This window comes from Hypomesus transpacificus, chromosome 19, assembly GCF_021917145.1.
Source record: "Hypomesus transpacificus isolate Combined female chromosome 19, fHypTra1, whole genome shotgun sequence".
NCBI classification, from domain to species: Eukaryota; Metazoa; Chordata; class Actinopteri; order Osmeriformes; family Osmeridae; genus Hypomesus; species Hypomesus transpacificus.
The window spans coordinates 429,979-498,386 of NC_061078.1; the positions used below are offsets into that span (position 1 = coordinate 429,979).

General features: G+C 46.2%; 1 protein-coding gene and 1 long non-coding RNA gene across 2 annotated transcripts; both read right to left on the reverse strand.

Moving 5' to 3' along the window:
* Positions 1-26,916: 26,916 nt before the first annotated feature.
* On the reverse strand, positions 26,917-35,273 carry LOC124482116. The gene is made up of 3 exons (XR_006957712.1): positions 35,137-35,273; positions 27,395-27,535; positions 26,917-27,309 (listed from the first exon to the last, which is right to left on the reverse strand). It is a non-coding gene; the product is annotated as an uncharacterized LOC124482116 (long non-coding RNA).
* A 7,790-nt stretch (positions 35,274-43,063) lies between these two features.
* On the reverse strand, positions 43,064-65,321 carry slc6a5 (solute carrier family 6 member 5). The gene is made up of 17 exons (XM_047042667.1): positions 65,243-65,321; positions 64,581-64,668; positions 54,208-54,706; positions 52,960-53,136; positions 52,182-52,313; positions 51,841-52,014; positions 50,384-50,534; positions 49,853-49,985; positions 49,024-49,158; positions 48,268-48,371; positions 47,769-47,893; positions 47,209-47,321; positions 45,851-45,982; positions 45,591-45,690; positions 44,354-44,454; positions 43,429-43,596; positions 43,064-43,263 (listed from the first exon to the last, which is right to left on the reverse strand). Exons 3-17 carry the CDS (start codon positions 54,692-54,694, stop codon positions 43,105-43,107), a joined length of 2,391 nt encoding a protein of 796 aa, XP_046898623.1. The 5' UTR covers positions 54,695-54,706; positions 64,581-64,668; positions 65,243-65,321; the 3' UTR covers positions 43,064-43,104.
* Positions 65,322-68,408: the final 3,087 nt, after the last annotated feature.

The window sequence follows — 68,408 nt, forward strand, 5'->3', positions numbered from 1 at the left end:
CCTATAGCCTTCCAGCTCCCCTCCCAGTGTCTACGAGCAAATCAATTATGGAACAACTCACATGCATATTCTATGTGTGAACACAACATCAAATCAAAGACAATGACTGTTTACATTGACAATAATTTGACTAACAACTGATTCTGAGGAACCCAAGAAGAAGAGTGGTTAAAGTAAACCTAAATTAGTTGTAATTAAAAAGGGGGAAATTCGATTTTTTTTGTTGAAAAAACAATACAACTGTTCTCTGTTTAAATGGACTGGTTCTATTGTGTCTTTGCCTGCTGGGGTTTTAGCCAAGGAAGAGGAGATCATCGAGACACCTGCTACCTTGATGATGCACTTAAGACGTGAAGCAGTTTTTGTTGCACTCTGATATGGTAGTTAAGCTGTAATTGCTGCACTGTAGTTCAGGTATTATTGTTGCTTGTTAGACCATCCCTGGTGACTGATTAGTTGATATTTTGCACTGTGCCCGACTCCAACGATGTAAATATTGCTAAAACTCGAGCCTTCTGATTCTTGATTTTCTGCTGTATTTTATTTGCACTATTTGTATGTTGCTTATCATGTACCTGTACCTTCTCTACAAAACAAATCATAAATTATAAATAATAAATGACTGGAGGAAAACAACATTCCTCCGCTAATGCTAAAAGCTACCTGTAGACAATGTTGTCATTCCAGGTGACAGGAAGTGAAGTCTGCAGGGGTTTGGCTATGACTAGAAGACAGTGAGCGTTGCATCCTGGGAGATATTGACTGTCTGTTGGAGTGTTTAGCGAAGAAGATACAGATTAGATTTGCTGAAAAAATCTTCTGAATCCCGCAGGTGAGACGAGATGTGGTCTACAGGTGTAGTGATTCAGCTGGGCTGCTTTGGCATGCTAGGATGGTGTGTGTGTGTTTGTTTTGTGTGTGTGTCTTTCTCCCTTTTCGTAGATGTTGATTTAGAAATCTGTTGAAGCTGCATAAGCAGGGATAAATGTTCTGTACAACACAGATGAGTACAAATGATGCTATCCCCAGCACTTGTGCAGTTTAATCCAATTTCATTAGAAACCACAGACATTGTAGAAAGACACTGAGCACCTAATATGACCTCTATTCCACTCTCTCAGAGCCATAGACAGAGATGCGTCAACTCCATTGCCTTCAATTAAACCGTTTTTCTCCAATATGGCCGCCGAAAAGTTCCAAACAAAACAGCTGTGTCGTTAAGACACAGCAGTATGACAGTATTGTTCCAAGGTAAGAAGTTACATTTGCACCATGTTTAATCCCTTTTCAATCTTATCACAGTCGAATGGCAGTAGCAAAATTGTTGTAGCAACCAAGTTATTTTTCTACCATCTAGTACATTTACTGTAAAGTCGTTAGTTTAAAGTACTGAGACTAGCTAGCTAGCAAAAACTAAATTAAATAATGTACAAAAAAGTCAGTTATGAGCAAGTTATGTAGGCTAATGATTAGTGTAATTTAGTGCATTAGTAGTTAAACTAGTTACCAAAAACCTTTTTGTGGAGCTCCGCAGTGGCTTTGGTGAGTCTTTCCATCCCACTCGGCTTTGTCTGGAACTACGAGACACATGAACCACGTGACCACGTAGTTTTCTGTCACCCAGTTGATGCAACTCTTTCTCTCTATGGCTCTGCACCATCTTAGCTCTGGATCCAGAACCGGTTCTGTTAAGGAACCTTGGTGCTATCTGGCAAGACAGTCCGCGTTTCCACCAGTTTTCTTTTTTGTTGTTTATTATTTGTTGCGTGGAAGAGTTGTCCACGGCTGGGTTCACTCAGCTAGTCTGGCACACAGCTACATGTCCTCTGCCAGGCTACTGCAGGAGATCAGTGACCAGAAGTGAATATCCTACAGTATCTCAGTGCTTAAAGTCAAGGAACAGTAGGTATTTACTAGCCACATCACATATAACCACATCGCATAGTTCACCTTCCAGAAACAGTGAACTAAAACGAATACTAGACAAGGATGAAACACACACGTCCATTTTGTGACCACTGCAGTGATGTTACACTGATGGCTGATTGAGAGGAGGCGGACAGTCATTCCTCATAACTACCCTTGTTATTTTCTTGGCTGGATTGTGTTAGCGTTGCACCCCGCAATCACTTCCCGTCTTCTAAACAAAACAAGAGCTCCAGGAATGGCAGGTGCAACTGCAGAGGATCAGCTCTGCCTGCTCGTTAGATGAAGCACACTGCCTCGGGCTGGCTGGCTGAGAGAGGCAGCGCAGACACATGTAAATGAGAGAAACTAAACTGTTTCTGTGGAAACCAGGACTCTCGCTAACGTTAGCAGGGAGAGACGGGCGTTGTGATGCGGTGATCGCTCGTGTGCGACACGTGAGAGAATCCCCCACAGAGAACATGGCCCCCTTTCAGCACCAGACCTCCTGGGACCTGCAGCTCTCCACTTAGACCAGAACACTGAGGAGAGGAGAGGAGAGGAGAGGGGAGGAGGGGAGAGGAAAGGAGAGGAGAGGGGAGGGGAGAGAAGAGGAGGAAGGGAGGGGTGGAGAGGAGAGGAGGAGGGGAGCGGTGGAGAGGGGAGGAGAGGAGAGAGGGGGAGGGGGGAGGAGAAGAGAGTAGAGAGTAGAGGAGAGAAAAGAGTGGTGACGAGAGAAGAGGAGGGGAGGGGGAAGGAGAGGGGGAGGGGGGAGGAGAAGAGAGTAGAGGACAGGAGAGAGAGGAGTGGTGAGGAGGGGGAAAGGACGTTAGTAATGGAAACAAGGGAAAAGAGAGGAGGGGAGGAAAGGAAAGAAATGGGGAAGAGAGGAGTGAGAGGACATAATAATCATTTTCACATCAAAGTAATATGAAGGTAATATACTGTATCGTGACAGATTCCAACAAAGTCTGTTAGAGTATTTCTAATGTACCTTGAATGTCACACCGCTAACTCGTCATCAAAGATCAAATGAGGCCTGAGATGAATCTGCGTAACAAATAACTCCAGATAACACAAGGGCAGACTTGGAGAAAAACGTGACATTCCGTGTATTTTAATCACACGACACTCCCCAGAACAACACATTCTTGTGTGTTTTAATCACGCTACACTCCCCAGAACACCAGTTTCTTGTATTCTGAGGAGTAGAAGAATACTATTTTCCATTGTCCTTGAGGTGAAAAACAATTTATCTGGCTATGAATATATGTATGCAATTGTATGGGTGGCTTCTTCTTCTTGTGTAGATGCCAGCTGAATATAGACGCTCTGCAGTGACCAAGCAGCAACATGAACATGGGACCCTTTTTAAATTTCTTTTTTTTGTTCCTGATTGTTTACATTTGTTATGAAAACAATGTGCATTTTGTTGTTGTATGATATGAAGATCCTTCAGTGTGTCTCTTCCCCAGGAGGACAGAGTGCCCTGCTAGCCTGCCCTGCTAGCCTGGCCTGGGCTCTCATCTGTAGCCTCTGGGAAGGCTGCAGAGCTGCACCTCATTTCACACCAGGGTCATTCATTTCTGTGGCTTTTTTCTCTATAATACCTCTCTCTCTCTCCCCTTCTCTGTCTCTCTGTCTCTGGTTCCCTATATGTCTATGTCTCAATCTCTGTCTATAAGTCTCTCTTGATCTCTCTGTCTCTCTCCAATGCCCTTACAAATAAACTATTCCTGTATTTATCTCCACTCCTGCCCTCCCCTTCAGCAGCAGCTACAGTGTCTTTCCAGAAGTGTTTTTCCAGCTGCTGTTCTGCTGTTGGTTGTCAGAACGGCACCCTGTCTAACTAAAGTGAGGAGAGAAGGTCATGGGTAGAGCTGTTAGCGTTGCCATGGCAGCGAGAGGGCTATGTCTGGGGAGTGCAGTGTGTTGGTATCATTCTGCATCTAATCCCGTCGCACCATCAAGTCATCCATCACCATCACATAGAATGATAGCTATCACATGACATCTATCACACTGCAAAATCTACCCAGACATGTTCTGGACAGCCATGACACAAGTTGTTGGGGTTTTTCTCTCTGTATAATTTTCTTGATGCTTATCTGTCTCTCTGCTCAAAGCTAAGTAAACTAAGCTAAGTACATTGGGGCAATGACTGAAATTGCTGTAAGCCTACATTCAAAACAGAAAATGTGCTTCCAAATCATGTTAATTATGTAGGGGGTTAAATATTGACAGCACAAACAAAATGAATTCCCCTATGGTTTAAAGGAAGATGGGAAACTGGACAGTGTATTTGCATGAACCAAATAATGTCAATACAAATAGAATTACAGTTACTTGACTCTATGGGTTAAATCAAAGCAAGAATGGTCAAAGTAAGGTTAAAATGAAATAAACATTGAACAACATTGCAAATGAATGAGCAAGCAGCAAGAGGTGAGCAAGGAAAATGAGAACAAGGACAAGGCAGCATTGAGAAGGTCTCAGGAGATGAAGAATCCAAAGAACAATGCTTTACATTTCCCTTTATACACGAGACCAACCAATCAGACCACATCTTGAATGGGGTGTGAGAGCCATCAAGTTGAGACCGTCCAGAAACTCCAGACTTTAGCATACGAGAGGTGGCGGCAGGTTTGACACCCAGCCTTACAATTAGATAAACAGTTGATATTGCCATGGTTTGTTCAAGTATTCCTCCTTTCATCCACAAAGGTATAGCATATTCACTAGCTAAATAACAATAAACCAGATCGTTTTTTTGAGGTTGGTTGTGATACCTCAGAGATGTTGGCGATCAGATTTTCAGATTTTGAACAGAAGCATAGGGCCTAAGGCCTGTCGTTGTCACCTTGATGAGTCTGTCATGTGCCTCGGCCAACAGCCATTTGAAGCAGGAAATGTAGAGCTGCATAATTTATATAATCATTTTCTTTAAGTGAGGGGCTTTTGTAATTACTCACCACCCCTGAACCGAAAGGAAGGCTACTGAATCGACATTTCCCATGCCAATCACCTCTATTCATGAAAGCACTGTTGTGCAGATGCACGTTACCTGCCGGCTGGTTGGCTGGCATGTCTCCTTCCACACTGACTGTGTCTCCGTCGTGGCCACGTGCTCAGCCAGACCTGTGGTTTCCCTGTGCAGTGTTTCCAGTTCCCCTGGTCTGAAACCAGCCTTTGGCACACAGGGGCAGCAGTGATTGGTCTAAAGATTGACAGGGGCAGCAGTGATTGGTCTAAAGATTGACAGGGGCAACAGTGATTGGCCTAAAGATTGACAGGGGCAGCAGTGATTGGTCTAAAGATTGACACACAACCCCATGAACCTGATGGGCCACATGTCTAGAGAGAAAGACAGATGGAGGGATAGAGACAGGGAGAGATGGAGGGATAGAGACAGGGAGAGATGGAGGGATAGAGACAGGAGCTTCAGCTCTTTACCTCCCTATTCACTACTACAGCTCTCTCTACCTCCCTGTTCACTACTACAGCTCTCTCTACCTCCCTGTTCACTACTACAGCTCTCTCTTAGCTCTCTCTACCTCCCTGTTCACTACTACAGCTCTCTACATCTCTGTTCACTACTACAGCTCTCTCTACCTCCCTGTTCACTACTACAGCTCTCTCTACCTCCCTGTTCACTACTACAGCTCTCTACATCTCTGTTCACTACTACAGCTCTCTCTACCTCCCTGTTCACTACTACAGCTCTCTACATCTCTGTTCACTACTACAGCTCTCTCTACCTCCCTGTTCACTACTACAGCTCTCTCTCTCTCTACCTCCCTGTTCACTACTACAGCTCTCTCTCTCTACCTCCCTGTTCACTAATACAGCTCTCTCTACTTCCCTGTTCACTACTACAGCTTTCTACATCTCTGTTCACTACTACAGCTCTCTCTACCTCCCTGTTCACTACTACAGCTCTCTCTACCTCCCTGTTCACTACTACAGCTCTCTCTGCCTCCCTGTTCACTACTACAGCTCTCTCTACCTCCCTGTTCACTAATACAGCTCTCTACATCTCTGTTCACTACTACAGCTCTCTCTACCTCCCTGTTCACTACTACAGCTCTCTCTACCTCCCTGTTCACTACTACAGCTGTCTCTACCTCCCTGTTCACTACTACAGCTCTCTTTACCTCCCTGTTCACTACTACAGCTCTCTCTACCTCCCTGTTCACTAATACAGCTCTCTACATCTCTGTTCACTACTACAGCTCTCTCTACTTCCCTGTTCACTACTACAGCTCTCTCTACCTCCCTGTTCACTACTACAGCTCTCTCTACCTCCCTGTTCACTAATACAGCTCTCTACATCTCTGTTCACTACTACAGCTCTCTCTACCTCCCTGTTCACTACTACAGCTCTCTCTACCTCCCTGTTCACTACTACAGCTCTCTCTACCTCCCTGTTCACTACTACAGCTCTCTTTACCTCCCTGTTCACTACTACAGCTCTCTCTACCTCCCTGTTCACTAATACAGCTCTCTACATCTCTGTTCACTACTACAGCTCTCTCTACTTCCCTGTTCACTACTACAGCTCTCTCTACCTCCCTGTTCACTAATACAGCTCTCTCTACCTCCCTGTTCACTACTACAGCTCTCTACATCTCTGTTCACTACTACAGCTCTCTCTACCTCCCTGTTCACTACTACAGCTCTCTCTACCTCCCTGTTCACTAATACAGCTCTCTACATCTCTGTTCACTACTACAGCTCTCTCTACCTCCCTGTTCACTACTACAGCTCTCTCTACCTCCCTGTTCACTACTACAGCTCTCTCTACCTCCCTGTTCACTACTACAGCTCTCTTTACCTCCCTGTTCACTACTACAGCTCTCTCTACCTCCCTGTTCACTAATACAGCTCTCTACATCTCTGTTCACTACTACAGCTCTCTCTACCTCCCTGTTCACTACTACAGCTCTCTCTACCTCCCTGTTCACTAATACAGCTCTCTACATCTCTGTTCACTACTACAGCTCTCTCTACCTCCCTGTTCACTACTACAGCTCTCTCTACCTCCCTGTTCACTAATACAGCTCTCTACATCTCTGTTCACTACTACAGCTCTCTCTACCTCCCTGTTCACTACTACAGCTCTCTCTACCTCCCTGTTCACTACCACAGCATGACATGGTGACATGGCTGCCTCCGTCTTCTCTACATTAAGTATAATTAAAACAGTGATGTTCCCCAGCAGGAATGGCAGCTTCCTGATAAGACTCTGTCATTCCCTGAACGTACCACAAAATTAACTGTCACTCGCAGTCGCCCTCTCTGCGACAGCTATCTGAAACGGGCAGGACTCCTGTAATAGAAATGACTGAGCTTCATTTGAGAGGGAAATGACTCAACATTACATTTTCTGTCTAAGTGGTGGTGGACTGTGTGTGTGTCTGTCTGTGCGTGTGGAGGAAGTAGGGGGGGGGGGGGATGAGGGGTCAGAGAAAGGAAAGAGGAAATCTTTGCTTCATGGCAACCGCAATCCTTCCTGATCCCTGTGAGCTCTCACCTGGTCAGTGCTGAAAGGCACAGACACATGCCTGCGTCTCCCAAAAGGGGGCTGCCAGCCCCCGGGGGGGCCCCTGCCCCCAGGGTAGAACCACGCCTCAGATCCCTCATTAAGCTGGAGAGGAATGCTACTGTAATTATAGAGTCATTATCTATTATATTAACTTTCCGCTGCTGAATATTTAAAATCATATTATAAGGCTTTCTTTGGAAGACCAATTTTGAATTTGAAAGTACCCTCTTTACTGCGTTCCATCTTGATGATACCGTGCTGAGAACACAAGGCCCGTGGCTGGGACCCCAGGGGTTGGTTTGGAAGGAAGTGACACGTGTCCACCTGAGGCTAGGGATCACTGAAGCTGGGGGTACAGGGGGACAGGGGGACGGGGGGACGGGGGGACAGGGGTACGGGGGGACGGGGGGAACGGGGGTACGGGGGGACGGGGGGACGGGGGGACGGGGGGACAGGGGTACAGGGGGACAGGGGGACAGGGGGACGAATATGGATCCATAATGGGACTAAGAAATGATGGTCTCTTTTGAGCACAGCGATATCTCACAGAGACAGAGAGTGTGTGTGGGGGGGGGGGGGGGGGGAGATAGATGCTGTGTCTTAAAAACATATCTTTTGTCCAGTGTCTGCCCACTAGGTGTTCTGTTTGGTTGTCTGTTAACCCAGAGCATCAGTTCTCTTCACCAGCCAACACATCTGCTGCTCTGTCCAGGAGAGATAACACCCATAAACAAGGAGGACTGAGAGGTGCTGATGGTACGCAGAGATACAGAGCCTCTGGACTGCTGCCCTCCACACTGTGCTGCTGGAGCCACAAACCCACATGTAGAACCACCAACATGAGCGCCACCAAACAGGAAGCGACCACCTGATGGGCTCTCTGCATCAGCAGCCCTGCCTTCAGATTGCTCTGCCGCAGGGCTCAGTGTGTCTGTTCCACTAATGGAAGGCTCTTTCTGTCTTTGACGGAGCGTTCCAGCAGATTAGCCTCTTCCCAGAGGACTGAGGAGCCGCTGTCTCTTTAAATTCTCCCCCAGCTCCACCCAGACTGTCCGGGCACTTTATTGATCACAAGAATTTCCTACCTCAGCTTGCTGGCTCATTTAAGATCCTTTCATTATTTGTCAAATGAGGCACACAACAGTAACAGGGCCCTGTGCAGCAGGCTCCTGTGGATTGAAACTGGGGCACACTGCTATTCCTCACAGACTCGCACTTCAAGAGATTTTTTGTCAGGAATTCTTCTCACTTCCCCCGGCTTTCTAAGACTGAACCAAAACTAAAGACAACACCACTTTCTCTTCCCACATTCACAAAGACTTCTGGGAAATGACCGAAGCATGCGAGTAAACATTTTGATGGCTAGACTTCTGAAGGAATGTGTTTTTATCGGATTTGTTGGATTGAAGATGCTGAGAAAACTGATTTAAGTGTATTCATGAAGAACCATCTCTTGTTACAAGTCTTCAAGCATTGCTGGATGCCATCTGCCGACTGCTCTGGACAACAGTGCTGGTACACACAGACACTCAGTGCTGGTACACACAGACACTCAGTGCTGGTACACACAGACACTCAGTGCTGGTACACACAGACACTCTTGGTTGATTCATTAAATCACACTTGTTTTGTGAAACTCGGAGAATAGCTATTACTCAACTGTAGCTATATAAGAGTAATAGAATAGCTATTATTCTTACTGTGTAAGATGTTGACTGATGTTGAATAATTATGGATTAACTGCTTTTTCCCCAATTTATAATGAGAAGGAAACAAAACCAGTGTGTATCCCAGAGAACTGTGTTTAATCCCTCTCAGGCTGTGAGGGATGGAAATGACACCTGCTGTCTCACCTGGGGGGGGGGGGGGGGGTGCTGAGCGTGCTACAGTCACAACAAGCCAGAGGACTCACCAGATCTCATTTCAGCCGGTGTTGCTAACCCTCGCTCCCAGGCAACCAGCTCAGGAGATAATTACTGATGAAAATGTCAGCTGTCTCTGGACACTGTCCTCCCCACAGAGTGTAGATGGGACTGGAGCTACACAGGGTACCTCAGGTTCGGAAGACAGAAAAAAAAAAGAATATAATTATTAGTGCTGTCAGTTTAACGCGTTATTAACGGCGTTAACGCAAACCCAAATTAACGGCGTCAATTTTTATCGCGCGATTAACGCTCTTTTTGGCCTAGCAAACTTTGTAGTTTTTTTCACATGCTGTTGCAACAACTACCAAAGTTAGAAAAACTACAACACCACACCGGATCTAGCTAGACCGGACACAAAACAACAGGCACGCCACACAGTTGTTTGGCTTGCGATCCGGCTAAAGCGTAGTAGCAGAGCCCGTTTACGGATATGAGACATTCTCTGGTAGTAGGTTAACTTTACGTTTTGAGTGGATGGCGAGCGCGAGACGCCGAAATGGATGCCAATAAGATTCTGAATGGAAAGTTTACTTTTAAAAAGTTGCCAAATGGTTCCATTGACAAGACCAAAGTGATCTGTGTGTTTTGTCGTTGTAAAATGAGCTATCATTGCAGCACGTCCAGTCTGAAATACCACTTGATGGCCAAGCACACAGATGATGCAAATTCTCCGCCCCCTCGTCAAAGCCAGGCGATTGCAATGTTGTTTTCAATAACAAAAAATATTTGCACGAAGCAATCCAAACCACTTTTCCATGTTGATAAGAGCATTAAAATTTGAAAAAAGAATGGGACAAAAAGAAATCAAGGGACATTTACAATAGATAGAAATAGAAATGTGCGATTAATTGTGATTAATCGCGAGTTAACTATGACATTAATGCGATTAATCGCGATTAAATATTTTAATCGTTTGACAGCACTAATAATTATTTGTTTCATAATTCCCCTTCTCCAAATATTCAAATGTCACAGAGCTAATGATATCTGGTTGGGGCTCAGTAATTCTCGGTAGGTTCCCGGCCTGCAGGAATCTGTGCTCCAAGCTGTCATCAGTTAACCCTTGTGCTGCCTTCGGGTCATAGTGACCCACCGTCGTGGTGCAAAAGGTGGGTCACAATGACCTGCAGCAGAAGCATCCATGTTTCTGCACATCCAGGCTACTGTCCCAGAGGCTGAACAGACCAGCGGATGTTATCTGAACTGAACAGAATATTAGAAACATGAAAGGTGACATGATATGATGGAGATTGTTTTTCCAATGGAGCTAAGTGACCTGATGCATCACAACTTTAATCATGTTGGCCATGTTCCCCTCCCCCTAACACCAGCTCCCACGGCTGGACTTCACAACCTCTCCCTCCCTGTCCAGTGTAGGACAACCTCTCTCTCCTTCTCCAGTGTAGGACAACCTCTCCTCCTTCTCCAGTGTAAGACAATCTCTCTCTCCTTCTCCAGTGTAGGACAACCTCTCCTCCTTCTCCAGTGTAGGACAACCTCTCCTCCTTCTCCAGTGTAGACAACCTCTCCCTCCCTGTCCAGTGTAAGACAACCTCTCCCTCCTTGTCCAGTGTAGGACAACCTCTCCTCCTTCTCCAGTGTAAGACAACCTCTCCCTCCTTCTCCAGTGTAAGACAACCTCTCCCTCCTTCTCCAGTGTAGGACAACCTCTCCCTCCTTCTCCAGTGTAAGACAACCTCTCCCTCCTTCTCCAGTGTAAGACAACCTCTCCCTCCTTCTCCAGTATAGGACAACCTCTCCCTCCTTCTCCAGTGTAAGACAACCTCTCCCTCCTTCTCCAGTATAGGACAACCTCTCCCTCCTTCTCCAGTGTAAGACAACCTCTCCCTCCTTCTCCAGTGTAAGACAACCTCTCCTTCCTTCTCCAGTGTAGGACAACCTCTCCCTCCTTCTCCAGTGTAAGACAACCTCTCCCTCCTTCTCCAGTGTAGGACAACCTCTCCCTCCTTCTCCAGTATAGGACAACCTCTCCCTCCCTGTCCAGTGTAAGACAACCTCTCCCTCCTTGTCCAGTGTAGGACAACCTCTCCGTCCTTCTCCAGTGTTAGGACAGTCACTCCCTCCCAATAGCTATTTCCTGTAATTCCGCAGCATTCTGCAACAAAGAGGCAATTTCCTCCCAATATGGAAAGGCAATAGCCTACCGTTCCTGTGTCTTAGCCTGATAGCTAACAAACGACCGAGCAGTAAGCAAACATCGGCTCCTCTCAAGCGGAAAAGAGAAACAGCAGCAGCCTCCCGGTTTTCATTACAACCGCGCTGCAGAGCGCCGGGTTAGTCAGACAAAGCAGCCGCGCGGGTGAGGAGGGTGAGGAGGGTGAGGAGAGGAACTACCCAGAGGAGAGGCTACACAGCCAGCCGTGGCTTCCTGATTAAGACGCCTCCTTCAATGACCTTCACTGTCCTCCATCAGGCTAGACGGTGGACGGTGGGGGGGGGGGGGGGGGGGCTGAGGGGGGCAGGCGGGGGCCCTGTCTATGAGATGAAGGGGACATTACCAGCAGAGGCAACCAGCAGTAATGGCCGCCTTCCATCAACTCCCCCATCGTTTAATTCTTCCAAATGGAGCGAGAGGTAAGACCCTCCCTCTCTGCAGAGAGGACGTGCGCAGGGACGGGACATGTTAACACCCCGTCCAGCCTGAACACACACTCACAAGCAGAACACACACAAGCAGAACACACACTCACAAGCAGCGGTATCACATCTGAGGACGTCATATCTGGATTTCTTGTATTTGGTGAGATGTTGGTGGTAAACATGCGTGTGGATCCCTCAGTGGGATATTAGCGGTGGTGTTTGTCTGGCTGTGCTGTGGCCCATGGCAGTTGGACCTTATCTGAGCGTGCAGGCTTGTCTGGCTGAGCTGAGGGCCTGTCATGGCCCCCCATCCTGGGACACAGCTCTGGGAACACTGGTGGGCTGGGAGCTCACACACGCCAGACACACACACTCACACACACACTCTGGTGGGCTGGGAGCTCACACACGCCAGACACACACACTCACACACACACTCTGGTGGGCTGGGAGCTCACACACGCCAGACACACACACTCACACACACTCACGCACATACTCTCTGGTGGGCTGGGAGCACACACACGCACACACTGCTCTGGCACACACACACAAACACACTGTAGTACACATACATACATACACACACAAACACACATGCTTTAGCACATACACACACATATATACACACAAACAAAGAGACACAGTCTGGCACACACAGATGGAAACTCAACCCCAAACTGGCAGTGTTGAGACTGGGGGGAAACACATATACGCTGCTAGCTCCTTCATCTCATCACTCATTCAGCCAAACAGCTCAAAGCTAAGTCAGTGAGAAGAGGTACACCATATCGGTTTGTAGGAAACTCCACTGATCCAGGCAACAGCAAACCCCCATCTCTCAAAACATTCCCCACTCCCTGGAGACTGCCTTTAGATGTGGTAGGAAGAGCCAGTTGCCCAAACCACCTAATAACACAGTCCTGACTCCTCACATCCAGGCTACAAGAGCAACATTTCAGTCTTGTTCAGCTGTGACAACCTTCAGCTAAGGTCACTGTAAGGAATTGTGACACATCTCATTGGCTAACCTCGTTTCTCAATAGCCTCAGAGAGTCTGCTACAGCCGTAAATCTAATGATGGATATCTGCAGGTGGGAGACTTAAGTTATGTAAATGTCCATGTTTCAGTCTCTGTCCACTGGAGGGCAAGCAATATCATAAAGCCCCCTGAAAGTGATGAGAACATTATTCAGTTTGGGAGCTCTTTAAATGTCACAGGGGCAGGTAGCGTCCCCTGAAATGATAGCTCAGCGTAACCTTGACTGATTGTTTTATAAAACAAGTCGCTGAGCAGGAAGTGGGAGTGTTGAGAAATGTTCTGGGGTTGGCAGTGTCTCCACAGGTGTGAGGGTAAGACAGGTGTGAGGGTGAGACAGGTGTGAGGGTGAGACAGGTGCGTGAGGGTGAGTTGAGTTAGCTAAAAATTTATTTAAGGTAACTATAAAATAACTTAAAACATTGTTTAATTATGTTTTATCATGCTGCTGTTGTCTGTGTTGTAAAATAAAGTATTAGCAACTGTTTTACTGTACACAAAACAGTCTTAAATGCTCGTTAGCTGTGAACATAACATGGAAAACGTATTGCAAAAATATAATTATATGCTACAGTCGGCTACTCGTATGAATGGGCAATAAAACACAATAGCAAGACTGTGTCTGTGAGCGTGTGAGTGATAAGATGCGTGTTGTTCTTTATTAAACCAGGCATTAAATGAGATCAGTCCCACTGCACTGTAACCACTCCGCTATGCATGCAACAACGACGGCGCTGCTCAGGTTTACGGGCCATCGACTTGCCCCGCTCAAATTAGATGATGGAGGAAGATTACAACCATTCTGTGATCTACATCTCAAATTAAGAGGCCGGTATTCCATCAGACACGAACGGTTGCCAGTCAAATGAACGGAGAAAAAAACAAAACAAACTGACACTAACATGCGGAGACTGAGCCTCTCGCGGTTGGCGGAGGAAGCTACAAAAGCCAGCAAGGAAACTAGATTACCGGGAGACGTGTCTTAAACGGGAATGGCCTTGCAAGCCTACCTGCGGTGTGGCAGGTAATTTCCCGCGCTCTTTGTGTGTGAGACAGGACAATACAGCTCTCCGACAGCCGCTCTGTTGTTTGGTGCGCGGGGCCCACAAGGCACAGCCACGCTGCCTTGCAAACAATGGAGCCAAAAACAACCCAGCGAGGCAGGTAAACTGAGTCGTCTGAAGTGGATACATAGTCTATCGTCTTGCACAACTACCGATGAGAAAGTCTGTTAAGATGACACGGCCAGCACACGCACAAAGCTGGCGTTGTGAAGCAGATGTCTCAACAACAGTGTTGGGAGTAGTCAGATTACTTTAGAGTAATTTAACTTAACGCGTTACTTAATTTAGTCTTTTGGTCGCGAGCACTCAGCATGTAGCTAAAAGTCTAGGAAAGTTGAGGCTACTTTTAGCTAGGTACCTACGAAAACGTCTTAATCTGCTAGACAGGTGGGTTCCCCTTCATTCTTTTCGTGAGCAGTCTCACAAGCCCAATTTATCGGCTTCATGGAGCCGACCAGCTAAATAGTTATTTAAGACTTGTACAGGCCTACTAATGTCACATTACATAATGTATTGAACTCAAGCTTGTGTGATACGTTACTGTATCGTTTAGTGGTTTAGATTTAGGATTATATTACAGTAGGCCTGAGTAAAATAGTCTGGTTCGGTACATAAGTGAACACCATTTTGCTACCATATACCTAGATATAGCTTAGCTTCATGTTGCTCCTAGATTCAAACCTACCTAGCCCTGGTACATTGTATAGCTAGCTAACTACTAAGACTTTTACTAGCATTTTACAACATTATTTATTGATTCAAGAGTTTCTTGATTCAAGAGCTTCATGCAAATTTTGTTTTTCATTATGGTGAATTATTTTCTTGATCCTTCTTGCTGTATAATGAGGATTGATCATGTTATATGCGAGTGACACTGAATATTCAGTACAATATGTGCTATTGCTGAGGTCAACCCATAAAATGTGACTTCTGGGCATAAAAGTGACCGCCACCTACGGTCTTCCTCAGACAACCGCCTGGTGGTCCCACCACTCAAGACTGCCCGGTCCCAACACAAGCTCTTCTCCTGCCTGGCACCCCAGTGGTGGAATCAACTCCCCACCATCAGAGACACAGACTGTCTCTCCACCTTAAAGAGAAGGCTCAAGACGCACTTGTTCAGGGAGTACAACGGTACTGCTATCTTGTTGTTATTATCAGTGACCTATGCACTTTGTAAAGCTCTGTCTTGGAAGTTGCCTTGGATAAAAGCGTCTGCTAAATGAATAAATGTATATGTAAGGTGAATTGTCTTACAAATAAAATACTTTTCTTCATGTAGCTAAAGTAACTTAACGCCTTACTCTCTACAGCAAGTAACTAAGTAACGTAACAAATTACTTTACAAGGAATGTAACTAGTAACTGTAATTAGTTACTTTAAAAAGTAATGTTACCCAACACATACCTCAACAACAACAGGTAACCCTGGATTTCTAGATAATAGAACAATATTGTGTCCATGTGAGGAAAGGTACATTTCAGATGGGGCTTTTTGTAGCTTTAGTGTCATCCAGTCTCCAAAAGACACCTCTGATAGAAAGCTGAAATGTGTGGCTTTCAGAACCCCTGAAACAGGTCAGAAACAGATGGTGGGATGACCAAGGTTTCAATTCAGGGTTGAACAGTTGAGATTCCTTCCTGGGTTTACTATTTTAGCTGACCAATAGTAGACAAGGATCAGGCACATCTGGCCAATCAGAGGAGAGTCATTTTCAGGTTTCTGTGTGGAAGACAGGGCACAGTTGAGGCCCTCCCTCTCAGATGCATTCTCGACTTTAGAGGGTTAGGAGGGAGGTAGGTAGGAGGGGGTAGGTAGGAGTGAGGTTGGAGGGAGTAGATAGAAAGGAGGTAGGTGGGAGGGAGGGAGGTGCAGTAGGAGGGAGGGAGGTGCAGTGGGAGGGAGGGAGGTGCAGTAGGAGGGAGGGAGGTGCAGTAGGAGGGAGGGGAAGTGGGAGGGAGGGAGGTGCAGTAGGAGGGAGGGAGGTGCAGTAGGAGGGAGGGAGGTGCAGTGGGAGTGAGGGAGGTGCAGTGGGAGGGAGGGAGGTGCAGTAGGAGGGAGGGAGGTGCAGTAGGAGGGAGGGAGGTGCAGTGGGAGGGAGGGAGGTGCAGTAGGAGGGAGGGAGGTGCAGTGGGAGGGAGGGAGGTGCAGTAGGAGGGAGGGAGGTGCAGTGGGAGGGAGGGAGGTTACTGCAGTGAAGGTTCAGTTTGATGTCAAAGACATAAGGACAGACGTCTTTTTATCAAAGAGTTTCTTTCATTTCATTTGATGCTACAGAATCCTTGTGAAAGATGAACCCGAGTTCCGGTCAGTGTCTGTCTCCACTGTCCCGCCTCCATGAAGACAAAGCCAGCTGCAGGCCTGTCCACTACGCTGTTACTGCCAGCTGCAGGCCTGTCCACTACACTGTTACTGCCAGCTGGGCTTTCCTCCAGAATGCCAGATACCTCCGAAGACCCAAACATCCGCTACAGGCCATCCATCATCCTCATCATCATCATCATCGCCGCCTCGCGTACTGTAGAATACCCAGAAGGCACCGCTTACTGTAGAATACCCAGAAGGCACTGCTTCGACCTCCTTAAGCAGCTGACATTCAAGCTAAGCTGTCACTTCCACTCTGCGAGCCACAGAAACAGAAACAGCTCGACGATGAGAGATGAATCACGCCAGGGCTCCACTCACTTCACAGAATAGAAAATGTCAATGCAACACAATCTGATGATGATGAGGGTGTGCTGGAGTGGGGCTGGGAAACTCTCTGACAGAGGAACACTGCACTTCACTCTGCCAGGAAATGCCAAAACCAGTCAAACAGATGGGACTTTTACAGACTAGCTAGGGGAGAGCAGGCTTGTGTTTACCTTCTGAGGTGAAGGCAGACGTGATCTGGCTGAGGAGAGACGTGACCTGGCTGAGGGCAGACGTGACCTGGCTGAGGGCAGACGTGACCTGGCTGAGGGCAGACGTGATCTGGCTGAGGACAGACGTGACCTGGCTGAGGGCAGACGTGATCTGGCTGAGGGCAGACGTGACCTGGCTGAGGGCAGACGTGACCTGGCTGAGGGCAGACGTGACCTGGCTCATCTCTGTACTACACACTATTAACTCTGTACTACACAATATCACATCTTTATGATACACACTATTAACTCTGTACTACACAATATCACATCTCTATGCTACACACTATTAACTCTGTACTACACAATATCACATCTCTATGCTACACACTATTAACTCTGTACTACACAATATCACATCTCTGTACTACACACTGATGTTCCCAGCCCCCCTGTGAGGAGGGAGGGGAGGACAGAGAGACGGAGGAGAAAAGGAGGAGCAGAGAGGAGCGGAGGAGAGGAGGGAGGGAACAGGAGAGATGGAGAGAGTGATGTGGAGAGAACAGGAGAGATGGAGAGGGCAGCTTGTTAGATAGCTAGCTGACTGGAGTTCAGTGAGGCGAGATCCAAAGTGACCTTTCTCTCTCCAAGACAACACTGGAGTAAAAGAACTCCAGCAGGCTGGAGACCACCTGACCTCCCACCTGACCTCCCACCTGACCTCCCACCTGACCTCCCACCTGACCGCCCACCTGACCTCCCACCTGACCGCCCACCTGACCTCCCACCTGACCTCCCACCTGACCTCCCACCTGACCGCCCACCTGACCGCCCACCTGACCGCCCACCTGACTGCACACCTGATCTCCCACCTGACCGCCCACCTGACATCCCACCTAACCGCCCACCTGACCACCCTTCACAGGCTGGCCCATCTGACCACCCATCTGACCTCCCATCTGACCGCCCTTCACAAAAAACATGTGTTCTGTTCCTCCTCCTGCTGCCTCTGTACCGAGAGCAGGAACCACAACAGAGCACCAAGCCTTCGTCCTTCATCCTTCGTCCTTCACCATTTTGAGTGTGTGATCTGAGGACAAACCTTGTTCGAGGCTATGAAAGGTCAGAGCAGGGCCTCACGGCTGGCAGGAAATGGGAGCAGTTGTTCTTGAGTTCTGTTATGGACGGCAGACATGGAAGAGCTTTTTATAAATCAATGGTGTGAGAAGCAGTGGTGGCTTCGTCCTGCTACAGCTGGAAACACTGGGACATTCAGCGAGTGAAAGAACAGCAAGCTGCAAGTTGCTTTGTCTGCGGATGTGAAAAAGTCTGGGATTATCGGCCAAAATGTCAGAGATGAGAGGATCCTCCTAAGGCTCCTTTCTCTGCTGTCCAGTACTGACTATCTCCTTCCAAACACACCTGACTCATTAGAATGCTCTTTCTCCACAAGGGATGAGGGACCTGACCTTTCGGAGATGTATAGATATGCTTTAATATTATTATAGATAAGCTGTTCTACCATTAATAATTTACTAATTAACTTATGTGATGAAAAAACAACATCTGTTCCTGTCCAGTTCTACTGGAATGTATGTTATGAAAGAAGTGTCTTTATCAGTATGCTATTATTACATATTCATGTTTAGTGAATTAATGTATGACCTTGTGTCACAGCTAATATACCAGAAAGAGCACGATCACACCAGTTTCTGAAGCTGTGAATGTTGTGAGGGAGAATCTCCGGCCACTGCAGTGCCTGGGAATATTTCAAGATATTTCAGTCACCTGAAGCTAGAGAGACCGGCAGTGGAATGTTTAACCTAACGTCAATATTATTATTTTCATATGAAAGGGGAATTCTAGTATGGTTTCCCACAAAGTGCAATGATTTATTCAACCTCGAGGCTACAAAAAGGGGTTATAGTTTGAGCAGAGGTATGGACTTGTAAGTACTGAACTATGGATTTGCATTCAGTTGTTCTGGAACCAAGGCCTTCTCTGAATTATTCTCTGAAGAATGTTTCTCTCAGTCAAAACAGGAAGCAGAACTCTTATTGCAGGAAGTTGTGAAGACAAGTGTGTGAGTTTGCTGTAGGACACAGTCCCTCTCTCAGTGGTAACTTGGGATTCTTAGGTCCTGCTCCTCTCACCAGTTTCCTAGCAGCCTGTCTAGAACTTCAAGTCCTAAGCCTACATGATGTGATAGATAATCCTACATGTGCTACTATATATATGAGCTATAAGTTCAGTGTACATGGGCTGGGGCTGGGCTGGGCTGGGCTGGGCTGAGGTTGGGCTGGGCTGGGCTGGGAATGGGGTTGGGTTCAGGGTAAATTCCCTAGAAAGTCAGACTAAAACACCTGCGTAACACGTTGGTCAGGAATCTGCCTTCACATGAAACACACTGACTAAACACTTTTGTCATTAGCCACAAATTTGGGAACTGGCTGGTGTGTAGTTCTGGTGATGGCGAAAACACAGACTTATTTACTTCCTGGTTTTCCGCACGGTTAAGCTACCAGTGGTGGTCTGAGCACCTTCCTCTGCCCCGGAGCAGACGGCTGGGCCAGCTGTCACAGGACTACAGGGGAATTGCCATTCACTTCAGATCCACTCTTTCATAGTAATGCTACAGAGCTTCCATCATGGCTGCACATGCATGCCTCCTCCCCGGATTGAAGCTCACAAGCAGCTTATGTCAATTGAGCATGAAAGCGTTTTGCCATGTCTCGCTGACAAACAGCCAGATGAGGGAGACGAAAATACCAACAGTCACTCCTCGTTCGTCTCACTGAGGTCCAGACTTCAGACTCAGGAGTTTCTCCTAGATCAACAAGACCTCTCTATCCCCCTCTATCTCTACCTCTCTCCTTCTGTGTCTCTCTCTACCTCTCTCTCCCTCCTTCTTTCTCTATTCATAGTTTTCACGTGATGTCACATTCCAAGGGGCACGCCCCCTTGGAGGGCAAAAAGGACTTTCCTCTGCCCGCCAACCATTATAAAGTCATACATTTTCTTAGAGTCTGTTGCTTCTGTGTTGCCAAAATGCCGGATAGTTGTTGTTCTATTAGATGCAGTAATCGAAGAGGAGACAAGCTGGGCTGTGTTTCTTTAGAATTTTGTCAGATAAAGAAAACCCAGAGAGGAAAAGATTGTGGATTTGTGCCATTAAACCTAACGTTACCTCTGTCTCCGGGAGGGCAAACAATGCCAGACGTCCAAATATACACGTATTTGCAGCTAACACTTCATCAAGCTCAAGTAAAGTTAAACACAAGAATATACAGGTATAGTAATTATGGTATTTTTCGCCATAAAGCATATCTTTATGTAATCGGTTTGACATAGTTTGTTGTGTATCACATGTCCTGCCTCACACAGTCCTGCCTCACACAGTCCTACCCCACACAGTCCTGCCCCACACAGTCCTACCCCACACAGTCCTGCCTCACACAGTCCTACCTCACACAGTCCTACCCCAGTCCTACCCCACACAGTCCTGCCTCACACAGTCCTGCCTCACACAGTCCTGCCCCACACAGTCCTGCCTCACACAGTCCTGCCTCACACAGTCCTGCCCCAGTCCTACCCCACACAGTCCTGCCTCACACAGTCCTGCCTCACACAGTCCTGCCCCAGTCCTACCCCACACAGTCCTGCCCCACACAGTCCTGCCTCACACAGTCCTGCCTCACACAGTCCTGCCCCACACAGTCCTACCCCACACAGTCCTGCCCCACACAGTCCTGCCTCACACAGTCCTGCCCCACACAGTCCTGCCTCACACAGTCCTGCCTCACACAGTCCTGCCCCAGTCCTACCCCACACAGTCCTGCCTCACACAGTCCTGCCTCACACAGCCCTGCCCCACACAGTCCTACCCCACACAGTCCTGCCTCACACAGTCCTGCCCCACACAGTCCTACCCCACACAGTCTTGCCCCACACAGTCCTAACCCACACAGTCCTGCCTCACACAGTCCTGCCTCACACAGTCCTGCCCCACACAGTCCTGCCTCACACAGTCCTGCCCCACACAGTCCTGCCAGCCAGAACGGTTAATGGAGGATACAAAGTGCAGCATAATCAGCTCATTCACGCCTCAGAGTCTTCACCTGGGTGTTCTTACTGCAGCGTTATCTCCAGCGCGGAGGGAACCAGCTGGCTTTATAGAGGACGATAAAAGAAGACAGGAAGCTGGAGCAGAGCTGTAAAGTTCCACTGATGCTTGATTATTAGTGTAGTCGTGATACGGGTGATGTAGCTGGGCTGAAGATCAGGGGCGTTCCTGTGATTGAGACATCAGTACTGTAGGTGCCAGAAAATATTAAACAAAATGTTGGAAAAGAGCTGATCTACATTTTGTGAGTGTGCGGGCTGTGTGTGAGAGAGACTAGGAAAGATAGGATCAAAAAGAGGATCTGAACCCGCTATGAATTGCAACACCTCCACTAGATTGATTTTCACAAGAATATCTCATCATAAAATGTAATTACTCCTAAGCCACCCAGCCCTGCAATATCTATGGAAAACCGTGTATGGAAATGACAGGTCTTTAATCTCTCAAGTTCAAAATACATAAATTCAAGTGTTTCATTATTAGTCTTTTAAAGTGTACTGTTGTTCTGCTGCCTGCAGGAGAGCATGGAGTCTGTATGTTCACTAGTACAACGTCACTAGCTTCATATCGACAAATTAAAAACAAAAACAGTGTTTTATGTGACAAACGGTTTGTGGAAAGCTTCAAAATAAACTCAAATTACCACAATTTGTTTACTTTCTTTTGAGTCAGCCGTTGTGCTCATGAGGGTAGACAGGACACATTCCTGATATGAATTCATACTAGTTCGTGTCATTATTCCTCCACAGCACAGTGACAGGCTAAAGGTTTCAGATGAATTTCCTAGGAGGTTGGATGCAAAAAACTGCGTCACAGTTGAAGGAGATTAAATACTGGTTGGGAATGTGTGTACATACTGTTGATGCTGAACTTGAGTCCAAAGGTGTTTTGTCTTTCCTACATCAAACAAACTTGTCTGGGACAGAGGCTGTCTGGTTTAGACACGCGTTTACACACAACAACAATATGGTCTCTGGTCTCACCAATAAACTGTGCAGTCTTCAGCACTGATCCAATAAGGGAGAACAACACTGAGCAAATCCAATAGAGGTGGGAGAGATCTCTCCAGGGGAAATGGGATGTGGAGCAGAGCATCTCTCCTCATGCATGTCTGTCAGTCTGAGCTGGCAGCACTGCTGTGTGGCTGCGTGGTTCAGGACACTGGGATTACAGGGCTGTCACTGTTTACTTACCAGCTGTAATGCATTTATCAGGTTCTTACAGACACCCCTTCTTGTTCATTACACGTTGAAACAAACAGATCAATAATCCTCATGTGGAGTGATACAACTAACACTCTGGGAGCCTCGCTAACCCAACAAGGAATAGGAGGTGTGTTGTTGTGTTTCTATGGTGCGTGCAAAATGTGTGTCTGTGTGTGTGCGTGTTTGTGTGTGTGAGCGTGAGCATGTGAGCGTGTGTGTGAGCGTGTGTGTGTGTGTGTGTGTGTGGAGGGGAGAGGTGCAGAGATGGCAAAAGTACACACATCCTTCACTCAAGTAGAGGTACAGATACTTGTCATGTTTACAAAGACTGGTAAAAGTTGAAGTAGCGAGGGGGGGGGTGAGGTGTGTGTGTGTGTGTGGGTGGGGGGGGGGCTGAGGTGTGTGTGTGAGGGGGGGGGGTCTAAGATCTGATTATGGCTAATAACCATCCTCAGCTATGCATCTCAGATCAGGAAACCAGGGGGACATGCAGTGCCTGTTAGCCTGGTTATCTATCTGGGCCTGTTAGCCTGGTAATCTGCCTGCTCTGCTCACCAGCCCAGCCAGCATCAACAGATCCATGTCACAGGGAAAGGAAAGCAACAATAGGTCCTCAAATCAGTGAAGACATGAAAACGGACCAGCGATGATAATAACAATAATAATAGAACTGTCCTGTCAGAGGCAGCAAGCTGGTGGTGTTCCCCTGAGAGGGCTGACGACTGGAGGCAGACATGGCAGCACAATAGACGGCTGATTTGTTGTTTTCCCTTCCTGCTTTTGTTCAATCACTGCAAGGGAATTTGGTTTTCAGAATTAATGTAGCTGCTTTCTGTAGGATGAGAGGAAGACCAACGAGGAGGAGGGGGCCTAAGTGGCCAATAAATGGCTTGTTCAGAGCGCGCACTGCAAAAGATTCTGGGAATTGAGCATTGTGGGGGAAAACAATTGGAGGCAATTCATCCTGGTGTTTAGTTTACCCCCTGATTGCACAAATGAGTCCAGCACAACTCTAATGGAGTTTCAATTAACCTTTTAGATAAACGGAGAAAGCACAGATTAGTTCATATCAGGACAGAGCCATTTCAAACTAAATAGAATGATTTAGAATGGGGGAGGCAAGTCATAAAGTTCCACATTCAAAATGTGACACTAAAGCATTTTGTGTAAATGGGTACAGGGGGAAGAATAACTTTTATAACAAAAGCATAAATCGCTGCAGAATAACTCAGAAATACAAATCACAGTGTGAGAAATTGTTCCACAAATTGTTGTTGACGTAACAGCAAAAAGGGAGTGTACTATCACACCCAAGCTGATGACGAGCCTGCACACATCAGGATGTTGACCCCGCCCGTGCTGGTGGGAATAACCAATCATCAGGTGCGTTTGACATCAGGTGTCGCCTGCAGCCGCTTGCAGCCCAGCTGACTTACATTTACACTTGAAGCAGCCAATGGCATTCTCAGCTTCAAGGCAGCCAATGGCATTCTCAGCTTCAAGGCAGCCAATGGCATTCTCAGCTTCAAGGCAGCCAATGGCATTCTCAGCTTCAAGGCAGCCAGCTGCAAAAAAGGATGTCCCTTTCTCAATGAACTACCAGCATCAAATGATAATAAACAATAATATATGTATATTTTGTATTATTATTATTATTTTTAGGGGTGCTGAGATGATGCTGAGCACCCCTAAAAAGGGTCTTAACTCACCACTGATAAAGAGAACAGATTATGTATTGCGTGAAGACTTTGTTAGCGTTGTCACAAATTCCGGCCATCGTTGAGTGTGTGTGGCTCCCTGGAGCGCTACATACCGCTGTAGGAGTGTGTCATGGTTACATACCGCTGTAGGAGTGTGTCATGGTTACATACCGCTGTAGGAGTGTGTCATGGTTACATACCGCTGTAGGAGTGTGTCATGGATACATACCGCTGTAGGAGTGTGTCATGGTTACATACCGCTGTAGGAGTGTGTCATGGTTACATACCGCTGTAGGAGTGTGTCATGGTTACATACCGCTGTAGGAGTGTGTCATGGTTACATACCGCTGTAGGAGTGTGTCATGGATACATACCGCTGTAGGAGTGTGTCATGGTTACATACCGCTGTAGGAGTGTGTCATGGATACATACCGCTGTAGAAGTGTGTCATGGTTACATACCGCTGTAGGAGTGTGTCATGGTTACATACCGCTGTAGGAGTGTGTCATGGTTACATACCGCTGTAGGAGTGTGTCATGGTTACATACCGCTGTAGGAGTGTGTCATGGATACATACCGCTGTAGAAGTGTGTCATAGTTACATACCGCTGTAGGAGTGTGTCATGGTTACATACCGCTGTAGGAGTGTGTCATGGTTACATACCGCTGTAGGAGTGTGTCATGGATACATACCGCTGTAGAAGTGTGTCATGGTTACATACCGCTGTAGGAGTGTGTCATGGTTACATACCGCTGTAGGAGTGTGTCATGGATACATACCGCTGTAGAAGTGTGTCATAGTTACATACCGCTGTAGGAGTGTGTCATGGTTACATACCGCTGTAGGAGTGTCATGGTTACATACCGCTGTAGGAGTGTGTCATGGTTACATACCGCTGTAGGAGTGTGTCATGGTTACATACCGCTGTAGGAGTGTGTTATGGTTACATACCGCTGTAGGAGTGTGTCATGGTTACATACCGCTGTAGGAGTGTGTCATGGTTACATACCGCTGTAGGAGTGTGTCATGGTTACATACCGCTGTAGGATTGTGTCATGGATACATACCGCTGTAGGAGTGTGTCATGGTTACATACCGCTGTAGGAGTGTGTCATGGTTACATACCGCTGTAGGAGTGTGTCATGGATACATACCGCTGTAGAAGTGTGTCATGGTTACATACCGCTGTAGGAGTGTGTCATGGTTACATACCGCTGTAGGAGTGTGTCATGGATACATACCGCTGTAGAAGTGTGTCATAGTTACATACCGCTGTAGGAGTGTGTCATGGTTACATACCGCTGTAGGAGTGTGTCATGGTTACATACCGCTGTAGGAGTGTGTCATGGTTACATACCGCTGTAGGAGTGTGTCATGGTTACATACCGCTGTAGGAGTGTGTCATGGTTACATACCGCTGTAGGAGTGTGTCATGGTTACATACCGCTGTAGGAGTGTGTCATGGTTACATACCGCTGTAGGAGTTTGTCATGGTTACATACCGCTGTAGGAGTGTGTCATGGATACATACCGCTGTGGAAGTGTGTCATGGTTACATACCGCTGTAGGAGTGTGTCATGGTTACTGACGACCGGAAAAAGCTAGCGGGCGGCCGACTGAAGCAGTTCGTCCCAGCGGTACAAGGACAGTGGTAACACAGGTGTGGATGGCAGGGGTATAAACAGGCTCTTTTCAGGGGGGCATTCAGGGTGCGGGGGGGTTCAGCAGCACAGCCAGTCCAGCTTTAAACAAAGGAAGAGTCGTTCCCCCGCCTCTCCCGTCATCTGGCTGCGACGCAGCGATCTTGTCAGAGAACAAGACGCACTCACGCTTGCATGAACCCTGTTAGGCACTGCCGTTGCCATAGAGATGCCTTTACGTCGACCCGCGTTCCCGAAGATGACAGGGGGCCAACGACGAAGAATTGAACCGAAATGACAGTAATGAATATTTTAGCGTTGTGAGAGAGGACAGAGAACAGCAGGCTGCGATCCAGGCTGGTGCCGGACACCAAGCCACAATAGGAAATGAAGATTCCCCCAACAGCCGAGGCCCACAGATCAGCCACATATGTCCAGGGAGTCTCTACTCACACTGATAAGATATCAAACACATCTCATTAAGATTCTAATGAGAGCCTCTTCCAGGAAGGGAAAGGGGCTGCTCAGATGAGCTGATATGTTAAGACGCTGACTGAAGGCTCTCTGCAACCCAAACACAGATCTGATGTTTTATCCTCTTCATGCTATTCATTAATTACTTGATCTGACAATAATGCACCCAAACAATAGGTTCTGGTGTTGGTTTGTTTAGCTCCCAATAAATGATTTTACGCCTGCAAATACTTTTAGGGGGAATGAAATCACTCAAAATTAAAACGTTTTCTTTCCCAGACTGAAAGTAAATGCCTCATTTTGCAAAGATAATTCAGTTGTAGTGCATAATCACAGGCCACTGTAGTGCTGGACTGTCTGTGTTAGAGGCTGGGGGGGGCTGTAGAGGCTGGGGGGGTGTAGAGGCTGGGGTGGAGGGGCTGTAGATGCTGGGAGGGGGGCTGTAGAGGCTGGGGGGAAGGGGCTGTAAAGGCTGTGGAGGCTGGGGGGCATTTCAGGCAGCTCCCCTGGGTCCACCTCCACAGGGACCTCCCCCTCCTCTCCCTCCCTCCTCCTGCCATCACCAGGAGGGTATCGCTATGGAAACCGGCAGTAATGACACACTCCATCACACCTGAGCTCCTGGAACAGTCCAGAACAAGGGAGATGTTTCAATGCCAGACATGAAAGCAGGTCTTCTAAAATAGCTTGGGACAAAATGGTGCCACCAGGCCCTACCTTCAGGGACTTACAGCACACGGGTTAAGAGTTTAACAAATGGGTTTAATAAGAGCAGGAAATATATCATAGAAGGCTTGGCAAACTCAAGGAAAAGTCTCAAGTACATTCTGCTAAATGCTGAAGCTGTTCTAAAGTAATCCACGACAAAGAGCACTAGTTGCTCATTAGAAGTTATTTGGTGCAAAATTCAAAGTACGTATTCCCTGCAGGTCTCCCTGCCAGCAAGCCAAAGTTCATCAATGGGTCCCATCTAATTCCTTTACAGCTGCTGTAGGAATGACTTCTGCACCCAGCTCACCAACACACAAATCGATGGCAAGAAAGGGATTTCAATTTAACGTTCATTGACATTTCTAGTTTTCCTTCAGGAGGCTGGAGGAGCAGCAGCCTCACAGATCCAGGCAGCAGGGCTGAAGCCTCCTCATCCCCCTGGAGCCACGCCCGCTTGGTAAAGATGTGATCTACTTCACGTTAAGGACGTGTAGCCGTGTGCAAGATGGCCGCCGCTCATGTCCTGGGATGACCTGGTGTGTTATGAGCACAGTACCTGGTGTGTTATGAGCACAGTACCTGGTGTGTTATGAGCACAGTACCTGGCTGGGAGGGTACCTGAGATTTTGACTGCTGATCCAAGAGCTATATTAAGAGGTCGCAGGTTCAAATCCCCCCATATGTTGGGAGCCTCGGAGCTCCTCCACACTGACATGTTCTGCACTGGAACCGGACCAGACCGAACGCTTACAGGGAATCCTGTCACAGGAACAGGAAGTTACATGCTTTGACTAGGTCACAAAAGACAGGGGGATTGGCCAATTTGCAACATAAACACACTACCAATAGGATTGATTGCTCTATATTCATCTCGAGGGTAAAGAGAAGCAAATCAAATTGGACTCCCAAACACACACACACCAATCAGTTCAGGAGTGACGAGGAGATGATGAGTTTAGGAGGGAATGTTGAACCAGGTCTCCTTGGCAACAGAGAGACAGAGGTAGTGATGTATGGTTGTAATTCTACTTGATCCCCCTTGTGGTGTGAAGAACGGCCCTCTTTAAGTTTGACCCATGACCCCTTACTCAGCCCCCCCCCCATCCGTTCTTCCTCGAGGGTGATCGATTTCTCCTCCTCTATTGTCGCAGCGAGGGGAGGACCTCCATCTGTCAGAAGGACAGGGGTGCTGACGGTATCTCCTGTAGACACCAGTTCAGTCTGAACAACGAATGAGTCTCTCCTCCGGACCCCTGAGAAGACCAGCTCTTCTCTACAGCTCCACCCACTAACACAATCTCTGCTCTACAGCTCCTCCCACTAACACCATCTCTGCTTTACAGCTCCACCCACTAACACCATCACTGCTCTACAGCTCCTCCCACTAACACCATCACTGCTCTACAGCTCCTCCCACTAACACCATCTCTGCTATAAAGCTCCTCCCACTAACACCATCTCTGCTTTACAGCTCCACCCACTAACACCATCTCTGCTCTACAGCTCCTCCCACTACCACCATCTCTGCCATGACTGGTACATGAAGGTACTATACGATGTGACTAAGGAATACATACTGTTTCCTTGACTCGGACAACCGAAATACTGTTGCACTTCTGATCCTTGATCTTCAGCTTTAATATGCAGTATATGCAGACATTTTCAAAAAGACAGCTTGAAACCTATCTTTTTACCAAAGCATTTAACTAATTTGATCTCAGAGGGGTTTTATTACTTTTATTAGTTGTAGTATAGATTTTATTGATTTTTTGGATTCCCGCAGAGACTGCGGAGTGTGTTTGACTTGTATTATAGTTTTTATTGATTATGTTTTCGATTCCCGCAAAGATTGCGGCTTGTGTTTCGTTACATTTAATTTATATTTATATACAAAGGCTCGAGATACCGCAAAGACTGCGGCTTGTAATCAAAAGGCTTGAGAAACTTAGCTTCTGGACGGCTGTGCAAAAGGTCTGAGATTGTTCTGGATTACCGTAAAAACGGCGGGCTGTGTTCAGGTTTTATTAGTTTTATAACTTATAATATTGTTTTTATTGATTTTATGTAAAGCACTTAATGTGCTATATAAATAAAGTAGGGTTAATAAAATAAATAAAATAAAATAATAAAAATAATAAAACTCCTATTATTATTATATATATGGCATTACATAAAACCGTCTGTTAGATAAATAAAATGTTAAATGTAAATAATAATGAGCACTGAAGGCCAAAGCAACATTAGGTCTTTGTGTTGCTCACCACCCCTCAAGCAGAACACTAGCACTGCGAATGCCAATTTTGTTTCGAGTGATCACTCAATTGAACCGCCGGAATATAATCAATTCACACAGGCTACTTCAATGTATCAATAATCTGTATGCATAGTTTCATACATATTTAAACTATTTTTTAAGTTTGAGGGATGTCACAAAACTGTCAGCAAACAGTGTGTGTTTCTAGTAATTACCTTAAAAGACGTTCGCCCTCGGAGGCCACTGGTGAGCGCTAACGACAGAGGGAGATTTCAAATTGGCAATTTGAGAGAGCAATTACTCTGGTGATGTCCTAATGTAGTCTCCCACTGACGGTCGGCAGACAAAATGATTAGGCATGAGTATATTAAGCGTGTTTTTAATTTACAGCCAAAGTAATTATACAGTAGCCTTCCAGTCTTTAACAGGACATTTGCACTAACTAAAAGTACTTGATGCGCCCCATCTCCATCCAATACTGGGTTAAAACGTTTTATATTCTTCCTGACCGAGGGCATTAGAAAGGTTGCATTCAAATCAATTTAGGTTCAATACAAAAACATGAAACATGACGTTTCCCCCGGAGAACCACGTCGATATTTCAGCGCTTTCCATTGACTACTCAGAAGCCAGGTCTATTAATTAACTCCGCCAAGCGTACAGACTCACCAGCCTAGCTGATGCCAAGCACCTCTGGTAATATACTATAGGATGGAAAATCAATGCCAAGTCATTTTTCTATAGGTATACATGTCTGTCTAACGTTCCTTCACAGGGAGTTTCAGCACATTGAGCAGCCATCTTTACCATGAGAGCTCAATACCAGTGCGTTGTGCGTCTAAGGGATTTCCATTGAATGGCCAGACAATGGCATGCTATAACTCCAAGGTGAAGCGATTGTATAAATTCTGCTTTTATGCACTACTGTACCTCTGAGAGCTGCCTGCATTGCTTGTCCAGTTTAATCTGAAATTGATCTCCTCGCCAACGGAGGGCTGGCGTCTGCTAATGTCTCAGGAATGAATAAGGTTCAGTTCCTGTCATGAGCTCCGCTCCATCTCAGTCACGCTCCCAGCAACAGGGGCTGAACATGTAGCAGACAGACAGGCAGTGAAAAAGACAGACAGGTATACAGACAGAAAGGGAGACAGGCAGGCAGACTGACAGGTACACAGACAGACAGGCAGGCAGACTGACAGTCTGATAATTCTGCCACTGGGGTGCCACACCTCATAATCTCCTGCCAATAAACCCGCAGAATTTCAAATAGAACGCATTGGTCTGATGCAAAATTTAAATAAACTTGTCAACTCATATTACATCTCTATTCTTTCGAAATATTTAACTTGCAAACCGAGCCCACTGCCACCAGTGTAGGAAGGTGCCCATTCAGCCCTGAACAATTGACACGGAAACACTTATCAACCAAAATTACAGGAATAGACAAGGCCAGGGAGTTGCATTTTATTTAAATTTTTTTGCAGATTTTGTTTGGGCTTGTTCATTAGAAATTCGCTCTCGCAATGTCCGACTCTGCGGAGTGGGGAGGTGGGTGGAGTTGTCTCATGCTGCATTCACTTGCAGTGGGATATTAGAAAAATTCGCTCCTTCAAATGTTTCATGAGCCACAACTTTTCTTTGTTTTCATAGCTGCCAACTGGGGTGGCAGTTGGGGTGGCAAGGCTATATTTAGGGTGGCAGTTGGGGTGGCAAGGCTATATTTAGGGTGGCAGTTGGGGTGGCAAGGCTATATTTAGGGTGGCAGTTGGGGTGGCAAGGCTATATTTAGGGTGGCAGTTGGGGTGGCAAGGCTATATTTAGGGTGGCAGTTGGGGTGGCAAGGCTATATTTAGGGTGGCAGTTGGGGTGGCAAGGCTATATTTAGGGTGGCAGTTGGGGTGGCAAGGCTATATTTAGGGTGGCAGTTGGGGTGGCAAGGCTATATTTAGGGTGGCAGTTGGGGTGGCAAGGCTATATTTAGGGTGGCAGTTGGGGTGGCAAGGCTATATTTAGGGTGGCAGTTGGGGTGGCAAGGCTATATTTAGGGTGGCAGTTGGGGTGGCAAGGCTATATTTAGGGTGGCAGTTGGGGTGGCAAGGCTATATTTAGGGTGGCAGTTGGGGTGGCAAGGCTATATTTAGGGTGGCAGTTGGGGTGGCAAGGCTATATTTAGGGTGGCAGTTGGGGTGGCAAGGCTATATTTAGGGTGGCAGTTGGGGTGGCAAGGCTATATTTAGGGTGGCAGTTGGGGTGGCAAGGCTATATTTAGGGTGGCAGTTGCCACCCCATGCCACCCGGGAGATCCGCCCCTGCCAATTACTCACTGTTTTTCATTGAACATAACCATGTTGTCTTACAAATGAAGCTCTTAATGCTGCTGCCTAATTTAAGAGATTTGTTTACATTCCTAGCTTTGTAATCCACGTCTAACTGCTGTCTGTGGACATGTTGGTAGGGTGTCAGTATGCGTGAAATACTGCGTAATGCGTTTTTATCAACTGGTGTCGCTATCTGGCCATCTTGCATAGTTCCAGCTGCAGCACACTCCTCACTGTTTCCATCTCCTCTCGTGCCGGGATGACTTCATTTAGGAGGGCCACAAAGGGGTCCAGGCTTGTAGTCACAGGGGCACCGCCCCTGCAGTCAGTCAGGCAGGCAAACAGACAGGCAGAAAATGATAGATTTAGCACCCAGCTCTTCATTACTACTGAGAGTTATCTAGAAGACCAGAACATGAGCTCTCCCACCAGAAGACACGCGTGCACCTGTTCTTTTCAGAAGGCTTTTTTGAAACCTCCAAATCACCATACCAGTCGTAAGACAGCTCCCTCCCTCCCTCACTAGAAGAGGACAGATCAGGGCTATTCACTGATAGTAACATACTGTTCCTGTCAGAGCTGAGCTGTCCATGTGTCTCTCAACCAGGTGCAAAAGCGTTGGGGAAAAGATGAATTGTGGACCATTAAAACGAAGATTTCGGTTTTGATGAGAAAACAGAAAATCACATAATATAACCTAATCTCTTAACGCCTCGACAGCGGGAGCCCATGTCTACTGTAAATGCCTGTGTCATTCAAACTGTAGTAGGGCCCACAGTGAAAGCACTTACCATTAGTTCTGAAAAAAAAATGATTAGCGCTTGCTGGACAACTCACTGCGTAAGGTGGCAGTCCACTTAAATGTGTGAGGCAGGAAATGTAATTGCGTATTTGTCATCTGCTAGTTGACCATATAAAGAACCTAATTGCTGGCTAGTTACCTCCACCATACATTTGTGCCCGAGGCACTTTGCAGCTGGAGTAACACGGGAAAGAGCCGGGCAGGGAAAGTGTGGAGGCTGGCGAACTGGTAACAACCTTTTGGCGCTGTAGTCTGTTTACTGTAGCGCGCTACACCTGCATTCAAATGAAGTCCCCTTTACTCAAACCGTTCCTCGTCGAAAAGGTTGAAAATGCGTGCAATGCAATAGCCTGGAGAACTGGCATAAGCAGGTGACAGTCTAGGGGAATTACCAAGCCACTTTTACTGATTAGCCTCATTACAATGCCTGTTCATGAGGGCCAAAATTCAACCTGTATTTGGAGAAGGCTAGGCCTACTCTTTCATGAATAATGCACTCAGATAAAAGGCAACAGCAATTAGGTAGATGTGTGGCTTTTGCCGGTGATACATTTGATGTCATATGCAGCCTCCAACTGTAGTCTATTCCGAGCGGTAAAAGAAAGAAATTATGATCTTCACTTGAACATAACCGCCCTCACAACAAATTAGGCTTGTGGGCTATATTAAAAAAGAAAACAGGTGTTTATATGAAAAATACCTTTGCCCTCTCCGTGATAGCTATAAATAAGGCGGATGCTTCACTGTGAGCTTACTAATGTCATTTTTATCGAGAAGTGCTATTTTTCAAGGTCAGTTGATAAGATTAAGTAAGACTGATTTCCGTATCAGGACGTTCTGCCACAGGGGATAGCATGTCTGTTTTGGCAGTCGCCCAAGATTCTCAACCGACGGTCAAATGATCACGCCACTACAAGCTGTGGTCAGAATGTTAAACGCTTGAATAATACCGAGCACAGAGGACACAGGCCCTCTCAGACACATCCGTGCACATCCAGCTTTCACCACAGCCTAGAAAGAATTAGGGTTAGTTAGGGCTAGGCTAGTCTAGTAAGGATGAGATACATCGACTGTTTTAAGGAGAGAACGTGTTAGGTAGCTACCGTTGAGCTAATTTGGGATTATGTTGCTTGCTCTACTTGACGAGTTCTAGCTACCACTGGTCCCGTAAAATACAAATGTTGCCCTTTTGTTGATGTGACTGGTCACTGACCGGACAGGACGAGATCAAGTACAGAAATTCACCGCTGTTAATCTGTAGGCTGTTTGGTTTGTTAAGTGATCTAGACCATCTGGGAAGTCGTTCATGGAAAATGTTTGGAAAAGCCGGGCACAAATCTCTCGGCAGTGATGTGATTCAATGAACCCATCTGTAGGGGTGGGACGTAAGGCCAGACCCTGTTTAAGGAGAGCCTGTCTGTAGCGGTGGGATGTAAGGCCAGACCCTGTTTAAGGAGAGCCTGTCTGTAGGGGTGGGATGTAAGGCCAGACCCTGTTTAAGGAGAGCCTGTCCACTCCCTGTTACATTTTTTTTCAAATGCTTTCACACAAATACCTTACTTTTCACACAATTTCTGAAACCTGACACTCAAACACCAGAGCCACACCTCAAATCTGCAAACCACATGCACATTTTGGGCTTTTGACTCAATTTCATGTAACACTTTTTACAAAACACAACATACAATTCTCCACGTAACACAGACAATTCAACAAGGTGCATCTTGATTTCCTTTTTCAAACACAATCAATCAAAATGACACACTAATTCATCAGTGCCATTCAACATTCCACATGTGCAAACACTCATTGCTTTACTCAACACCAACCAAGTTCAGAACCTGGAAGTTTCCCGAGAGTGGCAGCTCTCCCCATAGATATATAAATGCCTTTTTTGTATTTTTTTCCTGTTGTGCTTAGATTCACAAATGCATTTTTTCTAAAAGATATTCTCTGCAGCCTTATCAGATCGTCTCTTCCAATTTAAGCAATTTAATTTGATCAGATTAACGTGTCTGTGTGGACTTCAACAACCTGCCATAATAACAGACATCGTCTCCTTCAGATCACGAGCAATGTCGTCTGGTAGCATGTAGGTGAAATATTGCTTGTTAATCTTATTAAACCGATTATCATACGTGATTGAATATTCATGAGAATGGAAGGATCCATGTTTAGTAATTTTAAGTGTTTCCTAGGCTAACATTTAGCAAGCTAGCTGTGATTGGCTAAAATTGGAAGAGACAATCTGATAGGCTGCAGAGAATACATTTTAGAAAAGATGCATTTCTGAATTTATCAGGAGGGTTCCAAAAATCCACACACACAGATGCAGGGATTTGTAACTTGTGTTTGTCCGATTTGTAACTTGTGTTCGTTAGGTTGCAAACAAATGTAATGGGGTCATTTATTTGTGAATCACAAAATACATTTGTGAATCGTGTTACATTTATTTGCGAATCCTGAAACACATTTGTGAATCGTGTTACGTTTGTTTGTGAATTAAGAAACTAATCTAACTCCATATCACTAATATCAGATCAAAATGAACACACATAGCCAAGTACAAAAATACAATTACGTAGTAGGGTCTTCCATCGGAGACTAGCCTACCACTACGCATCATTCAGCCAGTTTAAATGGATGTTATCATTTTAGCTAACCACTAGATGTCAATGTGATGTTAATTTTTAATGTGTCGATAGTGCAGCTCTTTGGACCGGCACAATCTGAAGAAACCACCTGAACTTCACGGCATCGTTTGCCCTTCCCTACCCACCTGTCTAGTATCAACATCCTTCGCAGGGCTATAATTCTCAGTGGCGCTGTCACGTGTTCACTTCAACCACGCCGCCTGGCTTTAACATTCTTCCACATATTTTGTGTCGTCATTTTTTCATAGTTTTTGTCAGATGTATGTATATATGTTTGTACGGAATGTGTACCAAACGCCTGACCATATTCCAAAAATCCAGTAGTTCCTTACCGGACGCTGATTGGTCCAAAACCCTGAGGGCAGAAAAGTAACGTTGAGCTTGGCCAGATGGATTCCTGCAAGGTCGTGATCTGGCAAATTCCTCTGTCTCACATGGTTCCAGCGCAGGGGCGATTCTAGGATCAGACCTTTAGGGGTGCTCAGCACCCAATGAGAATGAGACATGAATACAGTGCCTTGCAAAAGTGTTAAACCCCCTTGCTAATAACAGGCATGCAAACAGGTCAGGGGTGAAAAAGGTGATAAGGATACGGCGAACCCCTGACCCTCTAGACGGGTCCAGGGGCATGCTCCCCTGGAAGAAAATCTATTACATTTTAAAGTTAAACGCATGAATCTGGTGCACTTTGAGAGCAAAATTAAAGAGGCTAGATCTATGTAGAATCTGTGCTCTTGTAAACAATGTCACGTTCTTTTAACCATAAAGACATTTTTTGTATAGCATACATCATAAAAAACTGTTAAACAAACGGGATTACCTGTGTTGAACTACTTTAAAAAGCAAAAGTCAAAAGCATCACTTACTGTAAAGCTAACACAATAGACAATTTTTTATTTTGTATTACAATTGTTTCAACTAGATGTGAGATGGGTCTTTAAACCTCTCCCCACGCTGCCTCTGATTGGCTGTGAGGTTTAGGCATTAGGAGTGACGATTGGTTCCAGAGGCAGTTGTTAAGTCTGGAAGCACGGGTAAAATGCTGTGTTGGCCCCGGCTACTACTTACAGCTGCTTGAGCACCCCTAAAAAGGGTATAAAATCGCCACTGTTCCAGCAGTAGAGCATTTGACTGCAGATCATGAGGTCACATGCAAATCCTCCATGTAGTTGGACGAAGGGCGGCGTCTGCTAAATGAATAACACGTCAAATTAAAATATCTATTGTGGAGCTCCATGGTGTGTCGGGGCAGAATCTGCTCTGCAGAGTTCAGTACGAGTCACAGTGAGAACACCCGCAGTGAAGGCCGCGGGTGTTCGTCTACACAGGACACTTTCTGGGTTCCTTATTATCCGTATTAAAGTAGCCAAGGCCTACTGTTGATTTGAAACACGTCAGACAATGAGCAGCGTAACATCCACACTGGCGCCTGCCTACACAAGCTTTCAACAAACCTCCATAAGCTGTTCTGATGTCTTCGATGAAACACTGAATGTGAATTTTCTGTTTAATAAAGTATGTTTTCAGTAAGCTGCGCTTCTCAGTTGCATTCCTAATGAGGGTTCTGCATTTCAATGGTATGAGATAGGAAATTGGTTTGACATTAATATATACAAGTTTATAAGCTACAATGTTTAGCAGCATGCTTCCTACCTTGTATTCATTTGACAAGGAAAAGGCAGAGCCCCGAGGACCAATCAAATCACGTTGCTGCTTCTTCTAATCTGTCCGCCTTTGATCACGTTTTAGTCGTGACTATGTAAACACCCAGTTGACAGGCCCCGTTTTATATTGAACATTTCTGAAGATGTTTGTATGTGTAGTGGCGGTGGCAGGGGAGAGAGATGCTGTGTGGTTGTTACTGTTGTACAGCGCCACCACCTGGCCAGGCCAGGCAGCTGCTAGACGCAGCTAGCTGTCCAGAAAACCACGTAACACACACGACTGAAAACATCGACAATTATTTATTGATTTATAGGTTATACATTTCATGATTTAATAGCGATATATTGTTATTGGCAAAGATAGTATTATCCAATTGCATTTCTATACATTAATACAAAATCTGAGGTAGGGCCTCATGTATTGTTGACAATCAAAATAATATGATCATTAGGCTATAATAATATTTTTATATGTGGCACAGAATTCAATATTTCTACTATATATATATATATATATCTACTCTCTATTTTCAAACCAAATGTCATGGGCTGTCGGAGGCACATATCTACAGTGCCCTCCAAAAGTATTGGAACAGTGAGGCCAATTCCTTTATTTTTGCTGTAGACTGAAAACATTTGGGCTTGACATCAAACGATGAATGTGAAACCAGAGATCAACGTTTCAGCTTTTATTTCCAGGTATTTACATCAGGATCTGATGCACAAATTAGAAAATATCACCTTTTTGTTCGAACCCACCCATTTGTCACGTGAGCAAAAGTATTGGAACATATGACTGACAGGTGTGTTTTGTTGCCCAGGTGTGTCCTATTACATACATTATTCAATCAATAAATACCACTGAATGTCTACACTCAGGTTCAGATTGGGTAAGATAGGTTTTGTCTATGCAGACTGTATTCAGAGGTGAAAACAACATGAAAACCGGAGCGCTGTCTTTGGGTGAAAAACAAGCAATTGTGAGTCTTAGAGAAGATGGAAAATCAATCAGAGCCATTGCAGAAACATTGGCCATAGCCAGTACAACCATTTGGAATGTCCTGAAGAAGAAGAAAACTACTGGTGTACTAAGTAACAGACGTCGAACAGGTAGACCAAGGAAAACATCAGCAGTTGATGACAGAAACATTGTGAGAGCTGTAAAGAAAGACCCTAAAACAACTGTTAGTGAGATCAGCAACAACCTCCAGATGGCAGGAGTGAAGGTATCACTATCTACTGTTCGCAGAAGACTTCATGAACAAAAGTACAAGGGCTACACCAGAAGATGCAAACCACTCATTAGCAAGAAGAATAGGAAGGCCAGGCTGGAATTTGCCAAAAAGTACAGAGATGAACCTCAAAAATTCTGGGACAAAGTTTTATGGACTGATGAGACAAAGATTAACTTTTACCAAAGTGATGGAAAGGCTAAAGTTTGGAGAAAGAAAGGAACTGCTCATGATCCCAAACACACAAGCTCATCTGTGAAACACGGTGGAGGTAATGTCATGGCTTGGGCTTGCATGGCTTCTTCTAGGACGGGCTCATTAATCTTCATTGAGGATGTAACACATGATGGCAGCAGCAAAATGAACTCGGAAGTCTACAGAAACATTTTGTCTGCCAATTTAAGGAAAGATGCAACCAAACTGATTGGCAGAGCCTTCATCATGCAGCAAGATAACGACCCAAAACACACTGCCAAAACAACAAAGGAGTTCATCAGGGGCAAGAAATGGAAGGTATTAGACTGGCCAAGTCAATCTCCAGACTTAAACCCTATAGAGCATGCATTTTACCTGCTTAAGAGGAGACTGAAGGGAGGAACCCCACAAAACAAACAACAACTGAAAGAGGCTGCAGTGAAAGCCTGGGAAAGCATCAAAAAGGAAGAATGCAAAAGTTTGGTGACGTCAATGGGTCACAGACTTGCTGCAGTTATTGAAAGCAAAGGATTTGCAACTAAATATTAAGTCTTATTCACTTAAATATGTTTTAAGTATATCTGTTCCAATACTTTTGCTCACATGACAAATGGGTGGATTCAAACAAAATGTGATATTTTCTTAGTTGTGCATCAGATCCTGATGTAAATACCTGGAAATAAAAGCTGAAACGTTGATCTCTGGTCTCACGTTCATTATTTGATGTCAAGCCCAAATGTTTTCAGTCTACAGCAAAAATAAAGGAATTCGCCTCACTGTTCCAAGACTTTTGGAGGGCACTGTATATCCATAGGCAGCAGTACCTCACATAGAACTCACAGAAATATCTGACATTACCCAAGTAATTAGAAATGTAACCTATGCATTCATAGGTCCATGATAAAGTGCCAAAACGACACAACATACATGACAATAGGAATACACCGGTATCATATGAGACAGACAATTAGCTACTCTGTGTTGTTATTTTGAAATACATATAATATTCTAACATTAGAGGACATCTATAAGGCCAAAGGTTACCTGAAGATGTTTTGTAACATATTGGCAAACATCAACACTACATGTAAATATGAATGGCAGTATCTCATTTTCCTAAACGCAAAGAGCAAAGTTGTTTTTACATATATTTTAATTTACTTTGATATATTTTCTTTCTTTTTTCCCTCTACTATACTCTTATTTAAATGAGAACCCTACAGGAAGTTCTCCTCCTTCTTTGGTTACCTATACAGTACTACCTAAAGTTGACCCACAGGCATAGCAATGAAAAGTTTCATTTCATCTTATTCTTCTTTGAGAAGGAAAGTCGAGGGGGTAACTATGCCCCCTGCTGTTCTGATGAGGAACTGAACCCACACAAAAGAAAACATGCAAGTCGGCAGGGAGGAGGAGAGGAGGAGGAGGAAGGGGGAGGGGTAAATATACATGGACACAGAAGTACAGTAACACAAACAGCAGCATGCAAGCTTTCTGACATTCCATCTCAGGAGGTCTCTTGCAGGTAGACAGAACAGAACAGCTGGTTCTCATTTCCTCAAAAAATCCAAACACAGAAGCCCACCAGGAGCAGAGCTAGGGGCCCACCAGGAGTAGAGCTAGGGGCCCACCAGAAGCAGAGCCAGGGGCCCACCAGGAGCAGAGCTAGGGGCCCACCAGGAGCAGAGCCAGGGGCCCACCAGGAGCAGAGCTAGGGGCCCACCAGGAGCAGAGCTAGGGGCCCACCAGGAGCAGAGCTAGGGGCCCACCAGGAGCAGAGCCAGGGGCCCACCAGGAGCAGAGCCAGGGGCCCACCAGGAGCAGAGCCAGGGGAACGTCTGAGCTGAGCTGCAGTGTTAGCAGGACCACTTAGCCAGCGACCCACAGAACCCTGCTGCATTTTGCCGCAACAAATACACCCTCACTCACTCACTCACTCCCTCTCCCTCCTCTCCCTCTTCCTCCTCTACTCTCCTCTACTTCCTCCCCTCCCTCTCTCTCTCTCTATCTCTCTATCTCTCTTTCTCTCACTCACTCACTCACTCACTCACTCACTCACTCACTCACTCACTCTCTCTCTCTGGTGGAGAAGATCATATTGTACATGACCAGGGAACACACATAGATACATTTAGGGCGTAAATAATTTAAAAGGCCAACTTGCTCCTTCAATCATCTTTGCCCTGTAGCAAGCAACTGTCAAAGTATGACAGATTTCTTTTTTTCTTTTTTTGAGTGAATCAGTTTGTTTTGGAGTGTTTTTCCTTCTCCCACCAAGGTGGAGATTAGATCTGGAACACACAGAACAGAGCAGCACTTCTCCAAGGCGCTCCCGGGAGAAAACACTCAAGCTTAGTTTGTAGTTCAGGCTTGCTGCACTGCTCACACACTGACCACACAGGGCTGAGAAAGAATCAAGGTTTTCTGTAAAAAGTAACATAGATGCAAACACACTTAGAAAAGATACATATAAACACACATGTACTGACAGACAGACACACACATAGAGGGGGTTTAAGATGCACTAAACATAAACAAAAACAGCTTTTCCACAACAAGCGAGCTAGGTACCTCAGCAACAGGAGTTCTGTTCCATGATTGTATTTTAAATGCTGTCCTTGTCTTTTCGTGTGACCCCTGACCTTTCAAAGTGGAGGGGGAACAGGAAGTGGAGATTGTTTTCAGGATGCTGTCTCTTCTCATGAGGAGGTCATGAAATGGTTTCTGCGCCGCTTCTAGAGAGGCTGTAGGACTGTTGTCCTTATTGCTGCCAACTCTAATGATCACCAGACAGCCTCCCAGTCAGCGCCCAGGAGGGAGACGACACACTCAGGCTGCGGCGTCACGCGGCTCCCCGGGACGTTGGCAGGCTGATCGGGACGAGGACATTCTCTGGCCGGGCGCGTGACACCGAAGAGACTTCTGGAGGAAGGTCGCATCACTTCCTGTGTCCCTCTGGCTCTCTCTACTCACCGACAGCTCGGGTTCCACCAGACCTGGGTTCCACCACACCTGGGTTCCACCAGACCTGGGTTCCACCAGGACGGAGATCCTCTGAGCTCCCACAACATTTAAAGGGAAATATGTGCTCATTTTATAACCATTATTCAAGCAACTCCAATGTACTCCCAAAAATATGTCATTTGTCCTTTTGTCATTATTTGACCAAGCACCTGCATGATTATATCAACAAGATTATACGTTTTTTCTTTTTGTGATAAGGTATGATACTGAAGTTGAGGACAAGTTTACTGGACAGTTGTCCCGAGTCCTTAGCTGTCTACAGAGGTGAGCAGATGGGATCAAGTTTACCTGAGACCCTGGTTCATGAGGCCCCAGATGAGGGACAGTTCGTATGCAGCCCCAGGAGAGAAAGAGGCCATTTTCTAGTCTAAAGCTTCACTCACACAGCAAGCTGCATCTAACATCACAAGCACACATCACATCGCTAACATCTGCCCTTTTAGAGGGTTTTCATTTCTTAGAAGATAACTGCTGCACGACCAGGAAGTAAAATAAGACGGAGCCAAACACGTTCTCTCTGGCTGGACGCTAGAGAGGTACGAGGTCGTCAAACAGAAACAACATAGTGAGGGGAGGGCTCCAACCAAGTTTCCACAGCATGACGACAACACAACACATACTCCACAGCAATAAATAGACTCTCATTTGAAATGCACAGGAAGACTATCAGACCATTCTTAACACCAAGAAGCGTCACTACAGTTTCACATGGCCGTTTTGTGTATCTCAAGCTACTAAAGGGAAGATCAACTAGACAAGTGCTTTCCTAGGTTATGAATGTACTACGCACTAATATAATAGATATATATATACGAGACAGTATAAATTAAATAATTGATAGATATGTAGAGAGGAGGGCTACCACACAGTCCCAGGGCAGGGACATATAGTGCCAGCGGCTATAATACGTTACAATTATAAGACTAAGATAGATTAATTAGCAGGCATTCTCTTATCTACGGAGGGAGGAGGAAGGAACAGGAGGGGGAACAGGAAGAGGAAGACGAACAGGAAGAACAGGAAGAGGAGGAAGGAATGGGGAGGAGGAGGAGGAGGAAGAGGAAGGAATGGGAGGAGGAGGAGGAAGGAACAGGAGGAGCAAGCAGAAAAAGGAGAGAGCTGGAAGTTTCCAGTAAACTAAAAGAAACAGCACAGTCTCTACATCTAGAGGGAGATGAAGTTATATAGTATATAGATATCTGTAGATATGGAATGAGTATGTGTTTATAAATGCATATATTTAGATAGATATTTATATGTACTGTCAAATATTGTATCAATACACAGGAAGAAATATCTGTTAGATATTCATCATAAACTCAGTAGATGTTTACAGGCAGTCATGTTATTGGTATTGCCGATGTAATTGCGGATATAAATAGAATATGTCACATGTCCTTCATTATCTTGTTCTGCCTGTTTAGACCCTGGGGGTTCATTATCTCTACACGCAAAAGTAAGACTGCAACAAACAAACACACTGTATGTGTGTGTGTGTATTTCTGTGTGTGTGTGCTGTGTGCATCTCTGTGTGTGTGTATGTCTGTGTGTGTGTAATGTGTGCATGTAATGTGTGTGTATTTCTGTGTGTGTGTGTTTATGTCTGTGTGTGTGTGGGATCAGATGGCTGAGCGGTTAGGGAATTGGGTTATTATCAGAAGGTTGCCGGTTCAATTCCGGCTGTGCCAATGACGTTGTGTCCTTGGGCAAGGCACTTCCCCCTACTTGCCTCGGGGGAATGTCCCTGTACTTGCTGTAAGTCGCTCTGGATAAGAGCGTCTGCTAAATGTGTGTGTGTGTATTTCTGTGTGTGTGTGTGTGTGTGTATTTCTGTGAGTGGTGTATGTGTGTCTCCACAGAGTGTCTATGTGCAGTCTGATCTGAGTCATGTGCTGACATGGACACATTTTTCTCTCTGAATCCTGATTCCTGGATACAGTTGTTAGGGATGGAGAGATATAGAGAGGAGAGGAGAAGGGGAGGAGAGATAAAGAGATAGAGAAGCAGAAGAAGAGAGGAGGTTTCTAAGCAGATGTTGTCTTGTCCGTGTTAAAGAGTCAAGAAGACAGGACGGAGAAGGGACAGGGCGATGAGCAGCTGTTTCCCCCAGGGCACCACCATGTCGCCCCCCCAGCCTGTGCCCCCCCACCATGTCGCCCCCAGGGCCCCCACCCTGCTGGGGGTCCTACTGGTAGGAAGAGCCCAGCTGGAAGTCCTTGGGGGGCAGTTTGAGGCCCAGAGAGTTGGTGCCCAGAGGATCCATCATGTTCCTGTATCTTTCCCCACGATGCTTCATCAGGAACGGGCCCCAGTCTGGCTGGGGGGAACATACCAGCCTGAGACGCTACACACACACACACACACACACACACACACACACACGGTTCAAAATGGAACGGAATAGAATAGGACTTAAAGTAAAGAATAAAACCAAATGCTATATGGAAAGTGATTGATAGGTCAGACAGATGGTTAGTGTATGAGCATGCACAAACGTGTGTATGCACACCTCCATGAAGCTCCCCTGAGCCAGGTACATCTTGATGAGGAACATGATGGGGATCCAAATGATGGAGCACGTGACCATGAGCCAGCCCATCACCATGGACCAGGTGGGGTAAGTGTACTGCTCATATGTCATCACCTGCCACTGGTAGAGACTCAGACCCAGGATGCCCTGCAGGGAAACACACAGCCTGTCACTAGTAACAGCTACAGGTACAGGTACAGCTACAGCTACAGCTACAGCTACAGCTACAGCTACAGCTACAGCTACAGCTACAGCTACAGCTACAGCTACAGCTACAGGTACAGGTACAGGTACAGGTACCGCTACAGGTACGGCTACGGCTACGGCTACAGGTACAGGTACAGGTACAGGTACAGGTACAGGTACAGGTACAGGTACAGGTACAGGTACATGTAACACATACAGCTAACTTGTACATGTACCAGACACATACGGTACAATTGAATTATTTGCTTCTGCGTTACATGACTTACGTGTCATATCTAAACCTATGATTAAAAACAAATATATACTAATAAATATATATTAATCCTGCTTCAAGTGCACACGTGTCTCAGATGATTAGATAATCCACACGACGCGTCACAACGTAGCCTGAGAGAAGGCACATAAACCTCTACCTTGCTGTTTCATTCATTTTTCAAACTGCTTGTAAGATAATGTGCATCAAGAAAGGAAATCAGTTTTTACTGCAAACAGGGAAAAGCTGTTTTACTTTTGTTACATTCTTTTGGTAAACACTTACTGTTGCAAATTAATGCTAGTCCTTGAATCTGAAAAGGGAATTGTGTGTTTGTGTATGTATGTGTGTGTACGTGTGTCTATGATACGTATGTGTATGTGTATACGTGTGTGTGTGTATATATATGTGTCTGTGTGTGTGTGTACGTGCGTGTGTACGTACGGTCAGGATGGTTGGAGTCACAAATGCCCAGCAGACCCTCCAGAAGCGGCTGGGCTGGAAGCCGATCATCATCTCTATATCCTCACAGAACCTCTGGAGGCCTGGAGGGGAGGGGAGGGGAGGGGAGAGGGGAGGAGTAGAGGAGGAAGGGAAGGAGGGAGGGAGGGAGGGAGGGAGGGAGGGAGGGAGGGAGGGAGGGAGGGAGGGAGGGAGGGAGGGAGGGAAGGGAATGGAGAGGAGAAGGAGAAGGAGAAGGAGAGGAGGAGAGGAGAGGAGAGGAGAGGAGAGGAGAGGAGAGGAGAGGAGAGGAGAGGAGAGGAGAGGAGAGGAGAGGAGAGGAGAGGAGAGGAGAGGAGAGGAGAGGAGAGGAGGGAAAGAGGGAGAGAAAGATAGAGAGGAGAGGAGAGGAGGGAAAGAGGGAGAGAAAGATAGAGAGGAGAGGAGGGAGAGAAACAGTAGAGGAGGGAGAGGGAGAGAGAGAGAAAGAGGTAGAGGAGAGGGAGGTTAGGACTAGTCTCTACAAGGGAATCGTAGCAGAGAAGTCTCATACTGAGTGACCCAGATATACAGAGGCTTCAACAGAAGGCACCAAACAGCCCGCTATATAGGACATCCTCCTCTCCTCTTTTGTGCAAGTGTCCGCATATGTCTCGTGGCGCGTGTGTATGTGTGTTACGGTCCAGCAAGGACAGAACTGCATCATCAACAGGGCTGCAGTTTCTCTACAATCCAGTCTGACAAAAAACGCTGGGCGGCATGAATTATGAGTCGCACAATTATTCCAATGCGACATCTCTGCTGAAGCTGTCCAACTCTCTGGAGACTTTCTGGAAACCGGCTCACAGATGTGGAGACAGAGACATCTAGTGGTGATAAGTGGAAGTTCAGAGCTCATTATGAGGTTTACACCTGCTTTGTACCCCAGCAAGGTAGACAAATCACACTAAGGGACTAATAAGTGCAGCAGAAGATCAAGGATCAGACTGCATGGTTCTACCAGTATTTTGGTGCTCAGAGTCAAGGAACAGTCTGTATTCACCAGACAGAGTGTAAAGTAACATCTTAGCTAGCAGACACAGTGTAAAGTAACAGCTTAGCTAGCAGACACAGTGTAACGTAACAGCTTAGCTAGCAGGCAGGGTGTAGCAGGAACATATTAGCTAGCAGGTAGGGTGTAGCAGGAACATATTAGCTAGCAGGTAGGGAGTAGCAGGAACATGTCAGAAGATTTTCTCACCATACAGGTAGGAGATTCCCAGGAGCTCGAAGATGGCGATGATGACCAGGGAGTAGGAGGCTGCATACGTGTCCACCAACTGGAGCATGTACATCCCACTCTGTTACACACACACACATGCACGCACACACACACACACAAGCACACACACACACACACAGGATGAGATAACAGAAATGTTGGTAGATGTCTTGGTAGTCAGACAGTTTAATCTGGCCCCTGAAGGCCTCAAAACTGGAAGGGAGGGAGGTAGGGTTCACCTCTGTAATCATAGGGAACCCCAGGAAGAAGAAGATGGCGCAGCAGACCAAGGTGAACACAGGTTTGTGCTTCCTCAGGTACTTAGGAAACTCATCTGAGACTGACGTCACGATGGTCTCTATGGTAGCAAACTGGAGGAGGGGGAGGAAAGCCATAGTTAATGACAGTGAGTAAAGAAACATGAGTTCATTAAAACACCAGGGAAAGAGGGAAGGTGCTGTGTCCAGGCAGAGGATGCAGGCATGGAGCCATCTACCACTTCCTGCTACGCTGTGTCCTCTTCAGCACCCCAAACTCTTTTCCTGTCAACATCCTAAACCTCTAAACGCTGCACTGGAGCAGCTAGCTCCCTGACCACACTCCCAGAGACTTTAGCTAGTCTCAGCTGTGTGAACTCTCACACACAGACTCCTCCACTGCTCTCAAAATATCATCCCATTTATCAAATTACAGGTGGGTATCATTAAAATAAATTGGTGGTATTTGTGGTCATTTAGGTTTAATTATCTTAATTAAGGGAAGTAAGAATAGAGAATGCCTCTTGATGACAGACCAGAACGGTCATTTCCATGGCGATAACACAGTATGACATCATGAGGCAGGGAGCCAGCGGGCACATGACCGGCCAACTCACCAATTAGACCCTTAGCTCCCCACTGAGACTGTGGAGAAGAGAGGAGTCTCTCTCTTCTTCTCTCTCTCTCTTCTTCTCTCTCTCTCTTTCTCTCTCTCCATCCCCTCTTTTCTGTTGCTCCCTCTCTTCCTTCCTCCTTGATCTCCCTTCTACATCAGTTTTTTCTATCTTCCTTTTCTCCCTCCCTTCCTCCTCCTTTCTCATTATGTCTCCCCATGTATCAGTCCCAGTAAGGGGGCAGTCACAGACAGTGAGGGGGCAGTCACAGACAGTGAGGGGGCAGTCACAGACAGTGAGGGGGCAGTCACAGACAGTGAGGGGGCAGTCACAGACAGTGAGGGGGCAGTAAGGGGGCAGTGTGGGGGCAGTGTGGGGGCAGTGTGGGGGCAGTAAGGGGTCAGTAAGGGGGCAGTGTTGGGGCAGTGTGGGGGCAGTGTGGGGGCAGTCCCATTGTGGGTTTAGCAGCTGAGTATTAATAAAGAGACGAACAGTTCATCCCCAGTTCATCCCCACAACACAGCCTCATCTCACTAAACCCTGGAACTCCACTGAACACTCAGACTGTGTGGGAAACCTCCTGGCTCATCCATGCCTCCATCTTGAACTAACATGGACTTACATGCACATACTTTTTTTCATTTCAAGTGGTTAGGACATGCAAAGTTTCCGCCGTGCAACAAGGTCATGTCTTATACACACACAAACACACGGGGTGATTGTTACCATGGTATCCAGGCCCAGCGTCAGCAGCATGAGGAAGAAGATGATCGCCCAGAACGGAGAGAGAGGCAGTCTGGTCAGCGCCTCCGGATACACCACGAATGCTATGCCAGGACCTGAGACACACACACACACTTCAGTAGTACTTGTGCTGAGTCCTCTGTGACAGGTGTACTGAGCATGTGCAGAAGGTGTACTGAGCATGTGTAGAAGGTGTACTGAGCATGTGCAGAAGGTGTACTGCATGTGCAGAAGGTGTACTGAGCATGTGCAGAAGGTGTACTGAGCATGTGCAGAAGGTGTACTGCATGTGCAGAAGGTGTACTGAGCATGTGCAGAAGGTGTACTGAGCATGTGCAGAAGGTGTACTGAGCATGTGCAGAAGGTGTACTGCATGTGCAGAAGGTGTACTGAGCATGTGCAGAAGGTGTACTGAGCATGTGCAGAAGGTGTACTGAGCATGTGCAGAAGGTGTACTGAGCATGTGCAGAAGGTGTACTGAGCATGTGCAGAAGGTTAACTGAGCATGTGCAGAAGGTGTACTGCATGTGCAGGAGGCTCACCTTCATCTGCAACCTTCTCGATAGGGACCTTGAGCTCATGGGCCATGAAGCCGATCACTGAGAAGATGACGAAACCAGCAAAGATGCTGGTGGCACTGTTAGTGCACGTCACTATGATGGTGTCTCTGAGGAGAGAGGGGCGAGAGAGGGCCACTGTTAGTGCACGTCACTATGATGGTGTCTCTGAGGAGAGAGGGGCGAGAGAGGGCCACTGTTAGTGCACGTCACTATGATGGTGTCTCTGAGGAGAGAGGGGCGAGAGAGGGCCACTGTTAGTGCACGTCACTATGATGGTGTCTCTGAGGCGAGAGGGGCGAGAGAGGGGCACTGTTAGTGCACATCACTATGATGGTGTCTCTGAGGAGAGAGGGGCCTTCAGTGGCAATATTATAGGTAGACTTTACATTAAGGTTGCAATAAGAGAAACAGTGCCTCCTAGTGGTGAACTGGAGTGCTGCCTTTCTATTTATGCATCACCCATGCGTCCGTGGCAGCGTACCTGTAGCAGTTGTTGTGGAACTTGTTGTAGGAGGACAGAGTGATGAGGCCCCCCCAGGCCGCAGACAGAGAGAAGAAGATCTGTGTGGCAGCATCCTTCCACACCTGACACACACACACACACACAGGAAGATAGACGGAAAGAGAAAGGTAAAGAAAAAGAGGGAGAGACGAAAACAGAGGGAGAGAGAGAGAGAGAGAGAGAGAGAGAGAGAGAGAGAGAGAGAGAGAGAGAGAGGGAGGGAGGGAGGGAGGGAGGGAGGGAGGGAGGGAGGGAGGGAGGGAGGGAGGGAGGGAGGGAGGGAGGGAGGGAGGGAGGGAGGGAGGGAGGGATGGAGAGTAACAGTAGACACAGGAACACAGAGAGGGAGAGAGGGAGAGTAACAGCAGACACATGAACACAGAGAGGGAGAGAGGGAGAGTAACAGCAGACACAGGAACAGAGAGAGGGAGAGTAACAGCAGACACAGGAACAGAGAGAGGGAGAGATGGAGAGTAACAGCAGACACAGGAACAGAGAGAGGGAGAGTAACAGCAGACACAGGAACAGAGAGAGGGAGAGAGGGAGAGTAACAGCAGACACAGGAACAGAGAGAGGGAGAGTAACAGCAGACACAGGAACAGAGAGAGGGAGAGATGGAGAGTAACAGCAGACACAGGAACAGAGAGAGGGAGAGAGGGAGAGTAACAGCAGACACAGGAACAGAGAGAGGGAGAGAGGGAGAGTAACAGCAGACACAGGAACAGAGAGAGGTACCTTAGCATCATTGAGCTTCTCCCACTTGGGGGTGATGAAGTACAGGATTCCATCCCCAGCCCCTGGGAGGGTGATGCCCCGAAACAGCAGGATGACCAGCACCACGTAGGGGAACGTAGCGGTGAAATACACAACCTGAGGAGGGGGGGAGGAGGAGAGGAGAGGAGAGTTCAAGTCTTTTATTTGTCAGATGCACAGAACAACACAAGGTTAGACTGGGCACTGAAATTCTTAAGACAAGACAACGCAAGCACCTGGCATAACATAACATATAAGTACACGGAACAAATGTACATCTATGCTGAGCTTAGATAAGTGAACTTCCTAAATATACAGATAGCAATAAGAGAGGAGAGGAGAGGAGAGGAGAGGAGAGGAGAGGAGAGGAGAGGAGAGGAGAGGAGAGGAGAGGAGAGGAGAGGAGAGGAGAGGAGAGGAGAGGAGAGGAGAGGAGAGGAGAGGAGAGGAGAGGAGAGGAGAGGAGGAATGAAAAGAGGACAGAGAAAAGAGAGATCACTTTAACTCAACTCTTAATTCATAACTTTAACTACAGATAACTTAACTCTTAACCCATAACTTCTCCAGCTATTTACAAACTACAGCAAACTGCATTATAACACATATCCACTAGAGAGCAGCATTGTACTGGTAAAATCACCTTAGCCCGACTCGGTCCTAGTGGACTGGAAACTAGACAAAGGCCCAGGAATGAGACCTAAGCCGAATCCCAATACTTGTCCTTCCCCTACCCATTAGTTTACCCTTACCTCTACCCTTTACCCCTACCTACCCCTTACCCCTTAGTTTACCCTTTGGGATTTGGCCTTACTTTCCCTGATGACTTGATTCCTTTGGCCAGGGAGAGGTAGACTATGATCCAGGCAAGACAGAGGCAGCCAGCCAGGGGCCAGCGGATGTCTCCTGGGTACTCGATCCCCTTAGAGATGTGCAACACGTTGTACCTGGGAGAGGGAAGGGCGTTACAGCCAAGTAGACTAACACTCGTACTGCAGAACCACTGCAGTTTCATTTCTAAATATGATATGATGTGTTTACACTGTGTCTGGTAGCTAAGATGTTACTTTACACTGTGTCTGGTAGCTGAGATGTTACTTTACACTGTGTCTGGTAGCTAAGATGTTACTTTACACTGTGTCTGGTAGCTGAGATGGTACTTTACATTGTGTCTGGTAAATACAGACCCTTCCATAACTCTGATCACCAAATTAAAGTGAAAACTTCTGATCCTTAACCTTCTGCTGTATTTTCTACACCTGGATGTCGCTAACCCTAACCCTAACCCTTTGGAAGAATCTGCTGAATAAATAAAAGAGTTCAACCGTCAGACGTGTTGGCTCACTTGAAGTACTCCTCACTGGGGCTGACGTAAGTCTTATTCAGGTCGGTGGTCATGTTTGCCATCCTGGTGAGGTTGCCCATGACATTGGCAGACAGACAGAATGAGCTGTTCTTTATCGACGTCATGTTTCTGTCCCGGAGGATACACGTGTCTGTCACAACCACAAAGCAACACGGTCAGCCAGAGACACACACACACAGGCCTAACCAGACAGACAGACACACACACATACACACGCAGGCTTTACTAGACAGATACAGCACACACACACAGGATATACACACACAACTCTTACAAGATAAGATACAACATTCAGTATAGCAGACACAGAGCAACAATAGGAACCAGATAGATACAGTTAGAGGCACACACACCCTAATACTTACTCAGACTTCTTGTTAAAAAAGCAGCTCATTTAGCTTTATTTGATCTGGAATCTATTAGTGTATTTTTTTTTTTACACTAGTTTTATATACTTGACCTGAAAAAAAACCCATAATCGCTCATTTAGAAAATAATAAATTAAAACTGTCACCATTCCTCCAACAAAAGGATTGTGTGGCATATTTTCTCAACATGTTTTGGGGTCACCTTTCTCTCTCATTGGACCGTTTTATCAGCTTAATGTTTAAGTCACATAAATTACAAATAAACCTGTTGCGCTTGTGCCGTGGGTGACTTCGGACAGAACTCGAAGTTGCACATTTGAAATCTATGTCGAATTGTTACTGAGTATATTTTAGATTACGATAAGGAGGTTAGACAATTGTGTACAGCATTGTGTACAGTAAAGGTGTCATACCCAGGTGAACCAGTGGAGGGCGGTGTGGCGCGCACTGCGGCACTGCAGCAACCATACAGTAAATTTGTCAAGCAAGCACTTTTTGTGCTGAATTCACACAAACGCAAAAAGCCAATATTCATTTTATTCTTATCAAATTTCAATATTTTTCGATGCAGTTTGGTGTGAAATATTCCTATCTTATTAACGTACATTTTGCCATCACAAACAGCGGTTTTTCTCCCTTGTGTTTCCCATTTTAACTAATGCAGGTCAAGTTATTTGGCCAGTATGGAAGCAAAAATAGACAATATTCTTATTATTGCATCATTTGGGATTCATAAATATCACTTAACAACACGCTTTTGTTGTAATTAACAAACGAATTGTCTTACGTTTTTTAAACAGCATACATCGTCAAATTTATATTTTACACATTATAATAACAGTATTTTGTTAGTGTTCAGTCTCAGAAAGCAAAATTCCTAAACACAAAACATCAAAACACTACAGACAGACTCAAATTATGTACAAGAAGGTATACAGTTGTACATATTCTCTGTTTCTACACCGCAGAGCTTGCAACAACTCCTGGAAAGACACTTAGTTGAGATTCGCGTTGCGCATTGCGCATTGTGTGTGAGTGTGTGTGTGTGTGTGTTAGAGAGACTCTTACCCAAGAGGAGCATGTCTTTATCCTTACAGTCCAGTGTGTTCCACCCATTCCTGCAGTGGGCCCATGGCAGTGAGCCCTTCAACGAAGCGAACAGGTAGTACAGTGTCCAGCACATTATAATATTATAGTATATGGCTATCAAGACAGATATTATCAACATGGCAATCCCGCAACCTAAAATAAATAAATGAGACGAAATATATAAATTACTCTTAAGCAGGCAGATGAGCTTGATCAAAAGTCATGAAATCAGAAGAACCATTTTCTTTGTATCGTTATTTTTACTCAGAAGTTTGTAAACCTATAGGCCCATGCATCTCAACCGACTGAGCGCAGTTTACCTTGAAGGGCCGGAATGGCCTTCCATACGGACACGGGGCCCTGGCTGGCAAACTGGCCCAGGGACACCTCCAGGAAAAATATCGGGATGCCCGCCAGTCCCAACATTATCAGGTAAGGTATCAGAAAAGCACCTACAAGAAAATGATAGAGTAATATCTTCAAACTTGCACACATGATAACCGTTGACAATAACATTGATCCATTCAATTTATTCATTAAACATTTAAATTGCAATAACAACTTAATTGAAAGTATCAACAACAAAAAATTGCACTTATTTGGATTACTTTATGACCATGAAAACGAAAAGAAAAGCCTACTGTTAGCTATGACAGTCTCTCTACTTTACATTTCATATACTAGATATGAAAGAGGCCTATTAAAGACTATAGACTAATAATAATAGTGGCAGTTGTTTACTATGTAAATTGTTTTATTATTATGAATCATGTAACCTATACTGCTGTTTTAATGTGACTAATATTTTGCATAATGGCTGTCGCTTCTAGTTTACAACCAACACAGGCTACGAAAATTATTTTAATCAAACGAAACATTCTTCTCCTTTTTATCTGTCAATCATTTAAACCTAAGGGAAGTGGGACGTCAAAAAATATATATATCTAAAACGCTGTTGAAAAAAATCTGGAGTGTTTTAATTGCACATCAGGCAGCCGTATTCTCTTTTTCGTTTGCCAAAGTGATTCAAAGGTTACTGCTATCAACCATGTGGCGGGAACTGCGGTTTTCGTCCCCGACCTGGACGCATGATCTTACCTCCACCATTTTGAAAGGCCAGATAGGGAAACCGCCACACGTTGCCAAGCCCCACGGCATAGCCCACCATGGACAGGATGAAGTCCATTTTATTGGTCCAGTTTCCTCTGGCTTTGTTCTCGTCTCCCCCCTCTTCATCATCATCATCATCCTGTTGATTAAGTGTGGTGAGGACGCCTCACCCGCAACATGTACATGTACATTTTTCGTTGAATTCGTTTCCCCAAATTGGGGTTCAGATAACCACCTAATAAGAAACACCTTAAGGACCAGAAACACATTAAGAACCACGAAACACCTTAAGAACCAGCTCAAAGAACAGGGGCGCAAGGGGCTGCTCCATTTCCTGTAAATACAGTTTCATAAATAGCCTGGAGCTATTCATATTATTTGCCTCTGCTAATTCATATTTTCTTGCTTGTGTTTCCCTCAAAACAAGGGGGGGGGGCAAGTCTAGCTTATCAATGGAACACACCGTGCAGGCGCGCGCGGGAGGGAAAGGAATACCCCGCGGGGATTGGAACAATGGGCACAATCCGCAACCTTATGTAACACATCACGAACGCTGTCACGGACATCCACAACCAATCCCGAGAGCATGACGTGGGGGTTGGGTTATACCTAACCCGGGCACGGTTATAGCGCGGGGATGCCAGTACACCAAATCAGGTTTCAGGATACACGTCTATTGTAATTAATGTAACGCTGCTGGATGTCAGCACGTGATTACAACGCTTACGGGACAGCTTGAGTCCATGTATCCGTGTTATTACCCCAACTCCTAATGAACAGGCGAACACGACCCAATAATGTAAGAGAATGTTTCCTTCTCTGGTTTGATCCTGCAGGATTAAACCACGGGGAATTAAGCCTATCATCCTTTTTTGTTTACTTAAATAATGAGCAAACATTTGTAACCATCAGTAATCCATTGCCTAACCCACGCACAGTTCATTCTTTCAGATATAATCAAAACCTCGAGCTAGATAATAGCCTCTCTCAAATCACCGAGCAGAAGTCTTCACGCGAGAGATAGGGGTGTAACTCCCCTCCCGGGATCTTAATTACAACCTTCCCGCCGCATGTCATCCAGCTCTGCCTCCTTATCGGTAAAAACCACTGGCACACACCCCGCTTCACCTAACGCGTTCCTAAAGCCCGTCTATATAGTCGACGCATGAACAGCCTTTAATCGTAACATACACTAACCTTTATTTTGTCAATTTTTTACAATTTCTTTGCGCCCACTTACCGCCGTCATGGTCCCAGGCTGAACCGAGGTGTTGCCGTCTATGCCCAGTATGATGGTGGTTTGGCTCATCCTCGTCCAGGTGCCCGAGGCGTTGTTCTGCTCCGCGGTGGCCCTAAACGGGTCTCCGTACTGGACAGACATCCCCCGGCCCTGAACGGCACCGGGGACCCCTGTCTGGGCCGCCGCCGAGCCAGCGGAATCCTTTCGGAAGGCCGAGTTCGCAGCCACGGCTCCCGGTATCGCCGGGGCGGTGTTTTTAAACGTCCCATAAACTTTATTGGCTTCCGGTTCTCCTGGTTTATTTTCCGAGGGACAAAAAGTTTTGCACTCGTTGTTTGGAGGCGGCTGGGGAGCCGGGTGCCCGAACGGAGCGGCCGGTTGGCTTGGAACATTTTCCGGTTTATTTGCGGTAACTCCCACTCCTGCCTCCGGCTGCTGCGACGGGTGGAAACCGGTAGGAGCGTTAACCGGCTGCTTGGACATGTCGGATAAATCCTGGAATACCAAATCCAAAGATTAGGCACAAACAGAAAATTCAATACAAAGGCTAAATTGGGCAGGTATAAAATTCAGCCTTAAAAACTACAAAGCTTAGGTTAGGAAATTATTATAGATTTAATTTATTAAGGTCCATCATTTGAACAAAGCACCGCGCACTGAGATGTAGGATTCTATAGGGTTTCGTGTTGCGTGTTGTGGCTTCGCTGCTCTGGGTTTCAGCTCGCGCTCTGCGGGGGTTTGTTAGCCCGGCCGCCGTTACTGCGAAAATCTTTAATTTTACGCCCCATTTCCCCCATGTCATTCAGACCCACACAACCACTGGTTTTATAGGCAATAGACAAGCTGCTGGGTTCTTGGAAGCTCCCGTCTCCCCGGCAGGCATGCACGATCACCGCCCTCACAGCACTGAGAAGACTGGCCAAACGGAAGCATAAATGATCTCTTGTTCTGTTTATTATTTTGCAGGGAGGGGGGATAAATCGTGTGATTATAACAGGAAAAACACAACATATCTCAATGAGGTAACGGGATAAAACTAGAAAATATTCTGTTTTGTATTCTATGGTTAGTTGGCTAGGTCACAACATGGGAAATGTTTATTAATCTCTTTTTTTAAGATAAACGTCCCCAAATCCATTACAAGCAAGAAAACTAGTACAGATTAAATTAAACACACCGACGAATTTCCCTGCAGAGATTTTTTAACCGACTGCACAGAAAACTATAGACCGGGTGTGTGAGGGAGAAGACCCGAAAAAGTTTCCGTGTGCCGAGCAGCACGTGCAGCAGCATTTCAGCACCACGGAAAGCACGCGCCGCGGTCAAGGCATTTTCCTCTGGAGTTAAACTGTTCTCTTTGTCTTTAATAAGTATCAGTAAGTGGCCTTTACATAAGAGAACAAGTTGAATAAACAAAGTAACAACTGTTCCATGAAAATTGAAAAAAGTAAACCCTTACCATTAGTGTGGAGGCGGAGGATGTGCTGAAAGGCTGAAAATCAGCGGTAATGAAGAAGGGACCGAGAGAGAGACTGGATTTAGCTGCGCTTAGAGCAAAGCTTTGTATACCTCCGTGGGAAAGATTGGGTTTGCGTCAGTGCGGACCAAGGTGCCCTTCGCTTGACATTTTCTTGATAATAGGAGTTTGATAAATCATTGGCCTTGGATTCTGATTTTTAAAGGAGTACTGCGCGAAGACGTGGGCGCGTGCGCTGTTGTCACGCACATTCCGTTTGTACGCGCGTGTCTGGACTGACTCATTCGCCGCTGATTAATACACTTGTCTCGAGGGGATGTATACTCACGCGCACAACTCGTTCGTGCGGGATTTGCAGGTACATGTTTTTGGAAGGTGCATGCAGCACGCGAAGAAACATACAATTTGGGCATGCTATAAGTAGGCTATGTTTAGAAAGGATGGTCTTGATAGCCTATTTCGTTGGACAGAACGTTCGTGTAGTAATTTATTTACATGAACCATTTATTAATTTTACTTCATGCACTTTAATCACTGTATTTAATAAAAAATTAAAAGGGATACAAATAAGATACGCCGCGTTACACAATAACACATTTTGAACGTGTTTTATTGTCTTAGTTTGGCCACAATAACGTAAATTCGTCCGCTAAACCTTTAATAGGCCTACATCAATACATCAGTATTAACCCTTTGAATTTGTACATATTTTTGCCGTTTCAGACAACCATAAGTTATTGCTTAGTAAGGCCTGGTGAAATAAACGCATAAACTATATAAAGGCTTCACACTTGAATGAATTTACGCACAAGTACGTTCCCTCCTGCGTCACCAAAACGAGCATTGATCAAGTAAAAAAATATATAAGAAAAAGAAAAAAAGGAAAGTGGGCGAGGTCTTCACAAAACGACTGAAGTTACTCATTTGTTTAAGTCTTACGCAAGAAGGGGGTGGCCTTTTCTAACGCACGTGCACATGGGGAATGAGGACCCAGCATCCGCGGACTGGAAACGGTGAAGTTACAGAATAGCCCTCGTGACAAAAATAGATCACCCTAAAATACTGCAATGCGCATGACACCCTTCTTTTTGCTCCAAAAATGGGGACCTCGACCAGATAATTAGTCATTTTAAGCTCAGACCTAAAATATCCCTTCTGTACAAAAATGTAGCACTTTTCAACCAAGTTGCTCTTAGAACCGGTCCACCGTACACCCGCAGTGCTTTGAAACGAGTTTCTGTCAAGTCAAGCCCTCACGCCTGTGTTTCAAGGCCTGCGCGCGATAATCACCTGGCGTGCAAGCTGAGCTCGAGCCGCTCGTAAATCTGCGGCAACTCTAGATAAGGGCCTCGCGCGGCTGAATTAGCTGCCTTCTCAGGGTTTAATTACTTTGTCAACAGAGAATAATTGTAATTGATTTCTGCTCCTCTTCCCTTGTCCGCTCTAACACTCTCCTCCTCGCAACACGGGAGGGGAGAGAAGAGACAGCTCGCGGTGCAGAGGCGCCTGATCCTGGCCTAGCTGGACACATTCTGATCCACAAATACACAAAACGGACAATTTTATTTAACAATTTGAACAATATTGTTTATCACAATTAAACAAAATGATCGCTTAAATTATTCATAGTGCATGATCCAACATTACGATCATTTGCGGGATTTAAGTATAAAGGTTTTTATATTCCGAATTAGTTCAACTGATTCGCTCCTTAAAGTAGCGTAAAATCAATCATGAAGTCATTAAGAAACGCAAGTATTCCCCGACAAAACCTAGACTATATATACCTTTTCTTCACGACCGTCCTAGATGATCCTCGTTAATTACACGAGAGCATAGAAGTCCCATTTCCCTCCACGCTGTCCGTGTTTGAGGCGGGAGACGAGAGGTCAGTTCAGAAAGTTCCGGTGAACACCGTTGTTCACAGCCTTAAGCCCTTCGAAAGACCAGTTGCAGTTTTTTTTATTCGTGTTTTCCTTGCGGCAGTGATCTCATCATATACGTTATTGCGTCTGAAAATCAACGCCTTAAATGCAAAACACTAAAATGATGACGACAAACTCCTTACAGCAAGACACAAGAAAACCTACAGGCCTTGCAGTGAAAAAGAGCTTTATTAAGCAAAAACTAAATCAAACATCCTGAACCAGCTCATCAGAAAGTCTCAGACTTTAGCTTCATGTGCTGAGGGGACTGAAGCAGCACTGTCACCAGCACTGTACTCTGTGGCTGCACAGTGGAGGAACAGGAGGGCTGGTCTGGCTCGTGTCTAAGGGACTGCTATTCGTCTGAGTTGTAACAGCAGAGATGGAAAACAGTAATTTAACAAAAGGACACATCGGAAAACCATTACAAAGAGTGCACCTTAAAACCACTTAAAATAACACAAAATCCAATGGGACTAGATGCAGGTATATTAAGCTGCACATAACTGTCAGAATTCAAGAGCAGAAACTATACGTGGAAAATACACGACCTAGATTTAACTGAAAGTTTGTCTGTCTTCCTATTGGTACTAAAACACAGCCTCTGTTCATGTCAGTTGTACTTTGGCCACGTGTCATCAGGTACAGTATGACAACTCATGCAGGTGTGTATTACAATCTCCACCAGGAAACGTTCTCTCTCTGCTGTAAACAAATGTGTTCCAGCGAGCTACTGCAGGCTGTATGTCTGCTTCCTATCCCGGAGTTCAAAGGTCACTAGCAGGGAGCGAGGGTCCTTCCTGTTTTTGCGAACTGTGACCTTCCCCCGAAGCTCCTCCCCTTTCGAGACAGAAACAGGAAGTGAGATTCGAGGAGTTACTTGATTCACACACACACACACACACACTTAATCTTTATGGTACCAGGATGAAAATGTGTTTTTATATGTTGTGTTTTGCTTTTTGGTAAAAACAGTTTATTTAGTAAAAGTGGCATCTTCATCATCTTTCTGTCTTAAAACAGTCAGGGAACCATAAGGGATAATCCCTTACGGTGCGTGTCCACTACAGCGGAGCGGGCGGCGCGTCAACGCCCGGTTTCATTGAAAATGGATTGGAGGCCGACGCTCGGCTCCGCTGTAGTGGACACACACCGTTACTGCAGAGAGAAGAGTGTGTGTGTGTGTGTGTGTGTGTGTGTACATGTGTATACGTTTGTGTGCGTACGTGTGTGTGCGTTTGCTGATGGAATACTGTGAAGCAAACCGAGGTGACACTGAGTTGTGTAGGTGCTTTGATGCATGTTTATGAGAGAGCAGGTGTGTGTGTGTGTGTGTGTGTGTGTGTGTGTGTGCAGGGAGGACACAGCAGAACAGATGGAGGATCTTGTGGCGTCTACAGTAGGACTTCACATTGCGCAGGCCGACACTGAAGGCCAGGAGGGCTGCTGATGATTACGACGCATAATCACTCTTGATTAACTTCACGTTTGACTGCCGGGGGTAAATGAATGTTTACCCAATCGGCAAACAAGCGCCCCCCCTTCACTCCCTCCCCTGCCTGGCGGTGTTCCTTTTAGACGGAGGTGAGAGGAGGAGGGAAGGAGGTGAGGAGAGAGGAAGAGCTGAGGAGGGGAGGAGGTGAGGAGAGGAGGTGAGAAGAGCTGAAGAGAGGAGAGGAGGTGAGGAGGTGAGAGGAGGAGCTGAGGAGAGGAGGGAAGGAGGTGAGGAGAGAGGAAGAGCTGAGGAGGTGAGGGGAGGAGGTGAGGGGAGGAGGTGAGAGGAGGTGGTGAGAGGAGGAGGTGAGGAGGTGAGAGGAGCTGAGGAGAGGACAGAGGAAGAGCTGAGGAGGTGAGGAGAGGAGGTGAGGGAAGGAAGTGAGGGGAGGATGTGAGGGTAGGGGGTGAGGGGAGGAGGTGAGGGGAGGAGGTGAGGGGAGGAGGTGAGGGAAGGAGGTGAGGGGAGGAGGTGAGGAGGAGGTTAGGGAAGGAGGTGAGGGGAGGAGGTGAGAGGAGGAGGTGAGAGGAGGAGAGGAGGGAAGGAGGTTTTCACTGCCATCACGTTGCCTACGCCTATGGAGTTGCCATGGAGCTGTTACTCCATTACAGATCAGAACGGAGGAACTGAGGGTTTAACTAGAGGGGAGTGTGTGTATGAGTGTGTGTGTGTGTGTGTGTATGCTTGTCTACATGTATATTCTGTGCATGTGTGGGTGTGGTATGTGTGTAGGTGTAGGTGTGACTAAATGTAAATGTGTGTGTGTGGGTGTTTGTATGAGTGTGGGTGTGTGTATGAGTGTGTGTATGTATGAGTGTGTGTGTGAGTGTGTATGAGTGTGTGTGGCACAACTGGCACTTTGCTGCGGAGCTGCACTGAAAGACAAAGGCCTGACCAGGGGAGAGCCTCACTGCAGTCACCATCACAGCCACACCCCCTCCCGCCCAGCCCAGCCCTCCCCACTTCTCTCTCTTCCCTCCATCTCCCCCTCCTCTCTCTGTGTAGAGGCAGCGAGAAAAGGAAGACAGAGGTAGGAGAGAGAGAGAGAGAGAGAGAGAGAGAGAGGGAGAGAAACAGAGAGAGGACTGTCAGTGAGAGAACAAGAGGAGGACTCAGAGGCAGGAACAAACAGTATAGAAGAACGAGAGGCGAAACTTTTTGGTAACAACCACTAGGTTGCAATCCATTGTTATGTCTACAAAATTATTTTCGATATAGTATAAGCTTAGCTAGCTTGCAAATACTGAGGATAGCCTACCGAAGTTGAGTTAGCCAATGTTGATGGTAGCTAATGTTAGTTTGCTAGCTGTAGGCTATATAACATTTCACTGGGTCTAGCAGCGCTGCTTGATTTACTAAAATTATTATGAAATGTTATGTTCTACTAGCCGTTTTACTACTTTAGCAAGTCACAGTAATTCCCATCCCTGATAGTATAGCAGACGACACAGTAAATAATTCCTCTTTCAAGTAATAAGCCCCCGTTGAAGTGTTGAGCATTAAATTAGCTGCACGTTCTGTAGAGATCTTGGGACAAAGCCACTTTTTTGTGTTTTGCTAATGCAGAATTCAGTCAAATAAAATTGGTAAAAGAGACGTAACGAGTGGCACATAACGTGAAGTAACATGGCATTTTATTGAACATCTTAGGCAGTTCTAGCTTACTAGTCCACTGGGGCAAGTACATTTCTCTTCCAGACTTGCTCTACCAAAAAATCCACTTGTCCCGGACAAGCCTTAATGTCGGTCCCTGTACATGGCTAGACTCTTGATACAGATCAGAATCCATCATATCTTGGACAACCCAAATCAGCGAATCTCACAGCCAAATCGGTGCAATATAGAAAATGCGCTTCAAAGAATTTCAAACAAAACTTTTTTTGTGGAAGACTTGTCTAAGTCTGTGCAATAAACTGTTAAAATTGATTTTATGATCACTAGTATAGTGATTATATTTCTGTGTTGTCATCATTCTTTTTTTTTTTTTTTTACAAACCAGCTGATATTGCCAAAAGCGACAGCAAGCTAGTGGACTGCTAAGTCGCTTTCACCCCAAAATGGCGGAAACGTAGCACTGCTACTGGGCACTGGTGTTGCAATGGAGCATTCTATTGGCTTTCACTTCTTGTCAATATAAGTTATTTGGCAGGAATGAAAGCAGGACTGAAAGCAGGAAGGAAGCAAAGACTGCCAAACAATCCCATCCGACACCCCTAACCCTAACCCTAACCCTAACCCAACCCACAGCTCAAAGCCTAACCCCACAGCCATGGGTCAAACCTACTGCCATGGTTCTCCGCCTATGATAGGTAGATGGTATACTAGGCAAGAGGTATAGGGATGTGTGTGTGTGTGGAGGGGGGGAGAAGTGTCGCCATGGTGACAGTCTCAGGAAGGGTTCTCAGCCCACAAACACAGCAGGGAGCCAGCTAGGGCCAGGGGCGGAGCCCCCCACCCCCAGCCCCCCTACAGCCCCACAGCCTCCCCCCACCCCCAGCCCCCTCCCTCTGTACACCTCTGTGGTTAATTACTGCCCTCTCATACAACACATCAAATCAGCTTCTTCTGTCTCAGCCGCCATAAATCACTAGAGACACACAGCTGACAGACGTATCACACACAGACACACACGTGTGTGAGTGAGAGAGTGTGTGAGTGAGAGAGTGAGAGTGTGTATTATTGAAAGAATGTGAAGCCTAGTTTTATCATCTTCAGGGTGACTTTGAAAAGTTAACACTCTTTGTGTCGGGCATTTGTGCGACATCAGTGTGTGTGTGTGTGTGTGTGTGTGTGTGCATTAATGTGTATAACAGTCAGAGAGAGAGAGAGAAAAAGACGAGCGAGAGAGAGGCAGAGTGAGGTAGAGGGTGAAAGAGAGAGTCTGTGTGCCTGTCCAGTAAAACAGGCCAGTAGGAATGTGAGGGGAGGGGAGAGAGGAGGGGAAGGAGAAAGAAAGGCAGGGGAGAAGGAGGGGAGGGAAGAGGAGTGAGGAGACAGTGAACACAGTTAAAACCTCCATCAGTTTTACCACCGAGGAGGGCGGGTGTGCAGGGTGGAGGAGGGCCCCTCTCCACATCCCAACTTTTAAACTGCTGTTCTTCCCTAAGGGGCTGTTCTCCCCTAAGGGGCTGTTCTCCCCTAAGGGGCTGTTCTCCCCTAAGGGGCTGTTCTCCCCTAAGGGGCTGTTCTCCCCTAAGGGGCTGTTCTCCCCTAAGGGGCTGTTCTCCCCTAAGGGGCTGTTCTCCCCTAAGGGGCTGTTCTTCCCTAAGGGGCTGTTCTCCCCTAAGGGGCTGTTTTCCCCTAAGGGGCTGTTCTCCCCTAAGGGGCTGTTCTCCCCTAAGGGGCTGTTCTCCCCTTAGGGGCTGTTCTTCCCTAAGGGGCGGTTCTCCCCTAAGGGGCTGTTCTTCCAAAGGGGCTGTTCTCCCCTAAGGGGCTGTTCTTCCCTAAGGGGCGGTTCTCCCCTAAGGGGCTGTTCTTCCTAAGGGGCTGTTCTCCCCTAAGGAGCTGTTCTCCCTTAAGGGGCTGTTCTCCCCTAAAGGGCTGTTCTCCCCTAAGGGGCTGTTTTCCCCTAAGGGGCTGTTCTCCCATAAGGGGCTGTTCTCCCCTAAGGGGCGGTTCTCCCTAAGGGGCTGTTCTCCCCTAAGGGGCTGTTCTCCCCTAAGGGGCTGTTCTCCCCTAAGGGGCTGTTCTCCCCTAAGGGGCTGTTCTTCCATTTTGTTCCAAAAAAACTTTCCACACACCAGAGGTATTGTTAGACATAAAACTCTACTGGGGCACAGGCCCCTATTCATATCCCTTTTTTTCTTTCAAGCTTGCTGCTGTCAATGCACTACGAGGCTATAGAAACTCCCATTGCTTAACCCACTATACACAGTTCAGGGACGCAAGTTTGATATCAGCTTTGGCAGCGACATCAATAGTTAATGCGAGCGCGCATTTTTTGCACATTAATTTGAGCGCAAATACTGTTTTTTGAGCTTCATGTAATAATGTTTTTATGTTTTAATCAAAATAAGATGATTGGTAGGCCTCTCATTTAGAAATTATCTTTAGTTTTTGTAATGTTTTCTTAGCCTACCTCAATTATGACTTGTGTGCCGAGTCCGACACCTGGACTTCTGTGTGCGTGCTTTACATTTTACTGGGGCACAGCAGATTTATACTGGGGCACAGCAGATTTATACTGGGGCACAGCAGATTTATACTGGGGCACATGCCCCAGTAAAAATGGTCTAACAACGCCCATGCCACACACAACACAACAGTTTCTAGTTTTCTCAAAAAATAAATTGTGGAACCGTTTTGGGAAAATATTTTTTCAGAAACAAAGAATTGTCTTAATATTTTGTCAAAAAGATATTTGTGAAAACATATTTTTGACTAAATATTTGTGAAAGGTTGGAAATATTTATGACTTTTTTAATTTCCCCAAAACCTCAGACTTGAAAGCGTTAGCTATTTTATTGCCTGGTCTGACATTAGATTTCCTCAATGAAAACCACAGAACCACTGCCTTCCTGTAAAATATGTGATACTGAGCTGTCAGCATGTGTCTGGTCGTGGGTCAGTCAACGTTGGACCTGGTCGCCAGTGGACCTTGATCTGTGACAGTCTGCCAAAGCTGGATCGGAAAAGCTGGATGTGAAGCTGTCTGTGACATTGCTTGTAAAAAGGGCTATACAAATATACAAATACATGATGATTAGATACTGAGGTGGGGGAGGGCAGCCTAGAGGAGAGAATAGGAGAGACCCTGAGGAGAATGTGTGTGTGCGCGCGTGTGAGAATGTGTGTGTGTGGAGAATGTGTGTGTGAGAATGTGTATGTGTGTGTGAGAATGTGTGTGTGTGTGTGTGAGAATGTGTGTGTGAGAATGTGTTTGTGTAAGTGTGTGTGCGTTCTCACTGATGAAAAAGGAGTATTGCCTAAAAACTGACTACCATGTCAAGATAACTTATCAACAGACTTAAGTCTTAAGTAAACACAAGGGTAAAACACGCACACACACACACACACAGACCTGTCAGCAGATGCTATCAGGCTTGAAACAGATCGACGTTAAATATGATCTGCTCCACTCTCTCTATGGGATACCTTCTGTAACTGGGAGGTGAGGTGAGATGCTGACCTGCTGTAACTGGGAGGTGAGGTGAGATCCTGACCTGCTGTAACTGGGAGGTGAGATCCTGACCTGCTGTAACTGGGAGGTGAGATCCTGACCTGCTGTAACTGGGAGGTGAGATCCTGACCTGCTGTAACTGGGAGGTGAGGTGAGATCCTGACCTGCTGTAACTGGGAGGTGAGATCCTGACCTGCTGTAACTGGGAGGTGAGGTGAGATCCTGACCTGCTGTAACTGGGAGGTGAGGTGAGATGCTGACCTGCTGTAACTGGGAGGTGAGATCCTGACCTGCTGTAACTGGGAGGTGAGATCCTGACCTGCTGTAACTGGGAGGTGAGGTGAGATCCTGACCTGCTGTAACTGGGAGGGGTTCCTCCAGCAGGAAGACGGTCTGCTTCCAGTGTGTCTTGGTGGCCTGGGCGCCCGTGGAAAACATCACCTGGCATAAAAAACACAACTTGATTCAGCGGCAACTAACACACAACTAACACAGATACAGATAACTGCACAGATACAGATCCCAGCAAAGCACAAAACATCATCATGTCTGAAACATGGCTGTATATATATGATGTAACTCATGTTTAGTTTTTTTTTTTTTACAAAAAGGATTAAATATTTAACATTTTGCGCCCTTCTTAATGTGAAATGCCCCAGAGTGTTAGAGTTAGACCTCTGTAGAGCTGGAAGTCAAACCTGTGGTTGGACCTCCATAGAACTGTAACTATGACCAGCCCTCCCCCAGTGTGCTGGCTCTCCTGAGAGAGAGACGATCTAAGAGAAACCAAGGGACCGGGTCCTCCCGTCAGCGGCTCTAACAGAGAATCACGTCCTCACGGCTACGCACCAAACCCCGGGGAAATAGAAACTGCAATTAAGGATGTATGTGTGTGTGTGTGGCTTGGTGAGCTTGACGTCAGCTGTTCCTTGTGGCTAGTCCAGCTGCTGGAGCACCATGGGGATGGAGAACTCTCCAGAACGTGATCATGGGACGTCCCCGGCTGCAGGCTCACCTTGCTGCTGCAGGCTCTGTCAAAGAACACATCGAAGTGGCCGGCAATCGCCTGGAACGACATGTGAGAGAGATAAGAGATATGTGACAAGAGAGATAAGCGCTATATAAGAGAGAGATATGATATATATATATTTATATATGTATGTACTGTATGTATGCGTCTATGCATGTATGCATGTGTGCATCTGAGTTTCCCTGGTTCCACAGTTGCAGCCCTGGACACCATATGATGCCGCTGGCATGAATGTGCTGCAGATTAAACCTCTGCTTCTAGAATCTTCCTGTTTAGCACTGCTCTGTTATTTATCGTGGTGTTTATTTTTTATTTATTGTCTGTTTTTATGGTACTGACCTGAATGAAATACATTTCGGACAATAAAGAACATCTAATCTAATAATATAATTAAATCTAATTAAAATGCTATTTCTATTCATCCCTCCTTCACTCCCCTTGTAAACCTCAACTGGGCTCCTTAAATTCAGCTGAGTCAACACCTGGTCCCATGCGACTCTTACCTTCGTCTAAAATCTGTCGCCAAGCAAAAGAAATAAATTACGTTTCAGTCAGAGAACCAGTCAAAACACCAACATTTTTGCTGAGCGGTAAAAAAAAAACATATTAACTAAATTTGCTGAGCTGGCATTTTTATGTTGCGGTTATATCTGATATAAAACAATTATTGTGGAAGGAAAGTTCTTGCATGTTGGCGGATGTAGGTCAATTCTTTCATGTACGTTTCTTAAATGTAGGTTTCAGTCACCTTCCGGCAGTCACTTTCCAAGCATAATTTCTGCTGTTTTTGTGCAAAAAAAGATGGATGGTCGTCGGAAAGGACTCTCTCTAAGCTATAAACAAATACAGTCATAAAAAATAGAAATAAACGCCCAGGTGACTAAAACACATTGAAAGAAAACACACACAGTGTGCCCGGAGGTGACCATTTCAGATGTGAGGTAAACCCTCCCCCCCCCCCCCCCTCCCCCAGGCTTGTTTTCCTCTCGTTTCTGCAGGGAAAGAGGCACTATCAATCTCAGGAGCGCACTTGTAGTGGCGATGATGCAGAACTAATAGCTTTTAATCCTGACACACATGGCAGCATGAGGACGGCACTGCAGACAAAGAGCATGGGAGGGAGAGAGAGGGAGAGAGAGAGGGAGAGAATGAAGGGGAAGGAGAGAGAGAAAGAGAAGGAAAAAGAAAGGGAGAAAGAGAGGGAGAAAGAGAGGGAGAAAGAGAAGGAGAAAGAGAGGGAGAAAGAGAGGGAGAAAGAGAGGGAGAGAAACAGAGGTAGAGAATAAAGGGGAGAGAGACGAGGAGCCAGAGGAGAAAAAGAGAGTAATCATGGGTAGAAAGGGATCCAAAGCGTCAGTGATCATGGTGTTGGCTCTGAGTGGTCCCTCAGTGGTAGAAAAGGAACAGGGAAAAAACTAACACTAAAATCCATTCTCTCATTTTGCAGTACCTGACCAACACTGTGCCTTTACTACATACACACAAACATAAACGCACACACCTTCCTGATCACCTGACCTGATCACCTGACCTGGGCCTCCCAGCGTCCTGAGTGTATGAATGCAGACATGCAGGAGAGGGGCAGGCAGCTCCGGCTACAGGAACAGAAGGGCCCTGGATTAAGGAGCATGTCAACGCAACGCAATTATGGCTCTTAATGAACGCTGTGGGGTGGACGCTGGTTGGCTAATTAGGAAATTAGCAGTAATTGCTCGTCAGGTGGGGTGGAGCCACCTCCCTGGGAGAGACCGTCACCCGCACTCCTCTCCCGTCGCCGCTGACAACGCCTCGTAAGCGAGATTGATTGTCACCTCTGCGTCGTTTGACTTTCGTGGAGCGACTCGATAAAAACTGTGAACAAACACCCAAGGAGTTACTGTGAGAAGACACAGGGTAGGTTACTATAGCAAAACATGGCCGCAGCACAGCAGCACTACCGTAACTACACCGTTTCTACAGTAACTACAGTTCCTACCTTAACTACAGTAACTATACTGTTTCTACAGTTACTACAGTAACTACACTGTTTCTACAGGAACTACAGCTACTACCTTAACTACAGTAACTACACGGTTTCTACAGTAACTACCTTAACTACAGTAACTACACTTTCTACAGTAACTACACGGTTTCTACAGTAACTACCTTAACTACAGTAACTACACTTTACAGTAACTAAACGGTTTCTACTGTAACTACACGGTTTCTACAGTAACTACACTTTCTACAGTAACTACACGGTTTCTACAGTAACTACAGTTACTACCTTAACTACAGTATCTACACTGTTTCTGCAGTAACTACCGTTACTACCTTAAGTACAGTAACTACACCGTTTCTACAGTAACTACAGTTACTACCTTAACTACAGTAACTACACTGTTTCTACAGTAACTACATGTAGCCGGACCAGTCTGGGAAGAGGGTGAGAGAGAGAGAGAGAGAGAGAGAGAGAGAGAGAGAGAGAGAGAGAGAGAGAGAGAGAGAGAGAGAGAGAGAGAGAGAGAGAAAGAGCAAAAGAGAAACAAGGGAAATTAGTAGAAAAAGGAGGGACGAGGAATTGTGTAAAAATTCAAAAAAAGCTAAACTAAAAAAAGAAAGGCTTTCATACATGAACTGCCAAAAATCAAAAGGGGCCTGAAATTACCACTTTTCATTTTCTTCAGTTTAGCCTTGGGAATCTGTCTGGGATAAGCGATGACGACGGTTTAACACACACACACACAAGCTACAAAATGCCACTACTCTCTTGTCCCATATCAGACACACACACACCACAGGGTGCCAGCCGGCCTGCCCTCCTCTGGACGAGCGACAGGGAGAATTAATAATTATCATCATGGATAACAGCAGCAGAGAGCCATTCATCACCTCTGCCTCTGTGCTGCTGCTGTCAGAGCTCCCACGTGGCAAGCCCTGATATGGGGGGGAGGGAGGTTAGGGGGAGCCCTGATATGGGGGGGGGGGGGGTTAGGGGGAGCCCTGATATGGGGGGGGGGGGGGGAGGTTATGGGGAGCCCTGATACGTGAGGGGCTGATACATCTGTGGTGGGGGGGTTAGGGGGAGGCCCTGCTATATGGGAGAGGACAGGAGAGAAGTGGGGGGATGGGGGGAGGGGTGAAGGGTGAAGGGGGGAGGACGATGCTAATG

Excerpts from the sequence above, each read along its gene's own strand:
- slc6a5 (XM_047042667.1), bottom strand. The coding sequence starts at position 54,694 with ATGTCCAAGCAGCCGGTTAACGCTCCTACCGGTTTCCACCCGTCGCAG. Across the intron at positions 49,159-49,852 it reads GAATCAAGTCATCAGGGAAA|GTTGTGTATTTCACCGCTAC; the intron begins GTAAGGCCAAAT and ends CCCCCTCCTCAG. Across the intron at positions 44,455-45,590 it reads GGGAATCTCCTACCTGTATG|GCCTCCAGAGGTTCTGTGAG; the intron begins GTGAGAAAATCT and ends CCTCCCCTCCAG.